This window comes from Procambarus clarkii, chromosome 80 (assembly GCF_040958095.1).
Source record: "Procambarus clarkii isolate CNS0578487 chromosome 80, FALCON_Pclarkii_2.0, whole genome shotgun sequence".
Lineage (NCBI taxonomy): Eukaryota > Metazoa > Arthropoda > Malacostraca > Decapoda > Cambaridae > Procambarus > Procambarus clarkii.
In genome coordinates, this window is record NC_091229.1 from 21,727,420 (window position 1) to 21,799,508 (window position 72,089).

The 72,089-nt window shown below is 46.1% G+C and overlaps 4 protein-coding genes across 4 annotated transcripts in view; 2 read left to right on the plus strand and 2 right to left on the minus strand.

Annotated features, from left to right (window-relative positions):
• Positions 1–8,279: 8,279 nt before the first annotated feature.
• LOC138357927 (dynein heavy chain-like) lies at positions 8,280–15,288 on the minus strand. The gene is made up of 2 exons (XM_069315104.1): positions 15,280–15,288; positions 8,280–8,624 (listed from the first exon to the last, which is right to left on the minus strand). Exons 1-2 carry the CDS (start codon positions 15,286–15,288, stop codon positions 8,280–8,282), a joined length of 354 nt encoding a protein of 117 aa, XP_069171205.1.
• A 499-nt stretch (positions 15,289–15,787) lies between these two features.
• On the minus strand, positions 15,788–34,180 carry LOC123746203 (collagen alpha-1(I) chain-like). Its single transcript, XM_069315106.1, has 4 exons — positions 34,131–34,180; positions 30,440–33,059; positions 26,968–27,016; positions 15,788–17,073 (listed from the first exon to the last, which is right to left on the minus strand). Exons 1-4 carry the CDS (start codon positions 34,178–34,180, stop codon positions 15,788–15,790), a joined length of 4,005 nt encoding a protein of 1,334 aa, XP_069171207.1.
• Positions 34,181–57,913: 23,733 nt separating this feature from the next.
• Positions 57,914–59,983, plus strand: LOC138357928 (uncharacterized). The gene is made up of 2 exons (XM_069315107.1): positions 57,914–59,077; positions 59,735–59,983. Exons 1-2 carry the CDS (start codon positions 58,793–58,795, stop codon positions 59,981–59,983), a joined length of 534 nt encoding a protein of 177 aa, XP_069171208.1. The 5' UTR covers positions 57,914–58,792.
• A 2,469-nt stretch (positions 59,984–62,452) lies between these two features.
• Positions 62,453–72,089, plus strand: part of LOC123746281 (SANT and BTB domain regulator of class switch recombination) — a 20,405-nt gene continuing 10,768 nt past the window's right edge. Inside the window, exons 1-7 of the mRNA XM_045727642.2 lie at positions 62,453–62,733; positions 65,241–65,414; positions 65,574–65,686; positions 66,406–66,519; positions 69,489–69,642; positions 70,949–71,104; positions 71,362–71,472. Coding sequence (XP_045583598.2) covers positions 62,594–62,733; positions 65,241–65,414; positions 65,574–65,686; positions 66,406–66,519; positions 69,489–69,642; positions 70,949–71,104; positions 71,362–71,472 — 962 coding nt within the window. The 5' untranslated portion in view covers positions 62,453–62,593. The remainder of the gene's footprint in view (positions 62,734–65,240; positions 65,415–65,573; positions 65,687–66,405; positions 66,520–69,488; positions 69,643–70,948; positions 71,105–71,361; positions 71,473–72,089) is intronic.

Below are 72,089 nucleotides of genomic sequence, written 5' to 3' on the forward strand. Positions count from 1 at the left end.
CCCGTGCTACTTGCCCCGCTCCTGTGCCAGGTAAGTCCACTACGGGCTCACCATAGCCCGTGCTACTTGCCCCGCTCCTGTGCCAGGTAAGTCCACTACGGGATCACCATAGCCCGTGCTACTTGCACCGCTCCTGTGCCAGGTAAGTCCACTACGGGCTCACCATAGCCCGTGCTACTTGCCCCGCTCCTGTGCCAGGTAAGTCCACTACGGGGATCACCATAGCCCGTGCTACTTGCCCCGCTCCTGTGCCAGGTAAGTCCACTACGGGATCACCATAGCCCGTGCTACTTGCCCCGCTCCTGTGCCAGGTAAGTCCACTACGGGCTCACCATAGCCCGTGCTACTTGCACCGCTCCTGTGCCAGGTAAGTCCACTACGGGGATCACCATAGCCCGTGCTACTTGCACCGCTCCTGTGCCAGGTAAGTCCACTACGGGCTCACCATAGCCCGTGCTACTTGCCCCGCTCCTGTGCCAGGTAAGTCCACTACGGGGATCACCATAGCCCGTGCTACTTGCCCCGCTCCTGTGCCAGGTAAGTCCACTACGGGCTCACCATAGCCCGTGCTACTTGCCCCGCTCCTGTGCCAGGTAATTCCACTACGGGGATCACCATAGCCCGTGCTACTTGCCCCGCTCCTGTGCCAGGTAAGTCCACTACGGGCTCACCATAGCCCGTGCTACTTGCCCCGCTCCTGTGCCAGGTAATTCCACTACGGGGATCACCATAGCCCGTGCTACTTGCAATTGTTACCAGTAGCTGAATTTACAACAACAACAACAACAACAAGAACAACAACAACTCCCTACCAGTCGTGTATTGTACCGGTTGCGTTACAATTTAACTATTCTGACATTCGAATTCTTTGTCAAATCTGGTCTTAAAAGTTGTGGATGGAGGTGGCTTCCCCAACTTCCTCTCCTCCATTCCTCTTCTCTCCCTTCCGTGTGTTGACCCCCATACAGGGTACGAGTGCCTGGGGCCAGATTCACGAAGTAGTTACGCAAGCACTTACGAACCTGTACATCTTTTCTCAATCTTTGGCGGCTTTGTTTACAATTATTAAACAGTTAATGAGCTCCGAAGCACCAGGAGGCTGTTTATAACAATAACAACAGTTGATTGGCAAGTTTTCATGCTTGTAAACTGTTTAATAAATGTAACCAAAGCCGTCAAAGATCGAGGAAAGATGTACACGTTCGTAAGTACTTGCGTAACTGCTTCGTGAATCTGGCGCCTGGTGGGCGGTGGTGGACCCACACGGAAGGCGTGAGCGCTCAGCTGAGTGATGCGAAGTTACTGCTCCATTCTCCATTCGTTACAGCGGCCGGTGTGACATCGAGGGCGACCCGCTTCCTGGTCGCTCCTTTCGTTCACAGTGACAGGTGGAAGGAGGACCACAGTGACAGGTGGAAGGAGGACCACAGTGACAGGTGGAAGGAGGACCACAGTGACAGGTGGAAGGAGGACCACAGTGACAGGTGGAAGGAGGACCACAGTGACAGGTGGAAGGAGGACCACAGTGACAGGTGGAAGGAGGACCACAGTGACAGGTGGAAGGAGGACCACAGTGATAGGTGGAAGGAGGACCACAGTGACAGGTGGAAGGTGGTCCACAGCGACAGGTGGAAGGAGGACCACAGTGACAGGTGGAAGGAGGACCACAGTGACAGGTGGAAGGAGGACCACAGTGACAGGTGGAAGGAGGACCACAGTGACAGGTGGAAGGAGGACCACAGTGACAGGTGGAAGGAGGACCACAGTGACAGGTGGAAGGAGGACCACAGTGACAGGTGGAAGGTGGTCCACAGCGACAGGTGGAAGGAGGACCACAGTGACAGGTGGAAGGTGGTCCACAGCGACAGGTGGAAGGAGGACCACAGTGACAGGTGGAAGGTGGTCCACAGTGACAGGTGGAAGGTGGTCCACAGTGACAGGTGGAAGGTGGTCCACAGTGACAGGTGGAAGGAGGACCACAGTGACAGGTGGAAGGAGGACCACAGTGACAGGTGGAAGGAGGACCACAGCGACAGGTGGAAGGAGGACCACAGCGACAGGTGGAAGGTGGTCCACAGTGACAGGTGGAAGGTGGTCCACAGTGACAGGTGGAAGGAGGACCACAGTGACAGGTGGAAGGTGGTCCACAGTGACAGGTGGAAGGAGGACCACAGCGACAGGTGGAAGGTGGTCCACAGTGACAGGTGGAAGGAGGACCACAGTGACAGGTGGAAGGAGGACCACAGTGACAGGTGGAAGGAGGACCACAGCGACAGGTGGAAGGAGGACCACAGTGACAGGTGGAAGGAGGACCACAGCGACAGGTGGAAGGAGGACCACAGTGACAGGTGGAAGGAGGTCCACAGTGACAGAGGGCGCGGGAAAGGCTCCACCATCACACACTGAACAAAACAGTAGATATAACCGCAATGGGTTGAACAAGAAGAACATTGTACCGTGTGAACACAGGAGAACTCGTACCATTCCCTCACGAATATCTTCCACTAACCTCGAATCTTCACAAATATTGTGACTTATAGGCTGGTCTTCGTTCAATGCCTCCCTCTCAATAAGCCTTCTTGACTCGCCGCCATATTCCTGCTGTGTCTCATCTTTTCTGGACGGTAGAGCGACGGTAGAGCGTCATGCAGGTCGGCGTTCAATCCCCGACCGTCTCCGAAGTGGTTGGGGCACCATTCCTTCCTCCCTGTCCCATCCCAGATCCATATCCTGACCCCTTCCAATTGCTATATTAGTCATAATGGCTTGGCGCTTTCCCGCTGATAATTCCCTCCCTCCCCTTTCCCTTAACCTCTATATACCTTCTCTTTCTTCCCCCATTCTGTCTTTTATTCCATATTATACACTTGCTTGACCTTGAAAATGCCATCAAATGAAAGGAGTGAATCTTGCAGGTGATGAGTCACAATAACGTGGCTAAAGTCAGTTGACCAGACCACACACACTAGAAGGTGAAGGGACGACGACGTTTCGGTCCATCCTGGACCATTCTCAAGTCGATTGTCAAGTCGGAGTGAATCTTACAAAAGCCGCAGATGTCTATAGTTCCCGTCCAGGCCAGTAGGCTACAATGGCTGCCTGGTCAAGTACCTCCATCCCTCACTCTTCTCTCACTCTTACCTCACCCCTCCCTCCCACCAGCCCGAGGTGATGGTGGTGATGGTGAGTGATCCATCAACCTCCACAAGACGGCTCCATGCGCTCTGGGAAAGGCTCTGCTCTCTGGGGATATGTTAGGAATGTACTCACCACCTGTATTGTGGGAGGTGGAGAGGCGAGTGATGGCGCGAGCGCCAGCTTGTACACTCACGCACACGCCCCAGCACGCATACACACGCGCGCCAGCTCCCACACACGCGCGCACACACACATACACCCAAGAAGCATGTACACAGCCAACCTGTGGACACATCGTGTCAGCAAGGCGGCCAGCTCGCCGCCTGCTTTCATACCTCTCACTGTATTTCCCACTTCTATACTTTCCTTCACCTATGCCTCTCCTTCCTCTTTACTTCCCCCCCCCCTAAAAACACACACACACACAGACAGACAATTCCGTTACCCCCATTCACCACACCCTCACAGCACTTGGCATGGTTGTCAATAACAATCCCAGACACGCCGGGCCATCTTTACGGGGCTATTCATGCCCGTGCCACCTCTTGGGTGGCTTAATCTTTATCAATCAATCAGCCGGGCCATCCACAAGGGGGCCCCCTGACCTCTACCCAGGAAGGGAGGCATCTCCCGTCACGCAGGGTGCAGTCGCACCTCCACAGATCTCCAGTATCAGCTCTTGATACTGGTAATGGCTCAAAAGGGTTACCACCACTTACGGGCTATTCATGCCCGTGCCACCTTTTGGGTGGCTTAATCTTCATCAATCAATCAATCGACCTCTTCCCTATGGTGGTTTCTCGTGTCTGAGGGCCAATGGGTCACTCCATCCCAGGTTATCTTGAGGTTATCTTGAGATGATTTCGGGGCTTTAGTGTCCCCGCGGCCCGGTCCTCGACCAGACCTCCACCCCCAGGAAGCAGCCCGTGACAGCTGACTAACACCCAGGTACCTATTTTACTGCTAGGTAACAGGGGCATAGGATGAAAGAAACTCTGCCCATTGTTTCTCGCCGGCGCCTGGGATCGAACCCAGGACCACAGGCTCACAAGTCCCGCGTGCTGTCCACACGGCCGACCGGCTCCCTTTAAGGTTAAGGATATTTCTCAGATTGTGAGCGACTTAGAATGGTGCTTACAAGTATCTCTGGTGGTTCGTCTTCATCCCTGAACAGGCTGAAGTGTAAAGTGTAAAGTGTGTGTGGAGAAAGACCAAACCTCTTTACAAAGAACGTCGTATTTCGATCGTATGCGTTACATAAGGCCAAAAATTGTCGTACTGGGGCCAGATTCACGAAGCAGTTACGCAAGTACTTACGAACGTGTACATCTTTCCTCAATCTTTGACGGCTTTGTTTACATTTATTAAACAGTTTACAAGCATGAAAACTTGCCAATCAACTGTTGTTATTGTTATAAACAGCCTCCTGGTGCTTCGGGGCTCATTAACTGTTTAATAATTGTAAACAAAGCCGCCAAAGATTGACAAAAGATGTACAGGTTCGTAAGTGCTTGCGTAACTGCTTCGTGAATCTGGCCCCTGGAAGATGGAAGCGGCTGGGGAAAGTGACGTACTGACCCGTTTTCTGTTTTGGGTCCTCTGGTAGGTTAGGAGAGACTACTTTAAATTGTTTGATTTCTTGACGCTTGGAAACCTTAGAAGAACTGGTTACAAAGGCTTACGTGCGCTGCCCCACTCTCTACGCCTCTACAACAAACAACGCTCTTGTTGTACAACTCTTTTTTTATTGTAGAAAATATTTGGTTTTAGAAGAAGAAGAAGACAGGTTTACTGTGGGCGACAGTATGGCTATCTCTCTATCTGCCCGTGTCTCTGTGATCCAGCTCCCACACTCACTAACCTGACGTCCACACACTCGTGTGTGTGTGTGTGAGTGTGTGTGTGTGTGTGTGTGTGTGTGTATTCACCTACTATTCACCTAGTTGTGTTTGCGGGGGTTGAGCTTTGCTCTTTCGGCCCGCCTCTCAACTGTCAATCAACTGTTTACTAACTACTTTGTGTGTGTGTGTGTGTGTGTGTGTGTGTGTGTGTGTGTGTGTGTGTGTGTGTGTGTGTGTGACGGTACACAAAGAAGCATTACAATACTGACAGCATTAAGGGAAGCACCAGCTTACTTTAAAGTTACCTTGTGGTTACCTTGAGATGATCACGGGGCTCAGCGACCCCGCGGCCCGGGTCTCGACCAGACCTCCTAACGTGAAGTGAACCTTGACTTGTGCAGGTTTCGAGTGGCTGTGAAAGGGGGTTGGGGTGGAGGCGACCACTCCATGAATGTGGGGGTGACTCTCTCCTCCCCGTCACCCCTCCCCCCCCTTGCACCCCCAGCAGGAGGGGGGGAGGAGGGGGGCTGCGACCCCCCCCTAACAACAGTCCGAGGGACGCACGTAAACAATCTCCTTAACACAAACAGATGAGTCGAGTCTTGCGCCAGTTATCGCTCATTTACAAGAGATAATTGAATCTATGCAAATGACTTGCCCCGGACCCCTTTACCATGGGGGGGGGGGGCGGGGGTAAAGGGGTCCAGGGTAACTCTTGCCCCCCCTTCCCTCCCCCCTCTTTCTCTCTCTATCTCTATCTTCACTTTACTTCTGCTCCTCCTCCTCCTCCTCCAACTACTCCTCCTCCACCACCTACTCCTCCACCACCTACTCCTCCACCACCTCCTCCTGCTCCTCCTACTCCACCTCCTCCTTCACTTGGCTGGGATTCCTATCTATTGTGTGTTTTTAGTGTATTGTGAGTCCTTTTATTCGCGGGTCTTTGTCTATTGTTATGATAAGCCTCCACAGCGTATAGGCCTTTTGTATAGGCTCCTTATCTAACCCATCCTAGCCTAGCCTAACCCATCCTAACCTAGCCTAACCCATCCTGGCCTAACCCAACCTATCCTAACCTAACCTAACCGAACCCAACCTAATGGAAATAAATAAATACAATTTAGTGTTTGATATATAATACTATGAACGGTGTGACGTCACTAAGACATCACAATGTTCTGGTTTTAGATCTTACTGAAATCAGCAGGTGTCGAGAGGTTAAATATGGCGGGGGTGAACATCCTTCAAGTATACTTTGATACGTTCATCAATTAGCAACCGGGAAGACGTACCAGTTGATTGACGGTTGAGAGGCGGGACCAAAGAGCCGAAAGCACAACCCCCGCAAGCACAACTAGGTGAGTACACCCCTGACCCGCTCCAAAGGGGGTCAAGGTCGTTCTTCAAGGCTGAAGAACGACCTTGGCATTCTTCTGGGAATTTGAGGAGAGGGAGGGAAGGAGGAATGTTGGGGGGGGGGTAAGGGAGGCACCAGACACCCCCCCCCCTTCTCTGCAAGTCTGGGGGTGTTTGGCCAACCCGTCCTCTTAAAAATAACGTCACTTTTCGTCACAGTAAATAGGTACCTGGGAGTTAGTCAGCTGTCACGGGCTGCTTCCTGAGGTGTGTGTGTGTGTGTGTGGTGTGGGGGAAAAAAGTAGTAGTAGAAACAGTTAATTGACAGTTGAGAGGCGGGCTGAAAGAGTAGAGCTCAACCACCACAAGCACAACTAGGTGAATACAACTAGGTGAACACACACACACACACACACACACACACACACACACACACACACACACACACACACACACACACACACACACACACACACACACGTTTCAAGTGTAGATATGATAGAGCCCAGTAGGCTCAGGAAACTGTACACCAGTTGATTGACAGTTGAGAAACGGGACCAAAGAGCCAGAGCTCAACCCCCGCAAGCACAACTAGGTAAGTAGACACACACACACACACACACACACACACACACCCACACACACACACACACACACACACACACACACACACACACACACACACACACACACACAGTGTGTGTGTGTGTGTAGATATGACAGAGCCCGATAGGCTCAGGAATCTGTACACCTGTTGATTGACGGTTGAGAGGCGGGACCAAAGAGCCAGAGCTCAACCCCCGCAAACACAACTAGGTGAGTACAACTAGGTGAGTACACACACACACACACACACACACACACACACACACACACACACACACACACACACACACACACACACACACACACACACACACACACACACACACACACACACACACACACACACACACACCCACACCCACACACACTCACACTCACACACACCCACACACACACACTCACACACACACACACACACACACACACACACACACACACACACACACACACACACACACCCACACACACTCACACACACACACACACACACACACACACACACACACACACACACACACACACCCACACCCACACCCACACCCACACACACTCACACTCACACACACCCACACACACACACTCACACACACACACACACACACACACACACACACACACACACACACACACACACACACACACACACACACACACACATACACACACACACACACACCCACACACACTCACACTCACACACACCCACACACACACACACACACACACACACACACACACACACACACACACACACGCTGCATTAGGCAGTGATGTGGTGGAGGCTGACTCCATACACAGTTTTAAATGTAGATATGATAGAGCCCAGTAGTCTCAGGAATCTGTACACCAGTTGATTGACAGTTGAGAGGCGGGACCAAAGAGCCAAAGCTCAACCCCCGCAAGCACAAATAGGTGAGTACAAATAGGTGAGTACACACACACACACACACACACACACACACACACACACACACACACACACACACACACATTTTTTTTAACATGCTAAGGAAACTATTTTAACTCTAGACACCGCGTGGAAGCCGCGCTATCTTCCCAGACAACCACTTCAGAACAAGAAAAAAAAACAAAAAAACGAAGTTTTCCGTCCATAACCAGACGAAAGAAACTACATGCTTTTTTTCATAAAATTTCGCTTGCCTTTTGATATTTAGTATTCAAATTTTCACTCTTCTCAAAATGCAACCCACAACAGTCATGTAAATCCAGCGGTGCCTTTCTACTGCTAACTGAATAGGGACGTCAGGCGAACGGAAACGCGCCTGTCCGGGGATCGAACCCAGCATTTTCCATTGTGAGTCGAGGATGTATAGCCCCTTAGACTTGCGTGGTGAAGTCTAAGACTTCAGACGTAGTGAAGTCTAAGACCTCAGACGAAGTAAAGTCTAAGACCTCAGACGTAGTGAAGTCTAAGACCTCAGACGTAGTGAAGTCTAAGACCTCAGACGTAGTAAAGTCTAAGACCTCAGACGAAGTAAAGTCTAAGACCTCAGACGAAGTAAAGTCTAAGACCTCAGACGAAGTAAAGTCTAAGACCTCAGACGTAGTAAAGTCTAAGACCTCAGACGAAGTAAAGTCTAAGACCTCAGACGTAGTAAAGTCTAAGACCTCAGACGTAGTAAAGTCTAAGACTTCAGACGCAGTAAAGTCTAAGAGCTCACACTAATCCCTTCAATATAGTCACTTGTGTATCGTACACAAATATTGTGAGTTTCGAGACGTTATTTAACGTTTGAATAATTCGTATTTGAAATTCAAATTCAAATCATTTGAATTCTTATTTGAAAAAGACGTTATTCAAACCTGGAGACTTTCCCGGTTTGGCGGAGCGTGTTGTGAGGTTATCTTGAGATGATTTCGGGGCTTTTAGTGTCCCCGCGGCCCGGTCCTCGACCAGGCCTCCACCCCCAGGAAGCAGCCCGTGACAGCTGACTAACACCCAGGTACCTATTTTACTGCTAGGTAACAGGGGCATAGGGTGAAAGAAACTCTGCCCATTGTTTCTCGCCGGCGCCTGGGATCGAACCCATGACCACAGGATCACAAGTCCAGCGTGCTGTCCGCTCGGCCGACCGGCTCCCCGGATTAAACTCATTCCTCCTGTGCTCCTACGGCTTCTCTTCCTGCACACAGCCTCTGGGAGGGATGGTAGGTGTTCCATCCCTTGCATGGCTTCCTGTCCCGTCAGTGGGTCCACACGCACGTTGTTCCAGGCCGTGTGTGGGACAATTAATACCTGGATATGATATGGACGGGAGATCGCTCAGTTCTTTCAAGAGGACGGAAGATATGGAGGAGATAGATTCACGTAGCAGTTACGCAAGCACTTACGAACCTGTACATCTTAATATTTGGCGGCTTTGTTTACAATTATTAAACAGTTAATGAGCTCTGAAGCACCAGGAGGCTGTTTATAACAATAACAACAGTTGATTGGCAAGTTGTCATGCTTGTAAACTGTTTAATAAATGTAACCAAAGGCGTCAAAGATTGAGGAAAGATGTACACGTTCGTAAGTGCTTGCGTAACTGCTTCGTGAATCTGGCCCCAAAAGATGAGGCGGAGACGACGTTTCGGTCCATCCTGAACCGTTAAGCTGCCTGAAAACCCTATGTGTACAGAGCCAGGCTCCTGTGCCAGGTAAGTCCACTACGGGATCACCATAGCCCGTGCTACTTGCAACTTTTGGTTCCCAGTAGCTGAATCTATTTTTTTTTCATATACACATTAAAATTCTTTTATAGAACTAAAGTAACGGTTGGTTTAAGATTCGCTACCTGGAACAAAAACTTCCAAGTAGCACGGGCTATGGTGAGCCCGTAGTGTGGGAGGTACAGAAAGATAACATAAAAGAGCGATTAAGATAACTTTTTCTATCATGGCCGAAAACCACATGCAGTTGGACAGTGTATCATGATGTTGGACAGTATACGAGACAGTTGGACAGTTTACGAGACAGTTGGACAGTTTATGAGACAGTTGGACAGTTTATGAGACAGTTGGACAGTTTATGAGACAGTTGGACAGTTTACGAGACAGTTGGACAGTTTACGAGACAGTTGGACAGTGTATCATGCAGTTAGACAGTGTATCATGATGTTGGACAGTTTATGAGACAGTTGGACAGTTTACCAAGCAGTTAGCGACGTACTTTAGCATGAAGACACACTTAAAGTCACACACTCCCAAACACCACTTTTCTTCGTTTGTCATTAATCGGTGTTTAAGTTCATTTTTTCCCTCCGACGCGTATCTCATTAATTCTCTTGAGAAAACAACTCCTCTGTTTTGATTAAGGCTTGAGAGAGAGAGAGAGAGAGAGAGAGAGAGAGAGAGAGAGAGAGAGAGAGAGAGAGAGAGAGAGAGAGAGAGAGAGAGAGAGAGAGAGAGAGAGCTCTTGGCATGAACAGACAACTGAATGCATCAAGCCAGGGAGACCTCTCTCTCTCTCTCTCCCTTTCCCTCTCCCTCTCTCTCTCCCTCTCTCTCTCACTGTTTATGGAGATAACACCCCTATTTCTCGGGAGGAAAACAGTGCCTTGCTCCCTCCAGAATAACACACAGTTTGTGCAGATAACAAGACAATGGGGGAAAATATATAGTGGTTTCTTGAGCAGCGAATTTTGTCAAGGGGGAATAGTACATTTTGTCAAGAGGGAATAGTACATTTTGTCAAGGGGGAATAGTACATTTTGTCAAGGGGAAATAGTACATTTTGTCGAGAGGGAATAGTACATTTTGTCAAGGGGGAATAGTACATTTTGTCAAGAGGGAATAGTACATTTTGTCAAGGGGGAATAGTACATTTTGTCAAGGGGGAATAGTACATTTTGTCAAGGGGGAATAGTACATTTTGTCAAGGGGGAATAGTACATTTTGTCAAGGGGGAATAGTACATTTTGTCAAGGGGGAATAGTACATTTTGTCAAGGGGGAATAGTACATTTTGTCAAGGGGGAATAGTACATTTTGTCGAGAGGGAATAGTACATTTTGTCGAGAGGGAATAGTACATTTTGTCCAGAGGGAATAGTACATTTTGTCAAGAGGGAATAGTACATTTTGTCAAGAGGGAATAGTACATTTTGTCCAGAGGGAATAGTACATTTTGTCAAGGGGGAATAGTACATTTTGTCCAGATATCTGGTTAGTTTTGTCTAAGTGCCAGCGTGGGGGAGACGGCCCCTGAGCCCAGCTGTAAGGTGCAGCAAGCAAGCAACGAGGGTAAGTTGCAATGATGTGAGATAATTGCGGTACTATAATGCAAAATTGGTTCAACGTATCATTAGTTGAGATCAACTAATCGACTTGAGGATGGTCCAGGACGGACCGAAACGTCGTCGTCGTCCCTTCACCTTCTAGTGTGTGGTCTGGTCAACACACTTCAGCCACGTTATTGTGACTCATCGTCTGCATAAGTTGAGATGACATACGGGTTTAATTTGATGGTAATACCAGCATCTGCTGAGAGAATAGTTTACAGAAGCTGGTATGATTTACACTTTACTCTGCGGAAACTTATATTTTTTACAAACCAAACCCGTATCTCATCTCCATGGTTTACTTTGCAGACGTATCCTGGGCCGGGAAGGATTGACTAGGCACCAGTCCCTAACACTGTACGCCTCTGTTCACCCAGCAGTGAATGGGTACCTGGTTGTTAAACAATTTAACGGGTCGTTTTCCAGGGGAAAACGAAGATTTCTATCTTCTAATATCAAGATACAAGGGACAGCAGGGAACCCTCTTTCTAAAGAAACCAAACCAGAAAAGGTCCCCCAAAAATATGCAACAAGTCACGTTCCGGAGCTAAGGGGACTGAGCTATGAAGAAAGACTGAGTGAACTCGACCTCACTACACTGGAATGAAGCAGGTGAAACAGGATGCTAACCCACAGATCAAAGAACAATTAACTCTGTGATGGAACTCAATCATTCTCAAGCATGCAGGATAATTACACATAGTCAATTTAATTCATTTTACACAAGAAAATACAGGAAGATATTGAAAGTTGAAAGAAAAACACAAACAAGGCCCTTCACCCTCCTCTAGGACACACAAACAAGGCCCTTCACCCTCTCTAGGACACACAAACAAGGCCCTTCACCCCCTCTAGAACACACAAACAAGGCCCTTCACCCTCCTCTAGGACACACAAACAAGGCCCTTCACCCTCCTCTAGGACACACAAACAAGGCCCTTCACCCCCTCTAGGACACACAAACAAGGCCCTTCACCCCCTCAACAAAACACAAACAAGGACCTTTCTACCTCTTTACCATCAAGCAAAAATTCCAACCGAATAACACTTAAGGAATTGGATTATGGAAATGTGGTGGTGGTGGTGGTTGTGGGGGGGGGGGGAGGGGGGTTGTGGTGGTGGGGGGGGGACAGCCAGACGCCGCCACCTCCCTCCTGAACCCCCCACCCCCCTCCCCTGGCCGCCACCACCTGCAACTCCCCTTCCCCTGCGTCTTGGACCCCTGCCACCTAGGTCCCTGTCCCTTACTTACCACCTGGGACCCTTACTTTAGGGTCCTTACTTATAAGGACCCTTTACTTACCATCTGGACCACCTTCTCCCCCCCCTGCCAGAAGCATCTCCCCCATCTAGGAATCATCCCCTTCTACCCCTACCGCTTCCCCTTTCGTCTCATCATGTTCCCTCTCTATGGCAACCTCCAAGGCCCATCGTGAACATGTTTTAACACTTCCATCAACCCTTCCATCACGCCTCCCTGTACTCCAAGGCCCATCGTGAACATGTTTTAACACTTCCATCAACCCCTCCATCACGCCTCCATGTATGCACAACCCAGCTCTCCACTTCAGAAGACGAACTGCTTGTGTCTGCTACCGCTTGTGTCTGCTACCGCTTGTGTCTGCTACCGCTTGTGTCTGCTACCGCTTGTGTCTGCTACCGCTTGTGTCTGCTACCGCTTGTGTCTGCTACCGCTTAGTTCTTCACTTCCTTCCCTACTTCCCTCTTTTTCATCAAGAGGTAACTAACTCCATCGAGTCCTATTTATTGGTTCTCTTCGCTGTCAGTAGCTGCTTGCATCCTGTGTGAGGGGAGTCATAGTGTGTACACACACACACACACACACACACACACACACACACACACACACACACACACACACACACACACACACACACACACACACACACACAAACTTCCTAATATTAGGGGGTGATGTGGTGGAGGCTGACTCCATACACAGTTTCAAGTGTAGATATGATAGAGCCCAATAGGCTCAGGAACCTGTACACCAGTTGATTGACAGTTGAGAGGCGGGACCAAAGAGCCAGAGCTCAACCCCCGCAAGCACAACTAGGTGAATATAACTAGGTGAGTACACACACACACACACACACACGTGGGAACAGCATAACATGGGACATAGATTAAAACTCTTAAAGTCACCAAATTAGTCAGAGAGATATAAGAAAAAATGTTCTTCAATGTTAGAGTTGTTTAAAAGTGGAATAACGAAGAACTCGATGAACAACTTGAAATGCAGATATGACAAGAAAAACGAGGAATTTGAGTCAAAGTATTCCAGAACTTTCAAAAAGGAGGAGCCTATAGGAGCTAATACTCGACCCTACAAGCACATCTCCACTGTCGCTCTCCTAAATAGACTTGAAAGACCTTCAGTCTCTGTCTTAAGTCCTCCCTTAATGTTCTTCATCACTCTACCAAGACTTTCTTTCGCACTTTGGTATACCATTCTTCCCCGCAGTTGGGGTTCCCTTCACCGCCGCAGCAACATTCTTTTTATTGCCCCCCTTTGGTGCGTCCCCTTTGGTGCGCCCCCTTTGGTGCCCTCCCTTTGGTGCCCTCCCTTTGGTGCCCTCCCTTTGGTGGTGGGGGGGGGCCATGATCCTCGTTAGAATCCATCCCCCCCTTCCCTCCACTCCCCTCTCCCCTCTGGGAGATGAAGAGAAGGGAACTATCAGGAGGGGAAAGCGCCAAGCCATGACGACTATGTAGCACTGGGAAGGTGTCAGGATAAGGATTTGGGATGGGACGGGGGGGAAAGGAATGGTGCCAAATCACTTGTGGACGGTCGCGGGGATTGAACGCCGACCTGCATGAAGCGAGACCGTCGCTCTACCGTCCAGCCCAAGTAGTTGGGTAAGAAGAATAAGAATTGTTGTTGTTGTTAAAGATTCGCTACCTGGAACAGAAAGTTCCAAGTAGCGCGGGCTATGACGAGCCCGTAGTTGGAATAAGAAGAGGAAGTATGATGACTGCCATTGTCTCCATGGTAACAATATGCCCCCCCCCCCTCCCCCCCCCCAAGCTGACCAAAGCTCCCAAATTGTTTTCCGTCTAGACGCTTTAGAACTTTGTGTCGTTAGTTTTTTTTTTTTAGTGCTTCCTCGTCTAACACATTTACATTTACTAGTCCGCTCACTGTGGACTGGTCGGGAGAGTGAAGGGCCTCGCTTCTTGCAAGGTTAACGTTTGAGTCCCGATATCTTGAGGTTATCTTGAGATGATTTCGGGGCTTTTTAGTGTCCCCGCGGCCCGGTCCTCGACCAGGCCTCCTTTTTTTGTTACACACTTGTGCTATATACAAGTCATTTCATCTCTTCGACTTCAGGAACCTTCTCCAGTTTTCCTTATTCCTTGTTATCTCCTACGATCACACTTCACACCTTCTTCTGTTTCTCCTCACATAGCTTAGGCTATTTCTACCCCCCCCCTTCATATCTCTCTCTCTCTCTCTCTCTCTCTCTCTCTCTCTCTCTCTCTCTCTCTCTCTTTCCTCTACACACCCCCCTTCCTGCTGAGTCTCCAGACCTCTATAACTAACGAGCGCTCAGTGTCTCCTTAGGAAAATTTATCATTGAAAATCTACGACTTCCCTCCACCTACGACACCCAGATTCTGTTGTGGGGATCCGCGGGTCGTCGTTCGATCCAGTTGGGGGTCCTACGATATCCTGGATCAATGGGTGAATATGATATCTCGGTTCAGTGGGTGGCTACGATATCTCGGTTCAATGGGGGGACTACGATATCTCGGTTCAGTGGGTGACTACGATATCTCGGTTCAGTGGGTGACTACGATATCTCGGTTCAGTGGGGGACTACGATATCTCGGTTCAGTGGAGGACTACGATATCTCGGTTCAGTGGGTTACTACGCTAGTCCAGTTACGTGAGCGTAGGTTAAGATAGTTCATTTCAGCAGGGGACTACGATATCCAAGTTCCTAAGGGGGGGGGGGATTTAGATAGCCCAATTCACCCAAAAAGATGAACGGTTGGGTTGCCGTTAGCCTAATCTAACCCAACCCAGTCCAACCTGACCCATCCTAACCCCTAATATAACCGGTACCCAATCCAGCCCGACCTACCCAAGCCCAATCTAACCCAGCCTACCAAACTAATCCAACCAATCCTAATGGTATACTGCAAACAGATTATTAACAATTAGAAAAAGTACTATGCGCGAAATGCCTGCTTTGTTGTTGCTGTTTAAGATTCAGCTACTAGGAACAAAAAAGTTCCAAGTAGCACGGGCTATGGTGAGCCCGTAGTGGACTTACCTGGCACAGGAGCGGGGCAAGTAGCACGGGCTATGGTGAGCCCGTAGTGGACTTACCTGGCACAGGAGCGGGGCTGTAACTTGTAAGCCTGTTTTACGACTTAACTACCCCATTTGAACCTGTCAAAACAAGCATGGCGCTGGACTCTTCCTGGGAATAAGACGCTCGTTAGGCAATACAACAAAACATGTAAGCCAGAGTGATAAACTCGCCGAAGGCTTCACACGCGCGCGCGCCTCTGGCCTAAGAAATGTGTAAACTGAGTTATTCAGAAATATAGAATGTTGTTTTGGCGGGCGCGGAGGGCCTCGCTGGTATAAGGGAAAGGAAGGCGCTGGTAAGGGTGTGGCAGACGCCGGAATAGGGGGCGTGGGAGACGCCGGAATAGGAGCGTGGGAGGCGCCGGAACAGGAGCGTGGGAGGCGCCGGAATAGGGGCGTAGGAGGCGCCGGAACAGGAGCGTGGGAGGCGCCGGAATAGGGGCGTGGGAGGCGCCGGAATAGGGGCGTGGGAGGCGCCGGAATAGGAGCGTGGGAGGCGCCGGAATAGGGGGCGTGGGAGGCGCCGGAACAGGAGCGTGGGAGGCGCCGGAATAGGGGCGTGGAAGGCGCCGGAATAGGAGCGTGGGAGGCGCCGGAACAGGAGCGTGGGAGGCGCCGGAATAGGGGCGTGGGAGGCGCCGGAATAGGGGCGTGGAAGGCGCCGGAACAGGGGCGTGGGAGGCGCCGGAATAGGGGCGTGGGAGGCGCCGGAATAGGGGCGTGGAAGGCGCCGGAACAGGGGCGTGGGAGGCGCCGGAATAGGGGCGTGGGAGGCGCCGGAACAGGAGCGTGGGAGGCGCCGGAATAGGGGCGTGGAAGGCGCCGGAATAGGAGTGTGGGAGGCGCCGGAATAGGAGCGTGGGAGGCGCCGGAATAGGGGCGTGGGAGGCGCCGGAACAGGAGCGTGGGAGGCGCCGGAATAGGGGCGTGGAAGGCGCCGGAATAGGAGCGTGGGAGGCGCCGGAATAGGAGCGTGGGAGGCGCCGGAACAGGAGCGTGGGAGGCGCCGGAATAGGGGCGTGGGAGGCGCCGGAATAGGGGCGTGGGAGGCGCCGGAACAGGAGCGTGGCAGACGCCGGAACAGGGGCGTGGGAGGCGCCGGAATAAGGGCGTGGGAGGCGCCGGAATAGGGGCGTGGGAGGCGCCGGAACAGGAGCGTGGGAGGCGCCGGAACAGGAGCGTGGGAGGCGCCAGAACAGGAGCGTGGGAGGCGCCGGAACAGGAGCGTGGGAGGCGCCGGAACAGGAGCGTGGGAGGCGCCGGAACAGGAGCGTGGGAGGCGCTTGAATAGGGGCGTGGGAGGCGCCGGAATAGGGGCGTGGGAGGCGCCGGAACAGGAGCGTGGGAGGCGCCGGAACAGGAGCGTGGGAGGCGCCGGAACAGGAGCGTGGGAGGCGCCGGAACAGGAGCGTGGGAGGCGCCGGAACAGAGGCGTGGAAGGCGCCGGAACAGGAACGTGGAAAGCGCGGGAACTAAGCCAGCGGTTCCTTGCCCAGACACCGTCGACGTCTGGGGCAAGCGGTGCCCAAAACTCAGCTTCTGTTATTGCAAACGTCAGCAGGAACAGTGTACAAGTAATCATTGCACAATATTGCTTCACTGAATGAATTTACACGCTATCCGGCTTGTGTGGAGCCGGTGTTTCATTACAGAAGCAGCCGGGTGAAATAAAAATTGGCGGGAATAGCGCATATATATGATTTCAAAGCGCTGGTGCATTTATTTAGCATTTCTTAAATATTCATTAACTTTCTTCAGGGGGCTATTAACACAAGAAAAGTTCCCGGGGAACCTCCACGTCTAAGGAGGCACTGGGAGCGTTTCAATTAATCTTAAGAAAACATTTTAAACCCGTTCGAGTGTGTACTTTGCCCTGCTAGTGACGCCGGGACCGCCCACGCCATCTGAGCGGCCCTGTTCCTCCCACGCCTCTGTCTGCTGCTGCCTCCCACGCTCAGTCTGCAGCTGCCTCCCACGCTCTGTCTGCTGCTGCTGCTGCTGCTGTTGCCTCCCACCTAATAGTTCTGACGTAACAAAATTGCCACGATGGAGCTTAACCTCCTAAGTCCCGCCTTTCCAGCGCCAATTCAACGCCAAGTCAACGCCAATTCAACGCCAAGTCAACGGCAGCTACGTTGAATTGAGCGTCGAACCAACGTCACTCTGGGTATAACGCCTCGTCTTTAGCGACGTTCCTACTGCTTGAGATTAACTTTTAAGTCCTTTTTCTCTTTGTACTCTCTTAGAATTTCCGGTCATTCTAGAGCGCAGAAGTGCAGGCTGCTGCGTCATTCCAGGGCATTATTCAGGACCGGTCCGGTCGGCCGAGCGGACAGCACGCGGGACTTATGAGCCTGTGGTCCTGGGTTCGATCCCAGGCGCCGGCGAGAAACAATGGACAGAGTTTCTTTCACCCTATGCCCCTGTTACCTAACAGTAAAATAGGTACCTGGGTGTTAGTCAGCTGTCACGGGCTGCTTCCTGGGGGTGGAGGCCTGGTCGAGGACCGGGCCGCGGGGACACTAAAAGCCCCGAAATCATCTCAAGATAACCTCAAAGACATAATCTGGGACATAATCCAGGGCATAATCGAGGACATAACCCAGGGACTGTCTTGCAAGGAAGAGGTCAACTATACCCGGGAGACCCAGCCAGCCCGTGTCCTTTCATCTAGCTGGCCGCGTGGCTGATGGAAACCAACGCTACACATGCAGCCTAGTAATTATGAAAAGCCACGGTTCAGAAATATCTACGTTTTCTGTGCATAGGACTTGATGGGTTTAGGTGGGTGGATTGGGTTCCTATGCGCATGGTAACGAGACACGACAAACCATGACAAAGAGACACGACAAAGAGCTGGATAAGCCTCGTCTGTGTCACGGGATAGGAAACCATTTCTAGAAGTCATTGAGGACGTGAAGACAAGAATTGGAAGGAATAATCAGATCTCTTTCTATCACTATCAAATTCCCCGAAGATTTCATTAATTAAAATGTTTAAACATTAATTCGTTTTGTTGGGGATAAGGTAGCCAGTGTATATATACATATACTTTAGGCTTGAATCAAGGTTCTTCCACCTCCACCCCAGTTCAAGTGGTTGGGCACCATTCCTTCCCTCTGTTCCATCAAAAATCCTTATCCTGACCCCTTCCATGTTTTATATAGTCGTAATGGCTTGGCGCTTTCTCCTGATAATTCCCCCCCCCCACAAAAGGTCGAGCTACTGACCCCCCCCCAGAGATTACACCCCCCCCCAGAGATACAACCCCCCCCAGAGATACAACCCCCCCCCCCAGAGATCAACCCCCCCCAGAGATACAACCCCCCCCCAGAGATACACCCCCCCCCCAGAGATACAACCCAGAGATACAACCCCCCCCCAGAGATACAACCCCCCCCCCAGAGATACAACCCCCCCCCCCAGAGATACAACCCCCCCAGAGATACAACCCCCCCCCAGAGATACAACCCCCCCCCCAGAGATACAACCCCCCCCAGAGATACAACCCCCCCAAATCATGTACCTATAACTCCCCCCGGGATGGTTGACAAGGGTTGACTTAGCTCCTCCTTACATTCTTCTAAGACCCTGACAAACACTTTGTTGCGTCCTGTGGACTTGTTTGTCTAGAGTGACCTTGATCCTTGATAGGACTTACAGGCTTCCTGTCCCCTGACAATGGAAAACCGGAAACTATTGTGTGTTAGATGACCTGATTATTTCTTTTGGATTTTTTACTTCTCTTGCCTTGAAATCAGCATCTACATAATTCATATTTTCTTCCCTTAATTCCATTTCTAGCATATCTTGCTAATCTGTCAACGCTGTTTTCAGATAATCTTCTTTATTCACTTAAACATTTCTTAAAAAAATAAAAGATGGATGGAGCCACTACAATAGAGAATCGATAGCTAGCGAGGTGGTGGTGGGGGGCCAAGAGATGAAGCACGACCAGGAGGCTGAAGCACTCCGGCTTAAATTGATGATGAGGAGATAATCTTCTTTACTCATTTCTTAAAAAAAATGACGGATGGAGTCACTACAAGACAATCAATAACTAGCGAGATGGTGGTGTTGGGGGCCCTAGAGATGAAGCACGACCAGGAGGTGAAGCACTCCGGCGTGGATTGATGATGAGAAGATGGCGGCGGGCATTCTCAGGACATTATGGATGGGTTAGGACGGTGGCGGGCGGTGGCGGCGGCGGGCATTCTCAGGACATTATGGATGGGTTAGGACTGGTGGCGGCGGGCGGCGGCGGCGGCGGGCTAGCCTCACCGCACTAATGGACCCCGATAATAATACCACACGTCAAAACACACTCAACTTTCTGCCTTCCTGTAGTTGTTTTTCGCCGCGCGAGGCTACTGCCGCTCAAAGACGAAGACTCGTATACAATATTGTAGTGGGAACATCACACTTTGACAGTCAATCTCTGTTGTGAGGGAGATTAAGTCGTGATCAAGTCTATTAGGATTCTGAGAGCAAATGTTAACTATTTTACAGTCTAACAGACTTCATACACCGTTTGAAATGTAGATATGACAGAACCTAATAGGCTTATGCATCTGTACACCGGTTGATTGACGGCTGAGAGGCGGGACCAAAGAGCCGAAGCTCAACCTCCGCAAGCACAACTAGGTGAGTACACGCATACACATAGGTCTTCGCGGCCGAGCTGACAGCGCTCACGAGTTGTAGTCCAAGGGGCCGGGGTTCGATTTCCGACCGAGGCAAAAAAATGGAAAAACAAATGGACAGAGTTTTCACCAAATAGTAAATAGATACCTGTGAATTGGAGAGCTGCTACGGACTGCATTCTGGGCATGTGTGTACATGTAGGTGTCTGTGTGTCAGCGAAATATGAAAATAGGTCGGGAGTCAGTACATTATACAACCGACGGTCAGAAAGGCGGGGTCCAAGAGCTAATAGCTCCATCCTGCAGGCACAAATAGTAAACACACACACACTATATTTAAACTAGACCATAAACATTCACTTTATGGAAACTCCACAAAAATATTCTATCTAATTTTTTCGGTGTCATCGTGGGTCTGAATACATTTGAACGAGTGAATTAAGCGCTTCACAAATATATTGGCCAATAACTTTCAGCAAGGCTTTAAAAACAATTTCACCGATTGGAAAAAAAAAAGATCGATCAATCTTGGCCAAAAGAGCGATTGAGGCGAAGTTGTAATGTTTAACTCCTGACGAATAGCCCTTGTTGGCATATTATCGGCGCGAGGCTATCACACACATTCCTTTTGCTAGTGTGGCACTTTGCTCAATAATTTCTTGAGACATTTCTAGGGTGGAAATTTGTGTAGGATGGGCGGCGACCCGGGGAGCTTGCATGCATTTGTCAGGAAAATGGGAAGGAGGTCGAGCAGGGGTCGACTTAAGAAGTTATGGGAGTCGTTGGCCCATAGTAATCAACATTGGGAGGATGCCAGAGGGCGACCATCTTAACAAACGTACACTAAACAGTCACAAAACCCAATACATTAACAAGCAAAACAGATGTGCCTTTGTTTACATACATATTAAACTGTGTATGACAGAAAGGGTTAGATTAATCATTCTGGCACGAGTCTTCATATTTATTATGTTCTTGCGAAGGAAGTTGAAAAATTAACTCATCAGAGTTTTACTATTTGATAAGAGATGCGTTCCGCAGATCCAGTCAACATTTACAGCAGCAGAGTTCAAATGGATACAAATTATCTGGAGTAACCTAATATACATCCAAGAATGTGAGGTAAAGAGTAAGGGCGCGCGTGAGCCAATAGGCTATTCAACAGTTTTCCTTGATTCTAATGTTGGAAGAGCCAGCGTGTACTGGCTATTCTACCTTCATCTTGATGATGATATAATGTACCTGAATGTGAGTTGGTAGTCAATAGTTGGTCGATATTGTTTGATGTGTAAATGCTTTGACGATGTCTGATCTTCTATTGTTGTGTGAGTCGATTATTTTAGTGTTGTCGGTCAGGATATCTTTGGTGATGATCTGGTTATATGTACAGATTCAGTTTTTTTATGGTGGAGGTGGCGGGCCCATTGGTGTTTGTGCATTGTCAGGTCAATTAATTAAATGTGACGTTGTCTTGCCTATATACTGATATCGTTGGGATTGGCAGTCTCAAAATGGGTATGTAAGGACATAGACAACATTAGCCTCTTCCATGACGTTCCGCTTGGTGTCGGGAGAGTTCCGATAACTTGATAAGTTGAGAGTTACAACTTGATAAGCAAGTTGCCGGTCTTCTTGCGCCTGTAGAAAATTGCAAACGTTATCTTCTGGTTGTTGCCGGGTTGGGGTTACGTTTTTGTCAGTATCTCTCAAGATTCATATGTAGACGAGGAGTCACAATAACGTGGCTGAAATATGTTGACCAAACCACACACTAGAAAGTGAAGGGACGACGACGTTTCGGTCCGTCCTGGACCATTCTCAAGTCGATTGTGTTTCAGGATTCATATATATATATATTTATATATATATATATATATATATATATATATATATATATATATATATATATATGTATATATATATATATATATATATATATATATATATATATATATTTAATATAAATATATATATATATATATAAAGTATATTTTGGTAGCATTCTTGTAGACATATGCTACTGAATATGACTGAAAGGGTTAAATCAGTGATTCTAACACGAGTATAAACAATATACATATGAATTTTTTTGATAAACAGACATCGTCTGTCAAAATACAAATCAGCTCAAAGAAAAGGTAACTTTAGGCCTACCCAAGTGAGTTGTTTTTTGGAGGGAGGAGGAGGTGGGGGGGGGGGGGGATTTAGGCCTTATACCAAGTACTGAAATAGTTTAGATTATTAAAAACCATGTTTCCTTGTGAACACGATCCACCAGTGAGCACTGATAACGTGCCGATGACAGCTTTGATAAGGCAGTCAATACGGAGGGCCTGAACACTCAAATATCGTGACCTTACACACACAAATCACAATAGCGTGATGCACTGAATAGCGTGATGTGGATGTCTTCATCGTGGCCTTCGTTAAACATTTTCAACACACTAGAAGGTGAAGGGACGACAACATTTCGGTCCGTCCTGGACCATTCTCAAGTCGATTGTGGTCTAAAATAAAGATTGATGAAGATTAAGCCACCCAAGAGGTGGCACGGGCATGAATAGCCCGTAACCATAATAACATTCAAGTCAAATTATAACAATTTAATAGAAGAAATCTCTTGATAGGATCTGTACCTCTCCCCCCAGCGGGCCGCGAGGTAGCTGTCAACATTGTGCTTTCAAGTTTTTTTTTCGGAAATATGAGAATAAACTACTTTTGTATACTGATTTTTCCTGCCGTGGTGGTTAAGGGAGCGATTGATTGATTGATAAAGATTGTGGCACGGGCATGAATAGCACGTAATAGGGGACCGGGTATAGAGGCAGTAAAATAGAAGAGGGGGGAAAGGTGAGATGATGGCGGTGGAAGGGGGAGGGGGGAGGGAGATAAGAGATGCTGGAGATATGGGAAGATCTTTTAAGTTACAAAGAAGTGTGATTTTCAAGAATTTCGATTTGCGATTTTCAAGAAGTATGAAATATTTGGTGTGTGTGTGTGTATTTACTATTTGTATTTACTATTTGTATTTACTATTTGTATTTACTATTTGTGTCTGCGGAATCGAGCTATTAGCTCTTGGACCCCGCCTTTCTAACCAATCTATTTTTCCTTTATTTTATCTACTACATATATTTCTCTCTAACACACACACACACATTCCCAGGAAGCAGACCGTAGCAGCTGTCTAACTCCCATGTACCTATTTACTGCTAGGTAACAGATGGGGGGGGCATCAGTGTGAAAGAAACTCTTCCCATTTGTTTCCGCCCGCGCCGGGAATCGAACCCGGGCTATTAGGAATACGACCCCCCCAAGCGCTGTCTACTCAGCCACGAAGCTCTCAGCCTCGTGTGTGTGTGTGTGTGTGTGTGTGTGTGTGTGTGTGTGTAATTACCTAAGTGTAATTACCTAAGTGTAGTTACAGGATGAGAGCTACGCTCGTGGTGTCCTCGTCTTCCCAGCACTCTTTGTCATATAACGCTTTGAAACTACTGACGATTTTGGCCTCCACCACCTTGTGTGTGTGTGTGTGTGTGTGTGTGTGTGTGTGTGTGTGTGTGTGTGTGTGTGTGTGTGTGTGTGTGTGTGTGTGTGTGTGTGTATGACAATGCTTCCTCACGTCACTGCCTCCCCCAAGCACGGCTGGAATTCCTTACACAAGATTATTTGACCAATAAAACTGGCATCACCCAAGGGCGAATTCTACGCAAAAAATTTTAGGTAAAATATGCAGAGAATATATTTGTTGAGGGTATATTCAAATTTGTGGGCGGTAGGAAATGATTGGTCATCATTTTCTGAGGGAACTTAATATATATATATATATATATATATATAATAAGATTTTGCCTTAAAATAATAATATTAAATAAGAATAATTATTAATAATCAAAATATTAATTAATTATATAATTATATTATTTTATTAAAAAAAATACTAGCCGTAAAGTGCCGTATGGCAACAGGTTATATTCTTGATTTATAAATGAAATCAATTGTTGGTTAGGTTAGGTTAGGCTAGGCTAGGTTAGGTTAGGCTAGGCTAGGTTAGGCTAGGCTAGGCTAGGTTAGGCTAGGCTACACTGCCCCACCGGGCCAGCATCAAAGATCACGAAACAATTTAGAATTTCTGAGCAAATTCCTTTAATAAGAAAAAAAGTATGTTGTACATATATATAAATCTACATTTGTGAGCAAAAATGAAATTAAATCACTATTGTTTATTCTTTTGGTCATTAATAAAAGAATAAATAATAGTGAATTAATTTAAACTTATCAGGACTGCTAATAGCTCTACAAAAAACACATCCCCACTTTTATTCAGATGTCATGAAAATCGCAGGGGGTCGCTATAGATGCCGATATTCTCTTAAAACGTGGCACTGTGGCCGACCCCGACTGGCCACATATAGACAAATTTAATAGACTATGTATTAAACCTTTTAATACAAAGCATTGCTGCGTCCTATTCTAGAATGATCATTTTAGTTTTAGTCACAATAATCGATAAATTATCGTACCGCATAAGGCGGCGTTGAGCACATATATATATAATTATATTATATCTTATGAACAACGTTTACCAGAGTTCGGTATATAGTCAGTCTTGCAAGGCGGAGATTAATAAGTGACTAATACCAGTATTCAACATTTTCATATGGCAACACATTCTAGAATCAGAAAAATCCTTTAATGTTTCTCACAATTTTGTATTTTAGCTTAAATATTTGAATATTGCCCAAAATATATTACCCACAAAAATGGTTTTTAAATGACAAATAATAATCAGACTAATAACCTTGAGTAATTGCTTTATAATCGTGTGATAAATAAATGCAATAATTTACCACAAAAAATAATATTTTTACAATATATTAAAATAATTATTTGGACATTCCGCCACAGTCTTCCATCAAGGCAGCATCGCTAGGCTTGTTGCTTTCTTAAATACCTTTTAAAGACAATACGTGGTACAACTATGCAATTGACAGCCAGGGAGTTGCAATGAATCAATCAGCTATGGCCGTGACTAAGTATTTTATATAACCTTTGTAGGATCTTTACATTAAACACAGCAATGCAGGATTTTAGTGTAGTTTGGTTTGTGTATTATTAAAACATAAAATATTATTCCTAATTCGCTTTAGGATTCTGACGAGGCTTGGGAGATCGACCTTACCACAGCTCATACGACGAGGCTTGGATGGTCGACCTTACCACAGCTCATACGACGAGGCTTGGATGGTCGACCTTGATACCTGGTTGATACCTGGTTGATGGGGTTCTGGGAGTTCTTCTACTCCCCAAGCCCGGCCCGAGGCCAGGCTCGACTTGTGAGAGTTTGGTCCACCAGGCTGTTGCTTGGAGCGGCCAGCAGGCCCACATACCCACCACAGCCCGGCTGACCTTACCACAGCTCATACGACGAGGCTTGGATGGTCGACCTTACCACAGCTCATACGACGAGGCTTGGGAGATCGACCTTACCACAGCTCATACGACGAGGCTTGGGAGGTCGATCTTACCACAGCACATACGACGAGGCTTGGGAGGTCGACCTTACCAGAGGTCTTTGGCCAAGGTTATGTCTACCCTTAAGTCCCAGGATAGTGTGTGCTTTCCTCCTGTACCTTGGTCTTCTGTGAGGTTGTGTGACATCGCCCCGCTGAAATACCACTCCGCGCTTGCTAGAATCCGCATTGCTGTCTTACAATTAATATCCCAGTCGTAAGGAACAGCTCCGTTCGTAAGATTATAAAACGTGTGGATTGTTTTGGTTGGCGAGGTGTTTAATGCGAATTCCAGACGCCAGCCTCCGTGGGACAAAGAACCCTTTAGCTCCCCTACGGGCTCACCATAGCCCGTGCTACTTGCAACTTTGTTCCAGGTAGCGAATCTTTTACAACAACAACAACAACATTCTGCTATGAATGTTAATTGTGAGATTATGTTTTTTTGAGTAAAATGTCGCAGGTGTCTAGCTAGACAATAACCAGTCAGTATTCTCCCCCCTTCTTCATTCCCTGAAAACTACTCTAATATTAACAAAATCAATTACATTTCCGTGAACGTATTCCGTTTTATCGTAAAGTAAATTAATGCAATAAACTATATTCTTCCCTTTCTGGTCATTTTTTTCCCCCTCCGTGATTGCCGCCAAAAAAAAAACACCTGATCGACCACCAGACGGCAATATGTGACATGTTCATAGTTTTTGTTCTTGTTCATCTTCCATACACCCGCCACCACACGGACAGACAACGACACGATAAACATATCATTTATGGTACGTTTTTGTCGTGTCCTTGTCGCGTATGACCACCACGGACGTCCGGGCGAGAAACACTTAATGTCTCACCGACTTGCTACAATCATATTCCCAAACATAAGTAGTTTTTTTTCGGCGGGTCTGTACATTACCTATTGAAAGCCATGTGTGGGTATTTTTTTCCATTCTACGAAAGAGTTCAGGGAACTACGTTGGTTCCTCATGGCAAACATTAGACTGAAATTTGATGGAAGATTACTGTTGTTCCCCCTGGCGCTTATATGTACATGTTTGCATACTTCATGTGAGTAATATATGTGTTTCAAGTTGGGCGTACTGAAGGGAGAGGGGAGAAGAGGGGGACTGGCCAAGAGTTAGATTAGATCCCCCTTAATTACAGACAACAACACGCCAAAAATAGTTTTCTATGTCAATATTTAAGGGGGGTATCAATAGCCATTAATCTTCAGGAAAAAAAATATAACTGACCTTCTAGGGTGCCTTGTTTGGGTCCCATGTACGATAATCTTCGAGCATCCTGCGAAGTGAAGATATTAACTTGTTATATTTCAATTCTGCCTTTATCATCGTGAGCTGCTACTGCTCATAGTACTCTGTAATTTGTACGGTGAGGACGTAAGGTGACTATAGGTTTCCTTATTAAAGAGCACAATATTAAACAGTACAATATTATTACTTTTTCAACGCCGAAACAACGCCACTCTAGACACACAGAAATCACAATAGCGTGATGCATCAAATGAACAAATCCACAAGGGCCGTGTACGAGGATTCGAACCTGCGTCCGGGAGCATCCCAGACGCTGCCTTAATCGACTGAGCTACGACATGGTCAAAAAGAATTAAAACCGAAGTTCTACTGAACTTACTGGATCCTGCAGCCTCTCCGAGACACAAACCAGGGTTTTACACAACTCCCCCCATGCACTCGAGCTATGTCAATAGGCGATTAAGTCGATTAAGGCAGCGTCTGGGATGCTCTCGGACGTAGGTTCGAATCCTCGTCACGGCCCTTGTGGATTTGTTCAGCGCCACTCTAGGATATTTTGCCCACGGGGCGGGGGGGGGGGGGAGGTGGAGCCAACATTTAAAACCTACCATTAAAGACGCTGGTTACGAGATGATAAATAAAAGGATCTAATGCCCCCCAAAAATGGTGCCTCAAGCAATCAATCTTAACAACGACGGAATATTTACCTCGTCCCTGCTCTATAGTGACGTCCTCCTTACAAAACCACTCACCCTGAAAAGAAAACGGAGAGAGATGACAGTTAAACAGACGCAGTAACAAAAAACGGGGGATCCTTGTGACGCATTTTTTCCCTCTTATTTTTATTTTTTTGGTCTGGTCATTAGGATGAGGCGGGAACATAAAGAGTGCCCCGAGAGGCGCCCCGTTACTTGACACCCAGATCTTGACACAAACGACCTGACACAGAGTCATTAGTCGGCCCTCTAGCGGCGAAGGTAAAGGCTTAGGATAGGGAGGGATGGGGTGTTATGAGAGGGAAGAGATTTGATGGGGGAGGGAATGTTTGATAAAAAGGTAGCGGGGGGGGAGTTAGTTTTACGGGCTATTCATGCCCGTGCCACCTCTTGGGTGGCTTAATCTCTTATCAATCAATCGAAGTTAGTTCTCTCTCACGGGAGACATCTCCCGTCACGCAGGGTGCAGTCGCACCTCCACAGATCTCCAGTATCAGCTCTTGATACTGGTAATGGCTCAAAAGGGCCACCACTTACGGGCTATTCATGCCCATGCCACCTCTTGGGTGGCTTAATCTCTTATCAATCAATCCAAGTTAGTTTAGTTCATTTATTATGCACCCCATACCCATCTTGTGGGCGTTAGTGGAAAGGGTTACAGAGGTACATAATGGGCTCAGGGACTGAACCCCAAAATTGATTTAGGGGGAATTTAAACTAACCACCGCCACCCCCATCCAGTGGGCAGCGGTGGATAGGTTACAATCACTCAGTTACTACCTACAGTTAGCAAACTGGGGGATATTAGGCTAAGATTTCTGGTGCCAGATCATTTTGAATGAAATATTTACACATCTCTGGAACATTTATTATAGAATTGTCTCTCAATTCACGTATCTTTTCGCACTCCATCACATAGTGACGGAGGGTGTGCGAAAAATTTTGTTTGACAGTTTACATTTGATCAGGTTTACATCAGCAGATAATGAGAATTCCCAAAGAGGGGAAGACTAGCAGAATATATGTAGTGTTGCAACCCGTTCTCGCACTTGCTTATAGTAAATATCTTGCTTATGAATAAGTGCATATGTGACATACTAAATTATTGTGAATATTTGAGTTTACCTTGAAAAGCTGAATAGAAAACCACAACCTAACCTAACCTTCTTAGTCTTCACGACCGAGGTTAGACGTAGCCTTGACAATCAAGTCAGAGGTAGCTTTGGTGACAAGGTCGGACGTGGTTTTCACGGCTAGGTGGAGAGTGTGTGTGTGGTTTTGCCGATCAAGTGGGATGTGGTCCTTGACCAGGAAGTGTGGTGTCGTGTGCGAGTGTGTGGCGTACCTCAAGGACTCACTATCTCCTCTTAGTGTGAAGTCGACGATGGCCAGCGGCGGCGACAGCTCAGATGGGATGGGAGTGATAAGGCGAAGTGCACGTGACAAGGGAACGTGACTTGGCGGGAAATTTGCCCAGGGGTACACCAGGGCAGAGTGGAAAGTTCTTAAGTCTGAAATGTGGGAGTTGTGGAGGGTCAGTTGCGTCCTGGACGTGGTGGTGAGCAGACGTGTTAGTCGTCGCTCTCAGCTGGCGTGTTGGCTGATGATCCTCACTTGTCAGGTCAATGTTGGAGTGGTTTGTTTATATATTTATTTATTTATATACAAGACAGTACATTGGGTTTGTGAGAATACATAGCATAGTATTTACACTCTTGTAAAGCCACTAGTACGCGCAGCGTTTCGGGCAGGTCTAACAGATAATTTTAAGTAGGTAAATTCTAGCAGAATTAATAAAATGATAACAGATACATTGCAAGAAAATGTGGTTTAAAAAATGAAGGTTTATGTGCCATTGTGGTCTCCTACACACACCTTCATTTAATAAAGATATAAAAATCGCGTCCTTCCATCTCAAGTTCAAGTTCAAGTATGTTTATTGAGATAAGCAATAAATACATCTCAAAGGGATAGAGTAGCTTAGGCTATTTCTACCCCCCTCCTTCCATCTTAGCTACCGGAGAAGTCTGATCAGTTGCAGTATATATACTCATTAAGCTATAATCTGGCCCCCCCCCCCTTGCTGTCTTCGAGAATAATTTTCTCTAGTGTTCCCACGGTCGTGTTCTCTATGGTAGCCAAAAGGAACTTGAAGAATCCAACAAGTGTATGATTTTTCTCCCCAATGTTACAGCAGCGGCAGCATAAGAACTCTGATATCGAAGTTCATTTCGTAAACTACAGACATTTGACATGACATGACAGACATGACACCCGAGGCCAAACAAAAATGATGAAGGTAAAGCGATATGAGATAATGTCGTTCAAAAAACTAATTTGACGGAAGAAGCGCAAGGTAATATCAAAGCGGTCAGACCACTGGCTTTAAATTTCCCAGTTCTGAGCTGACATTTCGACCAAGGAGGAGTCTTCCTGGCCAGATAAAGGGCCTTGACCACAGGCTCTCCCCTCGGCCCAGGCAGGAATCGGTATCAATTCGCCGAGGAAGGACAGAAACACCCGCTGTGAGTCACATGGAGCGGGACGTCCAGGGTGGATAGAGTTCTCGCGGCAGACCGCGTAACCCAGCTCGGCGTCGCGTCTTGAACCAAGGATTTGGTTTCCAGTTATCATGCCCAGAACCCTGTTAGGTATATCGAGATTCCCCGAGCCAGCGACTAACAGGATGCAACCCCACAACAGTCTTATTAGCTCCCAGGTGTATGAAAAATTACCCAAACGTCTCGCTTGGCCAGAGGATCGAACGCAGAACCACTTGGTTCTGGACCACCTGGTTCTGAACCACCTGGTTCTGAACCACCTGGTTCTGGACCACCTGGTTCTGAACCACCTGGTTCTGGACCACCTGGTTCTGAACCACCTGGTTCTGAACCACCTGGTTCTGGACCACCTGGTTCTGAACCACCTGGTTCTGGACCACCTGGTTCTGGACCACCTGGTTCTGGACCACCTGGTTCTGAACCACCTGGTTCTGGACCACCTGGTTCTGAACCACCTGGTTCTGGACCACCTGGTTCTGGACCACCTGGTTCTGAACCACCTGGTTCTGGACCACCTGGTTCTGAACCACCTGGTTCTGGACCACCTGGTTCTGAACCACCTGGTTCTGAACCACCTGGTTCTGGACCACCTGGTTCTGAACCACCTGGTTCTGGACCACCTGGTTCTGAACCACCTGGTTCTGGACCACCTGGTTCTGAACCACCTGGTTCTGAACCACCTGGTTCTGGACCACCTGGTTCTGAACCACCTGGTTCTGGACCACCTGGTTCTGAACCACCTGGTTCTGGACCACCTGGTTCTGAACCACCTGGTTCTGAACCACCTGGTTCTGGACCACCTGGTTCTGAACCACCTGGTTCTGGACCACCTGGTTCTGAACCACCTGGTTCTGAACCACCTGGTTCTGGACCACCTGGTTCTGAACCACCTGGTTCTGGACCACCTGGTTCTGAACCACCTGGTTCTGGACCACCTGGTTCTGAACCACCTGGTTCTGAACCACCTGGTTCTGGACCACCTGGTTCTGAACCACCTGGTTCTGAACCACCTGGTTCTGGACCACCTGGTTCTGAACCACCTGGTTCTGAACCACCTGGTTCTGGACCACCTGGTTCTGAACCACCTGGTTCTGGACCACCTGGTTCTGAACCACCTGGTTCTGAACCACCTGGTTCTGGACCACCTGGTTCTGAACCACCTGGTTCTGGACCACCTGGTTCTGAACCACCTGGTTCTGGACCACCTGGTTCTGGACCACCTGGTTCTGGACCACCTGGTTCTGAACCACCTGGTTCTGGACCACCTGGTTCTGAACCACCTGGTTCTGGACCACCTGGTTCTGAACCACCTGGTTCTGGACCACCTGGTTCTGGACCACCTGGTTCTGGACCACCTGGTTCTGAACCACCTGGTTCTGGACCACCTGGTTCTGAACCACCTGGTTCTGGACCACCTGGTTCTGGACCACCTGGTTCTGAACCACCTGGTTCTGGACCACCTGGTTCTGGACCACCTGGTTCTGGACCACCTGGTTCTGAACCACCTGGTTCTGGACCACCTGGTTCTGGACCACCTGGTTCTGGACCACCTGGTTCTGAACCACCTGGTTCTGGACCACCTGGTTCTGGACCACCTGGTTCTGAACCACCTGGTTCTGAACCACCTGGTTCTGGACCACCTGGTTCTGAACCACCTGGTTCTGGACCACCTGGTTCTGGACCACCTGGTTCTGGACCACCTGGTTCTGAACCACCTGGTTCTGAACCACCTGGTTCTGAACCACCTGGTTCTGAACCACCTGGTTCTGAACCACCTGGTTCTGAACCACCTGGTTCTGAACCACCTGGTTCTGAACCACCTGGTTCTGAACCACCTGGTTCTGGACCACCTGGTTCTGGACCACCTGGTTCTGAACCACCTGGTTCTGAACCACCTGGTTCTGGACCACCTGGTTCTGAACCACCTGGTTCTGAACCACCTGGTTCTGGACCACCTGGTTCTGGACCACCTGGTTCTGAACCACCTGGTTCTGGACCACCTGGTTCTGGACCACCTGGTTCTGAACCACCTGGTTCTGAACCACCTGGTTCTGGACCACCTGGTTCTGGACCACCTGGTTCTGGACCACCTGGTTCTGGACCACCTGGTTCTGGACCACCTGGTTCTGGACCACCTGGTTCTGAACCACCTGGTTCTGGACCACCTGGTTCTGGACCACCTGGTTCTGGACCACCTGGTTCTGGACCACCTGGTTCTGAACCACCTGGTTCTGGACCACCTGGTTCTGGACCACCTGGTTCTGAACCACCTGGTTCTGGACCACCTGGTTCTGAACCACCTGGTTCTGGACCACCTGGTTCTGGACCACCTGGTTCTGGACCACCTGGTTCTGAACCACCTGGTTCTGGACCACCTGGTTCTGGACCACCTGGTTCTGGACCACCTGGTTCTGGACCACCTGGTTCTGAACCACCTGGTTCTGGACCACCTGGTTCTGGACCACCTGGTTCTGAACCACCTGGTTCTGGACCACCTGGTTCTGAACCACCTGGTTCTGGACCACCTGGTTCTGGACCACCTGGTTCTGGACCACCTGGTTCTGGACCACCTGGTTCTGGACCACCTGGTTCTGAACCACCTGGTTCTGGACCACCTGGTTCTGGACCACCTGGTTCTGAACCACCTGGTTCTGGACCACCTGGTTCTGGACCACCTGGTTCTGGACCACCTGGTTCTGGACCACCTGGTTCTGAACCACCTGGTTCTGGACCACCTGGTTCTGGACCACCTGGTTCTGAACCACCTGTGGTATCTACTACGCCGTCATAACCTCTGCAATTCAACAAACGCTACAGACGAACTGCACAAGTCCTCCAAACCATGAATCATATACTTATATTCTAATAACACAATCACGTATAATTAGGATTCAGCATTTGTGTGTGTGAACCTGTTGCCTCAGAGGACGTAGAGTTTACGGGGGAGCGAGATTTGCGCTATGTTAGGCTACTGATCGTTAATAGTTGTTCTGTTGTCTTTATTAAATAATAATACAATATAAACCTCATACCAACATAAATGTACAGGAGGGGAAATATACTACATTTATGCAACAGTGATCAGAATAACACTGATCCAAGTATGCAGAATAACCACATGTGAAAAATAGAGAATGCTTAACGCGTTTTCTGCGAAGAATAAAGATGAAAGCGAATTAGCTCTAGCCGAAAACGCTTTAAGCATTCTCTACTTTTCACATGTGGTTATTCTGCATTTATATATATATATAGTTTATATAATTCACAGTAAACCCCATTTTTCGTCTCACCACAGAGCATGAGCCGTAAACCCCAAATGTTATACTTGAGCGTTAATAGCGAGGGCGAACCCTGCCACCGGTGTCTAGACACTTTAGAGACTGATAAGCCACGACCCGTAGAGGCGGACACTCTCCTGCTCCCGTGAATGTGTACATAAATCACTCCCAGAAGTTACCACCATAAACATTTATTATGTACACAAGCCATTATCGATCCTCTCAAAGGCTTAAAATGTTAATAAGAGGATATTCATACAACTGCCAAAGCCTCATAAAAGAACATGCTAATATGGATAATCTCACACTTTTTAAACCCTCTTAACCTTGTGGGATTATGGCACAAATTTTCCTGAGTGCCTCTAAACGCCACTCTGATAAGAGATTTATAAATTCTCCTTTGTCATAGCTATATTATATATGGTATTCTTCTCTAAATCAGACTTTGGCAAAGCGCATTAATGGCCACAGACACAACTGAAGTGTAAGGTAATGTCCAAATATAATTTACCAGTTGAACTGAAGTTCTGAAATATCTGTCACATTTGTTTCCTCATTTTTTCCAATTACATTGCCTCGTTCCTCACTTTAAATATTGCTTCTCTATGGTCAATTTTGCTTCGTACATTGTTATCATGTTCGCCCTATTTCTTCTTCCTTCCTGTGTGATGAGGTCCAGTTCCTTCAGTCATTCTTCATAGCTTAGTCCCCTCAGGTTTAAAATGATCTTCGTTGGATATATTTGGACCGTTCTAGTGTGGCTTTCTGTTTCTTTGGGTAGGGGTTCCATGCCGGGTCGGCATACTCATGGATAGTTCTCACATACTATGTACAAAGCACTCGCAACGATCTTTTGCCCAAGGTCATGAGGGCAATTTGTGTGTGTGTACGCACCTAGTTGTACTTGTTGGTCCCGCCTCTCAACTGGTGTACAGATTCTGGAGCTACTTAACTATCATATCTACATTTGAAACTGTGTATGGAGTCAGCCTCCACCACATCACTGCCTAATGCATTCCATCCGTTAACTATTCTGACACTGAAAAAGTTCCTTCTAACGTCCCTGTGGCTCATTTGGGTACTTAGTCTCCACCTGTGTCCCCCCTTTTCATGTTCCACCTATCTTGAGGTTATCTTGAGATGATTTCGGGGCTTTTTAGTGTCCCCGCGGCCCGGTCCTCGACCAGGCCTCCACCCCCAGGAAGCAGCCCGTGACAGCTGACTAACACCCAGGTACCTATTTAACTGCTAGGTAACAGGGGCATAGGGTGAAAGAAACTCTGCCCAATGTTTCTCGCCGGCGCCTGGAATCGAACCCAAGACCACAGGATCACAAATCCAGCGTGCTGTCCGCTCGGCCGACCGGCTCCCTATGCTAAATAGTTTGTTTTTATCCACCTTGTCAATTCCCATGAGAATTTTCTAGGTGGTTATCATGTCTCCCCTTGCTTTTCTGTCTACCAGGGACGTGAGGTTTAGCTCCCATAGCCTTTCCTCGTAGCTCATACCACCCAGTTCTGAGACTAGTCTGGTGGCATACCTCTGAATCTTCTCTAACTATGTCTTGTGTTTAACTAGGTATGAACTCAAGGTTGGAGCTGCATACTCCAAGATTGGTCTGACATAAGTGGCATACAACATCCTGAACGATTCCTTACACAGGTTTCTAAAGGCAGTTCTTCCACAGGTTTCTAAAGGCAGTTCTTCCACAGGTTTCTAAAGGCAGTTCTTACACAGGTTTCTAAAGGCAGTTCTTACACAGGTTTCTAAAGGCAGTTCTTACACAGGTTTCTAAAGGCAGTTCTTACACAGGTTTCTAAAGGCAGTTCTTAAAAGTTGACCAATGTGTGTGTGCGTGTGTGGTCGAAGAGAGACGGCAGTGAGCTTAACATGCTAAAATATAATTTATCATTAACCGCGCCTCCTTGTGGGTACCACTTGACCAAATTATCTCCCAAAGGTTGGGTGGAAAAAAAGAGGCAGGCGGCTAATCTGACCTCCGATGAATACATGAACACCGCGAACCAGAGTCATCATTACACCAAGTCTTCAAAACCCGATAACTACCGGGCTGTCATGTCTCAGACGTCCCACTCACCAATCAAAACAAATTTCTGGGGCTCACACTTCTCGCTCTGCCTCCTCATTCATTGTATTACAAATTATATATTATAAAAAAATTATACACATGAACCCGCCAACTCTGGAGCAGTGTCGGGTGCTCCACACACACACACACACACACACACACACACACACACACACACACACACACACACACATACACATACACATACACACACACACACACACACACACACACACACACACACACACACACACACGCACACACACACGTAGTTTCAAAGCGTTATATGACAAAGAGTGCTTGGAAGACGGGACACCGCGAGCGTAGTTCTCATCCTGTAACTACACTTAGGTAATTACACACACACACACACAAAGATTCGCAGATCCACAAACTCGACACAACAGTTACTCTACCTCAAGTCACTGTACCACAACAGCCACTGTACCACAACAGTCACTGTACCTCAAGTCACTGTACATCAAGTCACTGTACCACAACAGCCACAGTGCCGAAGCACTACGAGGCTGCCTATAAAAATAATAATCTTAAGTTGCAAAGTTTCGAAGCACTTAAAAACCGGTTTAATAAATAAAAGCCGCCATGATCGAGGAAAGATGTACAGGTTTCGTAAATGGACGCGTAAATGTTCGATGACTCCTGGCCCAGTACTTAGGCAGCTTCCCAAACCCATTGCAAAAGTTACGGAGTTCTGGCAATGTGGTGCTAAGATTCCTCTTCGAGCAGGGAGGTCTGTGATGCAGGGGCATGCAATCTGCATTAAGAATGATATATTCAACCAAACGAGCGTGAATAAATTAATTCCCACTATAAAGTTGAAGACTATCATCCAGTGCCTGGGTTGCAGAGCTTACACATATAGAGCGCTCTTTGGGCAGAACCAGAGCCTCGCCAGAATTAGAGTAGCCTCACCAGAGCCTCGCCAGAATTAGAGTAACCTCACCAGAGCCTCGCCAGAATTAGAGTAACCTCACCAGAGCCTCGCCAGAATTAGAGTAACCTCACCAGAGCCTCGCCAGAATTAGAGTAACCTCACCAGAGCCTCGCCAGAATTAGAATAGCCTCACCTGAGCCTGGAACTGCTAAACAAAATATTTGAATGCTGATGCTTTCTCATCTCTGAGGTCTGTGATTTCTCTCTTGTCAGGCCTGAATATTTGGAGCCATATAGATCACAAAACAAAGTTGGGGCACCTGGGTAAAATTTATGCTATGTTAAACATCCAGCACCTCCTACCTAGCTTAGCATTCTCGTTATTGAATATTAAAAGCTTTAATCAAGCCCAACAGTCTTTTTTTATTAGTAGTAAATATTGCTTCGAACAAGGCAAACACAGTTCCTACACTGTCTGGCCAGACCGCGAGGCCCAGTGGGTTGTGCGGGGGTGGAGGGAGGGAGGAGAGAGAGAGAGAGAGAGAGAGAGAGAGAGAGAGAGAGAGAGAGAGAGAGAGAGAGAGAGAGAGAGAGAGAGAGAGAGAGAGAGAGAGAGAGAGAGAGAGAGAGAGAGAGAGAGGGGGGGGGGGGAGAGGGGGGAGAGAGAGAGAGAGACAGAGAGACAGAGAGAGAGTGTGTTCCCATGGGCGTGCCCACCTCCCACCATACGAAACTGATGTATATATTAAAATTAAAAAGGGATAAGAGTCTTGGACCATTTCAGATCCAATCTGGAAAGCGGATTTAATCCCCTTGAGACAATATTATCATAATAAGCGAAGCTGACGTTCACTACGGTAATACTGGCGTCCATTGTTGTTTGTAAGTCTATACACTCTGGGTAGAACCTTAATTAAATGGTGAGAGGGGAGGGGGGGGGAAGGTGGATGGAAGAATAGGCTGCTAAGGATTTGGAATGAGAAATATTGATAGATAAAGGGGGGACAGGGGAAACATAAGAAGTTATAGCGAGGTAAGAGAGGATAATTGGGGAGGATGAAAGAACAAGAAGGGATAAAGAATGGTAAAGGAAGGGAGAAAGATGAGGTTTGGAAGCAGGAAAGAGAGAGAGGGCAGTGGCTCGGCAAGTCACGTGATCACAACAAAGGGCTGACCAGAGAGGCTCGTGTTATTAAATTTAATGTTGACATAAAGCACTGACCTTTCACTATCACTCGTGAGTGATGCTATAACCTTCACTTCCTCATCTGGCCCTCAAAAATCATTCATCACGTGTTTGTCATAAATAAAAAGTCTGATAAGATAGCGTTTTCATTCACAGGAGGCAATAACACCGACGGACATGTCAAAGCTTAAACGATACATTTCTTATCATTTATTTCGCTTTAGATGCTAGATGATGGTTAATTCCCTGTATATGTTTGGGAATATTATGGATCTAGTGCCTCCAGAAAGGCAAAGTTTACCTGTGTATTAGCTATGAACGAGGAGTTCATAGGCTAATCCACAGCCTATGAACTCCCGCAGACTAACAGGCTAGGCTACGAGAGTTTTTCCTCTCGTAGCCTAGCCTGAGGCGAGGTTCCCCTGGTGATTGCCTGGTTTTAAGACTTTGTTTGTCTTTGTACTCTACGGGGGCCACATATCCATCACAGGCAGGCTGATCCGGTAACTCCATCAGAAACTAGTCCAGTGCCCTCTTGAAGGTTTACACCATTGTTCCAGCGACATTTCTTTTATGTGTTAGCATGAGAGAAATGTATAAGTACTTCATTCATATTGATGTACTGCTGGGAATCTTAGCGAAGCATCGATAATCTACTTATTTTAGGTGCAGCCTCCACATGTACTGTAAAGCTGCCGCCCAGTTGACTGAGTGGGTGTGGAACACAACTAGTAACTGTGTGACTCGCCATATATGTAAACTGCCTTGTATAGGGGCTTGCAAGCCCCTTGTTAAATCACTCGTGATATAAACAGATTATTGATATCTGTACCATCATCGGGATTGATGTTATCAACTCCAACATGTATACTACTATCTTATGGAGCATTTACGGTGCTATATTTTATGTATATACATCAAGAGTATCCGAAGTCTACCTACTGTTAGTGCTGCAAGTAGGCAATTGTAACACTTCCACCCCTGCATACGAGATGGGTATCCGGCGCATGAATGGCATGGGTATGGGGCGCATGAAGGGGATGGGTATAGGGCGCATGAAGGGGATGGGTATAGGGCGCATGAAGGGGATGGGTTTGGGGCGCATGAAAGGCATGGGTATGAGGCGCATGAAGGCCATGGATATGGGACGCATGAAGGGGATAGGTACGAGGAGGCACACAATAAACGAACCAAAGAGCTGTACACCTACTCAGGAAGTTGACCCTCACAGCAAAATGCGAGCAGGGGATGTGCCATCGCGTGCAAGGGTTTGTAGGGTCATAGGGAAGGAAGGGAGGGAGGTTTGAGGTGGGGTTGACGCTAACCCGGGGCGGGGTTTAGAGACTGCTGGATCACTGCCGGGGTAAAGAGAAAAGTTGGCTCTCAGAGGGAGAGACTGTAAGCTGGCCCCAGGGAGAGAGAGGAGGGGAAAGGGGAAGGTTAGCCAAGAACGTTGGAAAGAGGAAGCTGGTTTTTGGATGAGGACTGGCGAAGCTTGATCGAAGGGGAAGATATTTATCGAAAGAGGGGAAATGGGAAAGGCGCTATGCAAAATGGTCGGGGGTAAAGTGGGGCTGGATAGTTATGGGAAGAGGGGGGGAAGTGGGGGGAGGTATTATGTAACACGGTCGGGGTAAGGGGAGGAAATCCTAATAGAACGTCACATTTTGACGTATACTTTATCTAAGGCCAAGAATTGTACTAAAAAAATGGTAGCGGCTCGCGAAATTCAAGTTCAGGTACGTTTATTGACACAATAAAATACATCTCAAAGGGATAGAGTAGCTCGCGAAATTGACATAATGTTTCTGTTGTGGGTCCTCTGGTAGGTTAGGATAAGGGCACCTTAGTACCACAGTTTATTGACGTTGGGAAATCTTAGGAGGACGGGCTGAAGTATTGACATTGTGATCAAAGATACACAAGTCAAGCCTGGCCTCGGGCCGGGCTTGGGGAGTAGAAGAACTCCCAGAACCCCATCAACCAGGTATATGTGGGCCTGCGGGCCGCTCCAAGCAACAGCCTGGTGGACCAAACTCTCACAAGTCAAGCCTGGCCTCGGGCCGGGCTTGGGCAGTAGAACAACTCCCAGAACCCCATCAACCAGGTATATGTGGGCCTGCGGGCCGCTCCAAGCAACAGCCTGGTGGACCAAACTCTCACAAGTCAAGCCTGGCCTGGGGCCGGGCTTGGGGAGTAGAAGAACTCCCAGAACCCCATCAACCAGGTATATGTGGGCCTGCGGGCCGCTCCAAGCAACAGCCTGGTGGACCAAACTCTCACAAGTCAAGCCTGGCCTGGGGCCGGGCTTGGGGAGTAGAAGAACTCCCAGAACCCCATCAACCAGGTATACATCCATTCAAGCAGAAATTTATCCATCATAATGTTCAGATTCAGGTGCTTTATGTATAATAAATTTATTCTTTCTTGAAGGGCGAGTGGAGGGGATACGGGAAACAGTATAGCTGGGGGAAAGGGGGATACGGGTGAAGGAAAGTTGCAAAATTGGGAAATATAATGTGAGATAACAGGCGGGCCGACAATCCGCTTTACTGACACATGTGTGATTGTAATCGCAGCTCTCTTAACAAGGATAACACATTTATTATTACAGCTAAACTGAAACCGGCGTATACACGTAAAAAATTTAAACTTAAAACAAAGTAGTAACCTATATTATTTATTTATTTATGCATATACAAGATGGCACATTGGGATTGTGAGGATACATAATATGGTAATTACAATCTTGTAAAGCCACTAGTATGCGCAGCGTTTCGGGCAGGATACTGTATTATACTATACTATTACTATTATACGATATACTATTATATAGTATATCGTATATCGATATACTATACTATTACTATTATACGATATACTATTATATAGTATATCGTATATCGATATACTATACTATTACTATTATACGATATACTATTATATAGTATATCGTATATCGATATACTATACTATTACTATTATACGATACTATTATACTATACATAAGAACAAATTGTATAATGAGACTCACATTACATATACCAAACATAACAAAAATTATTGTAAGTTGCATAACTTATGAATTTTTAGACACATATAACATACAAAATGTACCCGTAAGACATCAATATGAAAATTAATTGTACATCACCAGCAGACTCAGGCGGTAGCTAGGATTAAATTCCCTTTGAACACAGAGCTCATGTATCTGCGCTCTGACTTGCACAGGCTTAATATTGCATCAAGGAGCCTCTTCCTGACAGTATTTCCTCGATAATATCAACTATCCAGCCCTCCCTGCTGGAGGGGAGGGGAGGCCGAGCGGACAGCACACTGGACTTGTGATCCTGTGGTTCCGGGTTCGATCCCAGGCGCCGGCGAGAAACAATGGGCAGAGTTTCTTTCACCCTATGCCCCTTGTTACTTAGCAGTAAATAGGTACCTGGGAGTTAGTCAGCTGTCACGGGCTGCTTCCTCGGGGTGGAGGCCTGGTCGAGGACCGGGCCGCGGGGACAGGGATGAGGTAGCTCAAGCTATTCTCACCCCGTTCAGTACATCGTGTTAATACATACATAGATTGACACATCACAAGCAATAAACATATTACCAAACATTCTGAGAGATAAACATCTACATTTCCTCCTTTACACAAGTATTTTATATCCGAGATCTGCTACACTAATATACACATCACGCATTTATAAGTTGTATTCTCTTGCAATCTGGGTGATATTTTCAACAAAGATTGGCTGCAAGATGAATACCTAATGTCTGAAAATCAAATTAATATGAGGTTGCCTAGTGGTAAGGCGTACGAAGATATATAACAGCTAGTTTTTTATCGGAAGTAAAGAGGAAGGAGAGGCATAGGTGAAGGGAAGTATAGAAGTGGGAAATACAGTGAGAGGTATGACAGCAGGCGGGCTGTCCGCCTCGCTGACACGATGTGTGGGTGTTGGTAGCTAAGCTAAGCTGGCTCCCCCTTGTCAGGGAGCTGTGAGTGTGTGAGAGGTTCTTCACGTGTGAAGGGCGCAGTTTATGAGTCCAAAAACCTGAGAAAAATGTCCCCTCCCTCCCACTTCCCATCACCCCCCCCCCCTCTACAGCGTCGCGACTCTATAAACGAACCCAACCTGCCCTAACCTAACCTAATCTAACGAAAATAAGAGATAACATTTTGTAAGGTCTTAGAGAGTGACTTGTTTGAAAACAAACATTTTCAGTAAGGACATTATTTACTTCACAGCTACTGTGCAGATCAGAGAAAAAGTGTAAAATATAGGATTCTATCGGGGCATACGTTTCTGTCAAACAATTCTCTTAAAAAAAAATTTGCGGCATTCAACTTTGTCAACTGCACCACAAGCCTCAACAAGCGGAGAGCTGCCATGGGAGCTGCCATGGGAGCGATAGTATCGAGTACTTTCCAAACACATTGAGTCGCATTGACCAACCAATTTTGTATGCAAATTGAAGTTCAGGCGTATCTAATCTGACCGCCAAAATTTCAATCAGTATATAGTCAATTATTTGGCAAAGTGGTGCGCCTAACTCTCTAAGAGCGCTGGCTCTTAAAGTAGACCCTTAGCGACGGTGGAATGTAATCTATTGCTGCACTTATACTCACAAAAAGCGTAAAGCTGCGCTTATCACGGTGTAAACTATAGCTGTGCTTATCATAGAATAAACCACAGCAGAGTTCATCACTGTTAATTACAGATGTGCTTATCACAGTATAAATTATAGCTACGCTTATCACGAAGAGTGTAAACTATAGCCACGCTTATCAGTGTAAACTATAGCCATGCCTATCAGTGGACACTATAGCCACGCTTATCACAAAAATGTAAAGTATAGTGGCGCTTAATACAAAGAATGTAAACATTAGCTACTCTAATTATAATGCCAATAACAGCTGCGCTAATCACAAAGAAAGTATACCACAACTGCGCTAATCACAAAGAAAGTATACCACAACTGCGCTAATCACAAAGAAAGTATACCACAATTACGCTAATCACAAATAATGTAAACTACTAATCGCTACGAATAATTGGACATTAATCTGCGTTCGCGACAAAGAATAAAATCAATACAGAGAATAAAAACTCAAATCATCCCATCAACAACTAAGAAATAAAAATAATATACTCTACAATAAATGATTTATACAACAGCGGGATTCAAATAATAAATAAAAGTCCACACAAGAGAAATACAACAGCGGCATTCAAACAAATAGTAAATAAAAGTCCACACAAGAGGAATACAACAGCAGCATTCAAATAATAAATAAAAGTCCACACAAGAGGAATACAACAGCGGCATTCAAACAAATAATAAATAAAAGTCCACACAAGAGAAAAAACAACAGCAATATTAAATACAAAAAAGAGTGCAGTCTGGAGAAAGCAAAGTTCACACAAGCCAATAAGAGCTGCTACAGCACTAATAAGAGGATCCACGCGAGTAAACACAGACTTCAACGCCGCTCAGACCTCCGACCAACGTCCTGGACTACGACCTCCTGGCCTTTGACTTGGCCACTTGTCTAATTATAACCAACGTCTAACCCGTTGCACCTCTGAAGATTGCATAGACAGAATGAGAGAGAGAGAGAGAGAGAGAGAGAGAGAGAGAGAGAGAGAGAGAGAGAGAGAGAGAGAGAGAGAGAGAAAGAAAGAAAGAAAGAAAGAAAGAAAGAAAGAAAGAAAGAAAGAAAGAAAGAAAGAAAGAGCAGAAATAGCCTAAGCTACTCTATCCCTTTGAGATGTATTTTTTCTTGTTTCAATAAACATACTTGAGAGAGAGAGAGAGAGAGAGAGAGAGAGAGAGAGAGAGAGAGAGAGAGAGAGAGAGAGAGAGAGAGAGAGAGAGAGAGAGAGAGAGAGAGAGAGAGAGAGAGAGAGAGAGAGAGAGAGAGAGAGAGAGAGAGAGAGAGAGAGAGAGAGAGAGAGAGAGAGAGAGAGAGAGAGACAGAGAGAGAGAGAGAGAGAGTAAAAGAGAAAGAGAGAGAAAAAAAGGAAGACAGCGCAAGTCAAAACCCCATCCAACACAAGTGAAGGTCAAGCCCACCAGAGGCTACACGAGAGCCAGATATAATTTAGCAACCCAAGTGTCAATAACCGGGAATTATCATCCACTAACCGGCTAGCCCTGATTTGCCACTCCGTAAAAAAAATATATATCTGTAGTGCCTAACCAGCAACCTACGAACCCAAACAAACGCACCAAACCTATCGCCGTCAGTGCATAGGAAACGTCAATTTTACGTTGTTCTAATAATTATTAATACGTCGCAATTTTAGAGAATTGATCGATTCCGTAGAAAGACACAACACCAGGCGGCTTCCTTGTCACGCTCATCTCAGTACCTCCTTGAGAAGGTCGCTTGTTGGGCCGTCACGATGGGGAGGAGGCTTGTACTTGTTCGCAGACAGTCAACCGGCGGTGTCAGTCAAAGCCGTCAGTGTGTGCTTGACAACACTCAGTACTTGCCTGACCGGCAAGAGCTCATTCTAATCAACACACTTGGAAGTGTGAGAATTCTGTTGAGTGTACTTGCAGTGTATTCTCTCTTATGGAGATTTGTCTGCATATCAATTAAAAACATGTGGGCAAAACTAGTTTTATATCCAGCCTTAGGGCGCCTGACAGCTGGGTGGACGCGCTTTGGATTCGTAGTCCTGAGGTTCCGGGTTCGATCCCCGGTGGAGGCGGAGACAAATGGGCAAAATGTTTCTTTCACCCTGATGCCGCTGTTACCTAGCAGTAAATAGGTACCTGGGAGTTAGACAGCTGCTACGGGCTACTTCCTGGGGGATGTGTAACAAAAAGGAGACCTGGTCGAGGACCGGGCCGCGGGGACACTAAAGCCCCGAAATCATCTCAAGATAACCTCAAGATAGGCAGGTTATCGTTGACATGAAACGGGTTACCCCTACATCCTCTGTCGTTGAATTGTGAAATGGCTGGTTGCCACGTTTAATGGGGGCTTCTACAATCTCCATCACATCTCTTAAGTGATACCGCACGTGACAAGATTACAAAAGAGTTGGCAGATTACGGTTATTATAATGAAATATAAGCGGCATTACCGACAGTAGTTGGACCTCCAGAGACGCGTCAGGGCAGCAGGGCGGCGACAAATACAGGAAAAACCTGGATAAATACCTCCTGGCCAACCTCGGAGCTCACCCCTATAGTTCTCCGTCTGTCACTCATATACGACAATTACAGCCTTTCATCCCTCGTAGCTGTATAGATAACCTATAACGAATTATGATATTAAATCTCACGGGCGCGCAACACCCACCCGTCTCCGATATTTGCATAAAAAGATGTTACAAAGTTATTACAGAGGCATTTAGGATCTTTGAGGTCTCCATATTGGGGCAGTCGACAACTCCCGCGCGGGCGACGTAACTGGTTATTACAATCGGGGCTAAATATGTTATTAAGCCGCCGCTGCACAATATAATTAGTGTGAAATAATGCAGCGTCTCGCTACATTATCCTCTATAAAGTCTGTCAAGTAACCCACGTTCGTTCAGGGGGCACAATTTCTTATTAATTTGCAAGTTTATTCTCATTTTAAACTTACTACTGCAGTCCTCTGTTCACTTTTATCACCTGGAAATAGACAATTTTTAATTGAACTAATTCTCCTAGTGATGAACTTGATGCGCTAGAGTAGGCTACCAAGTGAACTTCTTAATACGGTTCTTGCTCAGTTACCCACCCAACACGGCAACGTTAAACATTAATATTTTCAGCAATAAATTGAGCATAATAGACACTTTGATACTACCGGATCAAGGGCTAGATTCACGAAGAAGTTACGCAAACACTTACCAACCTGTACATCGTTTCTCAATCTTTGGCGGCTTTGTTTGCAATTATTAAACAGTTAATGAGCTCCGAAGCACCAGGAGGCTGTTTATAACAATAACAACAGTTGATTGAGGGAGGTTTTCGTGCATGTAAACTGTTTAATAAATGTAACCAAAGCCGTCAAAGATTGAGTACAGGTTCGTAAGTACTTACGTAACTGCTTCGTGAATCTGGCCCCAGTTCTCCTAGAACATGGCGTGAAGTGGGCCAGCCAGAGCCTCCTTGACCATAGTCAAACAGGGAGCGCTAGATGATATTTTACCTTGAGGACTGCTAATATCATATCCAAAACCACGTGCACGTGGGACGCTGAAATCCAGAATTCCTGTAACGAGCTACCCGTGGCTGGCACGCACACGCACGTGCACTGACACGCACACGCACGTGCACTGACACGCACGTGCACACAGACACACTGGCCTAGCGAGCGCTGTGTTGACACATCCTCCAAGCTGCCGCCGGCCGCAAAGATGCATTCGAAAAATTTCACATATAGGATAATGTAAACAAGAACGGTATTTTCTTGGATATATATTAATCTTTAAATCAATTAGAATTTTTCGGTATAGTTTGACCTTGGTTAGGTTAGGTGTTTTTGGTTCTGTTGACAATTATTTGTATTTGCATTACGTGGGTAAAACCTTTAGAGGTTATACCCACCATCCAATGTCCTGCAATATATTTCATTACTAACTATGCAAACATTTATTATATTTATTTTTATTTGAGAGATTAACGCCTTTGATTACAAGTATGTTAAAATTCATTAATGATTAGACGCATATTCGACGCATAGCCTAGTGATGTTTTGTTTCCAAACATAAGCGGCCCATTTATCAAATTTACATTAAATAATGAAGAGGTTGAAATTGGAAAGCAGACTTTGCTGTTAATAATTTCTTTTGAACTATTACGATCACTCAATTTTGCCACGTGCCATAGGAATATTAAGGAAAATCACATGATGTAAATAAATGAAAACTTTCCTTTGTTAAGAAAATGTAGGAAATAGCATTCAAGTTTTCCATATATATATATATATATATATATATATATATATATATATATATATATATATATATATATATATATACATATATATATATATATATATATATATATATATATATATATATATATATATATATATATATATATATATATATATAATATAAAGCATATGATAAGTTTTATGCTAAGCCTCGAAAAACAAATAATTTCGTATTAAAAATATATTTTAATGATTATATTACGGGTAATGCAAGTTATAAACTGGAACAATTAAGTACATATACAATTGAATCGATCTGAAGAAGTTGTTACGAATGATGCTTCAGATTCTGCTACGGAAACTATAGAATTTGTCATAAATGCTGAGATTGTAAAAATATATCTACGAGACTATCCTATTTAAATATATCCGTAGATGCCACATGTCCCCTCCTTCCTCTCTGTTTAATTGCGATGAATCGTCTGGGAGAAAAGCCACAGACAACAGCTGCTTGGCCGGAGTATGTAAATAGACTCGACCTAGGGAACCCATTATCTAATTCCATTTTCCCTTAAGTTACGCCCGTCAAGGATTAGGTGTTTGCTCTTCATTTTCCTCTTATGGAGAGGCAGCAAACAAACACTCCCTGTTGACTAACACTCAGTTGAGTTGCCTGTGGTGCCTCTGCAAGCATTTACAATTTATAATTTATATTCTGCACAGATTAAACTATCTTCCCTGATATCCAGTCCTGGCCGAGATGTAAGCAAGAGGACGAGTTCTGTCTCCCAACTGCTCAGGCTGCGGCCACCAACCGGCCAACAACCGGCCAAGCCGGCCATGCCACCGAGACGGAAAGTCGCCAGTCGTCCATTCATGGATCGATCGACACTTTGCGAGTTTCCAGTGGAGATGGCGTTGGCTGGGATCCATCGCTTGGAGGAGGGCGGGGGTAACACAAGCTGTTAAATGCTCTTTCACGCATTAGTGGCGATGTTATAGTCGCTAAGTTTAGCTGTGATAATAATAATAATAATAATTTATTTAGGAACAGTACATACATAGTTGCAGCGTTACAGTACAAACATTCTGTTAGATTTAAAGATAGAGGTAGTACATACAATACCTAAAGCCACTAGTAAGCATAGCGTTTCAGGCAACGCTATGGGCCTAGCAAAACTGCACGAGTTATTAAGGCCATGGGTAGGTGGGTGGTTTCGGTTCATAGGTTTGCGATTAGCCAAAACAGTTAATTTTTATACGGATTGAACGGGGTGAAATACCACCATCTATATTCTATATCACGATTTAGGATTAATTTTGATAAATATGTTAAGACACTTGCACTAACAATTACCTATCAAGTAAATTAATCTCTCGGCATTTGGATCTTCTTGATTCAATAAATACTCAACAATAACTATGACATAGGATTAAAAGAGGCCATCTGGGGCTTCACAGCTTAAAGTGGAGGACTTCAAATATTGTCCCTAAGGATAAGCGTAACTCAAGTGTTCCGGATGTTTGCAGACACCGCTGGGGTTACCAGCCATGTTGCCACTAGCGGCGTTAGTCACACTTTGCAAGCTTAAAATAAGAAATACAAAATCTAATTATTATTATTGGTCGCTGCAAGGACTAAGCATGAAGATGAAATCAAGTCTAGTCAATCAAGTGTAACCGACGTAAATATAGAGCCTTACCAAAACACTGCTGGTGCCTCTGATAGTTCTACCCATGCCATGGCTGGACTGTGACGTGTGTATACAGTCACTGTGCCACGTGCAAACATTGGTACTATGCCACGTGTATATGCAGGCAATATGCCATGAGTGTACACAGCCACTATGACAAGTTCGTACACAGCCAGTATGTCGCAGGAATACGATCACAGGTACTATACCACGTGGTAAATAAACACTATGCCACGTGGGTACACGTGTAATATGCCACGTGCGTAAATTCTCAAACTATAATGGAGTATGTACATTCTCCCTGGGGATGAGGCTAGCGAGGCTTTGCTGAAACCGTAACAAGGAAAAGACGGTCCTGCTCTAGGGCCGGATACATAAATTACTGCTGTCAAAAATCCACTTACAAAGTCCTCGTGACCATCGCCGATTACTTTCCTCACTGAGGCGCCTCGCTGTGTCACACTCCTCCTGTGCCACTTCGCAGTGCATATTTATATAATGATCACCGTACTTTAAACATTACTACAAAGTTTCATACAAGTTTAAACCGTTTATGATAATCTTCCTGGTGCATGGGATGCGTTTGTCATTGTAAACACTTTCAGTGTATTGCCTCGAGAAATGACTTGGTAGTTCAACATGCAAGCAAGCACCGGTCAGCTACAAAGAACTATAAAAAAGAGGATGGAAATAACAATTCCTGCAGGAAAACCCATCCCTCTCTAATACATCCCCCATCAGCTAGCTGCCTGGTACAGAGATTGTGCTGGATACAAACCACTCCAACACCGAAGGAAAAACGGATAACATACAGACTCCCGCTAGGCTATCTATATGTTTGGCAGATTGGGATCAATTCGACAGAAGAATTGTGTTCTTTTTTTTTTAAATATTGTGGACGACCAAATTAGCATTCCCTCAACCACTAATCTCTGAGTTAAGTTCAACCAAATAAGGCGTCAGAAATTAAATGTGACTGTCACTGTTAGATACAATAACAACAGTTTCTTTAAAAATTTTCAGCAAATTGGATTGAATTTGGACAAACCGGAAACGTTTTTAAGCGCAACATATAAATATCAGCTAATCTACCCTAGCAGAAAGAACCACATTAACTAAATCAATATTTTACCTGTAGTTTACCTGTAATTTGCTTCAAAAGTTATACTATTCCAGCCCGGTCGATTCTAGATTTGCCTGGAACAAACTCGATTCACCGAGGATTTACAGATGTTTGGTAAATAAATAAAATATAAGTTCTGTAAAGAATTTTTGTTTAATATTATTAAAAAAAATCATATTTATAAGTTGTACTGCTACTCACACACACTCACTCACTCTCACACTGACACAATGTTCTTGACAAATATTTTCACGTTCCGTCACTCTTGCTAACTTGTTAGATCCTCCCGCTCAACTGATTATGGAAAGTCGATCGACTCTCTTCCCACACACTACCCTCCCTGGAGGGAGCCGGTCGGCCGAGCGGACAGCACGCTGGGCTTGTGATCCTGGGTTCGATCCCAGGCGCCGGCGAGAAACAATGGGCAGAGTTTCTTTCACCCTATGCCCCTGTTACCTAGCAGTAAAATAGGTACCTGGGTGTTAGTCAGCTGTCACGGGCTGCTTCCTGGGGGTGGAGGCCTGGTCGAGGACCGGGCCGCAGGGACACTAAAAAGCCCCGAAATCATCTCAAAATAACCTCAAGATAACCTCCCTGTAAGTCTTCTTCCTCCCCTCTCACCGTCAATGTTTTCCTCTCTATTCTCCCCCCCCCCCTCCTTCCCACAAACCTTCATCTTTAACACACAGTCTTCTCTCCCTATTACTTTATCCCATTTGCCAAACTAATTCAAAACACAATAGACTCCCCTTCCCCTTGCATCAGTCTCCCATCGCCATCTCTCTGTCTCTCCTCCCAGCCACACTCTCCCTATTTAATACACATGCCTCATGTTTCTGCCCCCCCCCCCTAACTCCCCCACACCAAATTCTCTGCAAACCCTCTTCCTCTGGCCATATTCTTCCCCCTCACATCACTCCCCACCTTTATCTTTATCACACTTTATCTTTTTATCACCTTTCTCACCGTAGTGAGAAAAGTGCTATCGGGAAGATAACTTGTCTCCACCCAACAACTTCGTCCTCAGCGAATATAAGCATGCTGGTTAGAATTGTAAAAGCACTATAATTACCTGTAACACAGTGCTCAATAACTCACAGAACTATATGATGTCTAACATATCTAACCCTGTATATGGAGGACAGAAGAAAAAATATATAAGCTGCTTAGCATTGTAAATGCATGGCCGCGTCTGTGGTAGAGAAATAAACTACAAAATAAAATCACTACGTTCTCTACCCGTCATTATCCTAGGCTTTTGTGGGGAGTAGAAATATCCTAAGCTACTCTATCCCTTTGAGATGTATTTTTTCTTGTCTCAGTAAACCTACTTGAACTTGAAGGGCTCCAAGACTCCATAACTATTTTGTTTAAACATTTCACTTCATTGGGATAATAGAAATGTCAAATAATTTGTAATTTAAATTCATTTATATGATAATATGCACCATCAGCACTAATATACAAGGCATGATTTTAAATCATAAATAATTACAATCTCAAATTGGAAACGACACCAATTAACAGCTCATTGGCTGAGACTAGCATTAGTGGTCTAGTCACGTGGGGGTTGCTGCCGTTTTTATAATACTTGCTGAGATACTCGGCATTACCGGGTCGACCCCCAAAACGTTGCACCATTTAAGTGGTGGGCGCTCCCAGAATGCAAATCTGCCAGTTGAATACATTTTTTTTATTAACACATTTAGGAATATCCGCATTTGTACAGCTACCCTAGACTATATGGGTGGCGGGTGATGTGGTAGCGGGTGATGTGGTAGCGGGTGATGTGGCGCATTGACCATCCCGCGTTCCTTGTGAGTTGGTGAAGGACAATTATAAAGAGCAAGATGATAAACATGACACACTCAAAGGTATATTTACGATCTTAGGTGGATATCTGAAGAATAAATGGTATATTTTTTTTCGTATCACATTCGTATGTTAAATAAGGTTAGATTAGGATAGGCTAGGCTAGGTTTGTTTAGAGAATAGCTTTGACGTAGACGCTTTCACACTTCTCTCTAGTCTCTCTGGTCTGGTATATTTACGATCTTACATGGATATCTGAAGAAAAAATGGTATAATTTTTTTCGTATCACATTCGTATGTTAAATAAGGTTAGATTAGGATAGGCTAGGCTAGGTTTGTTTAGAGAATAGCTTTGACGTAGACGCTTTCACACTTCTCTCTGGTCGATCTCAGGTCCTACTCCTCCTGGGGGAGGCTGCAAGCCCCTGTGCTAGTAAATCATGAACCACCATTTCACTTCCCAAGTCACAGAGGACACATCCATTTTTCCTCGGGTTTAATATCAAGAAGTTTCCAGGAGTGCAATAATCTAACGGAAATTTTGCGCTTGTGACTTTAACCTCAAGTTAACTTTACTTGGCGCCAGGGAGCATTAACCTGATGTAAACCCAGCGCTAGGGAGCATTAAACTCACATGAACCCGGCGCCAGAGGACACTAACCTCACATGAACCTGGCCCCAGGGAACACTAACCTCACATGTACCTGGCACCAGGAAACACTAACCTCACATGAACCTGGCCCCAGGGAACACTAACCTCACATGAACCTGGCCCCAGGGAACACTAACCTCACATGAACCTGGCGCCAGGGAACACTAACCTCACATGAACCTGGCGCCAGGGAACAGAAACCTCATTTAGCGGCGCCGTGATGGACGCCGGGAGGGAGAGGCTGCAATGTGCGCCAATAATTCCTTTCGCCAAATATGTCGTAATTTATTATTTTTAGAAAGCACAAAATCCGTTAAAAAAGAGGCGTATTTACACAAACTTAAGCCGCGTAATATTGACGCTTTCCCATGCCGAGGCTTCGATGGGTTAGGTGGGGGGTTTGGGTTCGTTCGTTTGCCAAAAAGTAAAAAAAAAATATGGAGGGGTGAGCCATCTGGACTTGCATCGGGTACATGCTGATATGCACAGCTCTGAACACCGGTGTTTAACCTGTCCTCTTACAAAGAACGTCTCATTTCGATCGTAGGCGTTACACAAGGCAAAAAACTGTCGTACTAGAAAATGGAAGCGGCTGGCGAAAGTGACGTACTGACCCGTTTTCTGTTTTGGGTCCTCTGGTAGGTTAGGAGAGACCACTTTAAATTGACAGTTTTCTTGATGTTTGGGAAACATTAGGAGGACGGACTGGGTGGTTTGTGTGTTCATGGCAGAGTTACAGAGGAGTAAGTATAAGTTGTTCGGTCTGATAGCTCTCAATTTTTTTTCACCATTTGGTCACCACTTGGTCCGGGAGACATCTCCCGTCACGCAGGTTGCAGTTGCGCCTCCACAGATCTCCAGTATCATCTTTTGATACTGGTAATGGCTCGAAAGGGCCACCACTTACGGGCTATTCATGCAACCCGTCCTCTTAAAAATAACGTCACTTTTGGCTGGTATGCGCGATATGGCTAAATTTGGACGTAATTTGAAATGAAATCGACTCACAAAAGTGACGTTCTGTTCCGTTTTCTATTGAGTCGTCCGGCGTACGCGCAGAGGTTAAAAGAGGACACTTTAAATTAACGTTTTTTCATAACGTTTTGAAACTTTATGTGAATTTCCTGCCCACCTAACCTATCAGAGGACCCTTAACTTACTGTTGTTGAAAAAAAAAATCCCAAATTTATTTTCATTTTTTTTTTCAATTTCAAATTACGTCCAAATTCGGCCATACGGGCAAACGGTCAAAAGCGACGTTCTTTTTAAGAGGACAGGTTGATTGCCCGTGCCACCTCTTGGGTGGCTTAATCTTCATCAATCAATCAATCTCAATTTTGGTTATAGGAAAACATCCTGGAAGCGCCCTATGAGATTTCGAAGCCTATGCTATACTACGCTATACTCTGCAGTCCCAGTGGCGCAGTGGTAACATACTCGCCTGGGTTCGTATGCTGGCCGGGGAGGATTGACTAGGCGCAAGTTCATATCTGTACGCCTCTGTTCGCCCAGCAGTGAATGGGTACTTAGTTGGTAAACGATTTGGCGGGTCGTATTCCAGGGAAAATTAAGATTAAGGAACTGCCCGAAACGATGTGTGTTAGTGGCTTTATATAAATAACGAAAAATTGTGTTTCTCGTTCAACAAATAACATATTTGCATTAGTGTATACACTATAATTACATTTACTTTGGCACACAGTTTTATGAACAATTTAGCATGTCAATGGGGGTCTGCCATTATTGCTGTGCTCGCTAATTAATTCATGGATTCCCTTAAGCAGGGTCACTCACCAGCATCGTCCCAAGCACTGTGAGATGTCGTTATGTTGACGATGTCTTAATCATCTCTCTACACTGTTGTGACCTGGATCTTTAAGAACAACTGAATGCAGTTGAATCTACTTATGGGCTCACCATAGCCCGTGCTACATGGACATTTCGTTCTGAGTAACTAAATCTAACGCAACAACAACAGTTGAATCTACAATAGTTCACGTTAGAAAAAGAAGATGACACCTTTCTTAGACACTAATATGGCGAGGTAGTGACAGATTCACGTTCAAAGTCTGCCGGAAACTTACAGAAATACTCGCCTTGATAATAGGACGAAACAAGACCGTGTTGCTCATGAGCTTTAGGAATGATAAACCCTTCGCCGAAGTAGAAAATAACTTTAGGAGACAGTGTATAGAGTCAACAGCCATCAAACACTACAACGGCATTGCTGCCCCTTTGACAAAATTATTAATTCAATGATATAAATTGTAATTACAACCGGTCGGTCTGTTTAATAATTTTAATTCAGACCAAACGCCCTGATGAGTAATAACAGGTTTGTGTGAGAGGATGAGGGGGAAGGGATGGGGAGGGAGGTGGTGAGGGAGTAGGGATGGTGAGGGGGGAAGGGCAGGGGGTAACTGGCCCAGCACGTGGAGGTGATGGTGAATCACTTCCGCTCACACTCCCTCACCAGCACGTGAAAATTTGGGTGGGTGAATGGAGAGAGATTTGGGATAGTCTGCCAGGGAAAGGGTGCACTTGAGGGGATGAATTGGGGTCCATAACGAGTAATGGGAGTGGAAGTTGGGGGCCCGGATTCGGTATATAAGGGAAGCACTTAGGACAAAGCGACAGACGGGAGACATCTCCCGTCACGCAGGGTGCAGTCGCACCTCCACAGATCTCCAGTATCAGCTCTTGATACTGGAAATGACTCAAAAGGGCCACCACTTACGGGCTATTCATGCCCGTGCCACCTCTTGGGTGGCTTAATCCTTATCACTCGGACAAAGAGCACTACACAGTACAGTAATGTAGCACAGCAGCCTACAATATTATTGGTATCTGAAGTTCATAATTACGAGAGTCGAGTTCTATAACCGGGCCAGGGAGTGCTTCCCTAATAGAGCTTGCCAAGAACGAAGGTTCACGACGGTGACAGCGACTATGGTGGCCGGGATTACCGCAGTACAGGCAGTCCTATACTGAAGTGTCTAACAGAATGCTTCAGAGTTTAGTGGATCACATACACACTTGTGGTTATCTGCCTCGAGTTATCACAGCCTCACAAAAATGACGTACTAAATTGCCCGAACCTAACCTAACCGAGGACCCACCGGAGCCAGTCGGCCGAGCGGACAGCACACTGGACTTGTGATCCTGTGGTCCCGGGTTCGATCCCGGGTGCCGGCGAGAAACAATGGGCAGAGTTTCTTTCACCCTATGCCCCTGTTACCTAGGGCCTGTACCCGGGCCCTTTCCAGGCCCAGAAAGGGCCCAAGTACAGGCCCAGAAAGGGCCCGGGTACAGGCCCAGAAAGGGCCCGGGTAAAATAGGTACCTGGGTGTTAGTCAGCTGTCACGGGCTGCTTCCTGCGGATGGAGGCCTGGTCGAGGACCGGGCCGCGGGGACACTAAAAAGCCCCGAAATCATCTCAAGATAACCCACGAATAACAAACGCGACAGAACGTCATATTTCGACGTTGGTAATTGTTACATCAAAATATGGTGTATTATTTAAGAGGACTGGCTTGCTCTCCGGTAAACACCCTCAAATAATGCTAGCCGTTAGACTCGTCCGAAACGCTGGTCGTGGTTCTTGTTTCACAGAAATGTAAAGCCATACAAACATTGTTGTATTACTCATTGTCCTTTTTTTAACATAAATACAAATAACTCAGTTTATTATTTACATAAATATACCTGAAGATCATTCTATAGTGGTCTCGATGGAGACAGGAAGCCGGCAGCTTGTCAAAGGCCTCTCCTTCCTCCTAATATCCAGCCTGTACTCTCTTTCTGTTTTACCACAGACGTGGCCACATATTTACAATGCTAAACAGCAAATGTACATTTTCTTCCGTCCTCCATGGACAAGCCTAGAGATATGTTAACCATATAGTTCAGTGTGTGGTCTGTGGTTACATAAAGTCACATTAAGTGTCCAAGAACCAGATCTCGCAACAAAAAAGAGCAAGCTTCGAGCTCACCGACAACTTGTCCTCTTAAAAAGAACGTCGCTTTTGGCCGTTTGCCAGTATGGCCGAATTTGGACTTAATTTGAAAATGAAAATAAATTTGGCATTTTTTTTTTTCAACAACAGTAAGTTAAGGGTCCTCTGATAGGTTAGGTGGGCAGGAAATTCTCATAAAGTTTCAAAACGTTAATTGAAAGTCATCTAGTCTAACCTTACCGAGTAGGCCGGACGACTCAAACAGAAAACGGAACAGTACGTCACTTTTGTGAGTCGATTTCATTTCAAATTACGTCCAAATTTGGCTATAGCGCGCATACGAACCAAAAGTGACGTTATTTTTAAGGGGACGGGTTGCACCGACAGCTAGAAGAGTGGGATTCAGGTGCCAAAGCTATAGAAATCTATAGGGCAGGATATCTTTCCTGCCCGAAACGCTTTGCGTAATACTGGCTTTAGGCATTGTATGTACTAGCTCTATCTATAAATCTATCAATTTTTGTATCACCTATTGTATGTATGTACTTTACCCGAATAAACATTTGAATTTTTGAATTTGAATTTAGAACCTGGAAACTTCTCCATGTACGTTGTTGTTGTTGTTTTAGATTTAGCTACTCAGAACGAAATGTCTTATGTAGCACGGACTATGGTGAGCCCGTAATTGAGTTCGGTTATTCGCGATAACCTTGTTACTCTGATATTTGGGTCAAAGTTTATTTCCCATGTACAATTTCACTTCCTCATACAATCGTAGTGTCACTAGCTATAGTCTTGAGATAAAGGTGTCGCTAGTTATACTGAAGAACATCACCAAAGTACAGTTAACAATGCTAACTAGCATATATACATTTTCTTCTGTCCTCCATGGACAGGGTGAAAGATTTGTCAAACATATAGTTCAGAGATTTATTGAACAACCACAGAAGGTGATCGTAGTACTTTTAAAATGTTAGGCTAAGCTACATACCTAATCGATGTACTAGACTGAAGGCGGGCTAATTACAAACAAATTCTATAGTTTACCAACAAACATGTAACATTTTCTGTTATGAGATGGGCTGTTGTCATGGCAACGCGTGTAAATAACCCCTCCAGCGGCGCTTGGCTGCTTGCATAACAACGCTTCAAGTTAATTCATTATTTACGCCCAAAACAGTGTCCCGTAGGTGTACACTTCCGTCTGCGCATGTCGTGAGTACCGTCTCATGTGTTGACCAGACCACACACTAGAAGGTGAAGGGACGACGACGACGTTTCGGTCCGTCCTGGACCATTCTCAAGTCGATTGAGAATGGTCAAGGACGGACCGAAACGTCGTCGTCCCTTCACCTTCTAGTGTGTGGTCTGGTCAACATACTTTAGCTACGTTATTGTGACTCATCGCCTGCATACGGTCTCAGGCCATCGTCCACGATCGTCATAAGTACACTGATAACTGTAGCTTTAAAAGAAGGAAATATTTGTATCCATAACACTAAGCTTCGGTTTAGTAGCCTATTGTAGGCTAAATCTATAGGCCTATAATAAACAATATTGCTCTTGTGTCAGCAATGAATCATGTAATAGTCTTAGTGCGTGTTTGTGAGAAATGTGAACAATATGGTACCAGACCCGGTAGTACAGCCTGGTTCCTTCTTCACTCATAATCCGGAATTCCGGGTTCGAGTCCCGGGCGGGTCAGAAAATGGTTGGGCGCGTTTCCGACCATTTCTGCCCCTGTCCCCTGTGTGTGTGTATATATATATATATATATATATATATATATATATATATATATATATATATATATATATATATATATATATATATATATATATATTCCTGTCTCCGACACAATGAATGGAAGACTCAAACATCTCGCTGGACTTCGGTAGACGTTTGTGGAGCAGTAAACACCCAAACAGATGCATGATTGATGTCCATTAATAATACAGGTGTATTAAGCTGATGTATTCTCAATATGCAACAACCCGTTAATTTGGCGGCCTGACAAATAGAGATTCACATTCATGACAGGCAACTAGCAGCAGAATACTGCCCGCTTTTTTTAATTGTGTCGGGGGACAGGTAGCCAGAGTGTATTCATACACGTTATAGGGTTTTATCGAGGTTTATTATTTAACAAGAGTGTAATAGTTGAACAGGATCATTCATCGCGTAGCAGTATTAAGCATTGTGGTACGTAGCAGTATTAAGCATTGTGGTACGTAGCAGTATTAGGCATTGTGGTACGTAGCAGTATTAAGCATTGTGGTACGTAGCAGTATTAAAGCATTGTAGTACGTAGCAGTATTAAGCATTGTAGTACGTAGCAGTATTAAGCATTGTGGTACGTAGCAATATTAAGCATTGTGGTACGTAGCAGTATTAAGCATTGTGGTACGTAGCAGTATTAAGCATTGTAGTACGTAGCAGTATTAAGCATTGTAGTACGTAGCAGTATTAAGCATTGTGGTACGTAGCAGTATTAAGCATTGTGGTACGTAGCAGTATTAAGCATTGTGGTACGTAGCAGTATTAAGCATTGTGGTACGTAGCAGTATTAAGCATTGTGGTACGTAGCAGTATTAAGCATTGTGGTACGTAGCAGTATTAAGCATTGTGGTACGTAGCAGTATTAAGCATTGTGGTACGTAGCAGTATTATATTCTACACGTGTGAATGCTATTTCTCGTTCATGTAACCCATTTTTGAATAGTACATAATTGCATTTATTTGTCTTCTTACATTTACCACCCCATTTTTGGAGGACGGGCTGCCCATTTTCTATGTAGTATATCGCACATAGTTTGTTCTATACAGGAGTGTGTGGAACCTTCATGCCATCGTCCGGTGCACCTCGTGTGTGTGTGATCTGGCCCAAGCCTAGTGCCAGGCTCCTCCACCCCCGTAGCTACCTCAGGTGCCCTGGAGCGCCATCACATATACACCATGAGGGTCACAGACACTTCGCGCCCTGCGGGAAGTTCCTCTCCTCCTTCAGCTCCCTCTTCAGCCAACACCTCGTCGGCGACCATCAGCGCCAATTCGCTCAAGAACGGGATAGGGCTAGCGTGGACAGTGTCCGGGGGTGGTGGAAGGGGCGTGGGTGCTGGCGTGGGCGGCGTTGGTGCTGGCGTGGGCGTAGGTAATGGCACTGTCAGCATGGCCAATGTGTTGGACTTTCTGCTGACTTCAGCACAGCTACACCGCACCGCGGCCGCCACTGTTGAGAAGGTGAATATGTTGAACTAACATCAATGTTCCTTCTCTTGTTTTTTCCAAGATGCTCCCGGACGCAGGTTCGAATCCTCGTCACGGCCCTTGTGGATTTGTTCATTTTCCAAGGCAATTTATAATTTTGGTCAGGGTTTGTAATGCATACTTTCACTTATATCATTTTCAATGAACATTATTTATTATATATTCATACATTGTTTTCATCCTGAGTCAAAGTTTTTTTTAATGGATAAGCCCCCTTAAAAAAGATAATAATAAACAAATCTAAAATCAATTTATAATCTTTAAAACATGCATTCAACTTTCACTATTTTCTTGATCATACTGCTACTATGTGCTTACAAGGCCAAGAGTGTATATATATATATATAGCTGCGAGTCAAAGTTTATGAACCCAAGTATGATAATCCCAGAGAAAAAATTAAGTTATTTTGATTGTTGTGCAGTCTGCGTATGTCAGAACAGTCAGAGGTGATAGATATCCTGCTAGAAAAATACAGAAAGGGACTTACTAACGCTTTTCTAAGTGACAGAACCGATTATTAGGGCCGCATAGAATGAATATATAACTACACCTTTGCTAAATAGTCTTCCCGGCTTGGCGCCATCTTTAGATAATTACTTAACTGCACCGTCCACTAATACCGTCTTCAGGTCCGCGCGGGAGGCCGACTCATCGCGGGTGCTGGAGTCGCCGAAGACCAGGCACCGGGTCGAAGTGGGCACTCTTCCAGCAGCGGCGCCTCCGTCGGTGTCTCTACCTCCACCACGAGTATCTTGCCTTCGCCCTCAGAGACCTGGTCCCGTCTCCTGGGCAACCCTGCCAGCGCCTCCCAGGACCACACTCTGGCACTCCTGCAGATGGCACTGCAGGTAACGAGGCAGGGAAAAGTGCCACTCTAGGTGGGGGGTGGGAGGGGGAAGTGTAAGTAAAGGAGACTTAGACAACAGGCGAGGAAATAATAACAACAGTTAATGGGCAGTAACATTTCTACAGGTGGTGCCACTGACAGTTGGCTCCACTGACAGTTGGCTCCACTGACAGTTGGCTCCACTGACAGATGATTCCATTGACAGGTGGCTTCCACTGACAGATGATTCCATTGACAGTTGGCTCCACTGACAGTTGGCTCCACTGACAGATGATTCCATTGACAGGTGGTTTCCACTGACAGATGATTCCATTGACAGTTGGCTCCACTGACAGTTGGCTCCACTGACAGTTGGCTCCACTGACAGTTAGCTCCACTGACAGGTGGCTCCACTGACAGTTGGCTCCACTGACAGGTGGCTCCACTGACAGTTGGCTCCACTGACAGGTGGCTCCACTGACAGTTGGCTCCACTGACAGGTGGCTCCACTGACAGTTGGCTCCACTGACAGTTGGCTCCACTGACAGTTGGCTCCACTGACAGTTGGCTCCACTGACAGTTGGCTCCACTGACAGGTAGCTCCACTGACAGTTGGCTCCACTGACAGTTGGCTCCACTGACAGGTGGCTCCACTGACAGTTGGCTCCACTGACAGTTGGCTCCACTGACAGTTGGCTCCACTGACAGTTGGCTCCACTGACAGTTGGCTCCACTGACAGTTGGCTCCACTGACAGTTGGCTCCACTGACAGGTAGCTCCACTGACAGTTGGCTCCACTGACAGGTAGCTCCACTGACAGTTGGCTCCACTGACAGGTAGCTCCACTGACAGTTGGCTCCACTGACAGTTGGCTCCACTGACAGGTAGCTCCACTGACAGTTGGCTCCACTGACAGGTAGCTCCACTGACAGTTGGCTCCACTGACAGTTGGCTCCACTGACAGTTGGCTCCACTGACAGGTAGCTCCACTGACAGTTGGCTCCACTGACAGTTGGCTCCACTGACAGGTAGCTCCACTGACAGTTGGCTCCACTGACAGGTAGCTCCACTGACAGTTGGCTCCACTGACAGTTGGCTCCACTGACAGTTGGCTCCACTGACAGTTGGCTCCACTGACAGGTGGCTCCACTGACAGTTGGCTCCACTGACAGTTGGCTCCACTGACAGTTGGCTCCACTGACAGTTGGCTCCACTGACAGTTGGCTCCACTGACAGTTGGCTCCACTGACAGTTGGCTCCACTGACAGGTAGCTCCACTGACAGTTGGCTCCACTGACAGTTGGCTCCATTGACAGTTGGCTCCACTGACAGGTGGCTCCACTGACAGGTAGCTCCACTGACAGTTGGCTCCACTGACAGGTGGCTCCACTGACAGGTAGCTCCATTGACAGGTAGCTCCACTGACAGTTGGCTCCACTGACAGTTGGCTCCACTGACAGTTGGCTCCATTGACAGTTGGCTCCACTGACAGGTGGCTCCACTGACAGTTGGCTCCACTGACAGTTGGCTCCACTGACAGTTGGCTCCACTGACAGTTGGCTCCACTGACAGTTGGCTCCATTGACAGTTGGCTCCACTGACAGTTGGCTCCACTGACAGTTGGCTCCACTGACAGTTGGCTCCACTGACAGTTGGCTCCATTGACAGTTGGCTCCACTGACAGGTGGCTCCACTGACAGTTGGCTCCACTGACAGTTGGCTCCATTGACAGTTGGCTCCACTGACAGTTGGCTCCATTGACAGTTGGCTCCACTGACAGGTGGCTCCACTGACAGGTGGCTCCACTGACAGTTGGCTCCACTGACAGGTGGCTCCACTGACAGGTAGCTCCACTGACAGGTGGCTCCACTGACAGTTGGCTCCACTGACAGGTAGCTCCACTGACAGTTGGCTCCACTGACAGTTGGTTCCATTGACAGTTGGCTCCACTGACAGGTGGCTCCACTGACAGTTGGCTCCACTGACAGTTGGCTCCACTGACAGGTAGCTCCACTGACAGGTGGCTCCACTGACAGTTGGCTCCACTGACAGTTGGCTCCACTGACAGTTGGCTCCACTGACAGGTAGCTCCACTGACAGGTGGCTCCACTGACAGTTGGCTCCACTGACAGTTGGCTCCACTGACAGGTAGCTCCACTGACAGTTGGCTCCACTGACAGGTAGCTCCACTGACAGTTGGCTCCACTGACAGGTGGCTCCACTGACAGGTGGCTCCACTGACAGGTAGCTCCACTGACAGGTGGCTCCACTGACAGGTGGCTCCACTGACAGGTGGCTCCACTGACAGGTAGCTCCACTGACAGGTGGCTCCACTGACAGGTGGCTCCACTGACAGGTGGCTCCACTGACAGGTGGCTCCACTGACAGGTGGCTCCACTGACAGGTGGCTCCACTGACAGGTGGCTCCACTGACAGGTGGCTCCACTGACAGGTGGCTCCACTGACAGGTAGCAGGACCATCAACACCCTCAAAGACAGCGGGGCAACAACTTACCTCATACTGTTATCCCATCAGTACCACGTAGCCTCCTGTTCGGCAAATTTCACGAACTCCTACAACTGAAGTGATCAATACCTTTCCCAGCTCAGTTTGCCCTCAACTCTCCCTCAGGACGGACTGCTCGACTCCATCCTGCCCTACATGGTGTCATCTCTCAACCTGGGCGGGGCTCCGACCCTCACGCCCACCCACCCAACGCGCTCGACCACGCCCACGCTAAAGGGTTCGATAACCAGCAAAGGAAGCGGAGGACCTCTGGCAGCTTGCTCCGCCTCTAACACGTAAGAACATCAAGATGTGACACGAGGGTTCTAAATCAAAGAGTCGTATTCTTGGGAATACGACCCTTTGTATTCTTGGGAATACGACCCTTTGTATTCTTGGGAATACGACCCTTTGTATTCTTGGGAATACGACCCTTTGTATTCTTGGGAATACGACCCTTTGTATTCTTGGGAGTACGACCCTTTGTATTCTTGGGAATACGACCCTTTGTATTCTTGGGAATACGACCCTTTGTATTCTTGGGAATACGACCCTTTGTATTCTTGGGAATACGACCCTTTGTATTCTTGGGAATACGACCCTTTGTATTCTTGGGAATACGACCCTTTGTATTCTTGGAAATACGACCCTTTGTATTCTTGGTCGTATTCTTGGGAATACGAATGTGGCGGGTCGTATTCCGGGGTAAAAATTAGGATTAAGGACTTGTCCGAAACGCTGTGCGTGCTAGTCGCTGTGCAAGTGTAAGAATTATTGTATATATAAATAAATAACATAAAATAAATAAAAAAAAACATGTCGTAGAACATGCCGTAGAACATGTCGTAGAACATGTCGTAGAACATGTCGTAGAACATGTCGTAGAACATGTCGTAGAACAAATGATAGAAGACCCGGGAGAACACGCGCGAAAACATGCTTCATGACTACTGAAACCATCTGTTAACTAAGCTGTGAAAGATGCTGATATAATGTTCACCGCAGGTTTGATGATGATACCGTGACGGCATCGTGCGAATAGTGTTTCTCACTATTTCCACGAGCTACAAGGAGATATCCCCACCTTAAGGGGGGCATAATAAAGGAAAGTGAAAGTTGTTGAATTTCAAACTTTATTGACTAATTGTGTATAAAAAGGTCTCCAACTGGTCCACGTTTAAGCATCGTAGCCTAAATAGATAGGGAGAGGAAAAAAATAAAAAGACATATTTTTCAACGAATTTTCACCATTTTTTAAATTACTCTACAAATACAAGTGTCAAAATGTGAAATCATTTCTATAACACTCAGCTATCACAACAGCATATATTAAAGGATTGTTATAAGAATTATTACCCAAAATATGTTTAGTTTTACTAATAAAAATATTCAAAGTCCTCACAAATATTATGCAACAACTTTATCTTTATATATATTTATAAAATCTATAAATGGACTTAGGAAACAAATAATTAGTCCTTAATTATAGAGGCATAAACTCTACATATAAGGTGTATGTTTAATGTAAATTGATTAATAAATGAAAGAGTAGAGTCAGCTTGTAGTTGTAATTTACTTACTCGAACAAAATGAGGTTAAAGATTCTGCCACCTGTGGCTGACGTTAACATTGACCAATTTCTTTCAAAATTGGCGCCTTTACAGATAGGCATGTGTTCAGTAAAGTGTGTAAGATCCATGCAAATCGCCTGATAAAAAATGGACAGCCCCCCCCCCTCACACCAAAAAAAAAAAGAATGATGTATATTTGGATAAAATTAAGAAGTTTAATCCTTCATTAGATGCTAGTGTGATAGTAGTGTTATATAAATAATTTCAGTTGACACTTGCTTGATGTTAACTTTTGAACATTTTGAACATTCTGTGAAAACTAAGTTTTTTCTCCCATTCTATTTAGGCAGCGATGCTGAAACTTGGACCAATGGGAGCCTTTCTCATACATAAACTAGTCAATAAAGTTTGACTGAAATTGAACAACTTTTCAATTTGTTGAATTTTCGATGTTATACCTCCTTAAGTAAACAAACCCGCCATGTTGGAATCACCAACGCAGAACACAGTACACCAAAAATGCACTCAAATACAATTAGATACATACTGACACGCAAGAGCCATGAACCAAGTGTAATCAGTTGTTGATCTGCCTCGTGGCCTCGTAGATTATTATGCACATGAGTGGGCGTGGAGACAATAGTGTGCTAATATTGGGTGGCGGCGGCGGCGGCCCCGCTGCAGGGCTGGCGGGAAAGTGGCGCCACCACAACTCTTGTCCCAGGTCAGGGCGAGAGGAGTTAGTGTTGGGAAAGATAGAGGGAGCGGCGGTGGTAGGTGTAGGAGGCAGGATGATTCACGGGATTTAGTGTGAACAGAAATGTGACATTTAGCGTGGGGGCTGTCTCGTCCTGTAGTGGGCGGGGGGGAGGGGGAGAGAGAGAGAGAGAGAGAGAGAGAGAGAGAGAGAGAGAGAGAGAGAGAGAGAGAGAGAGAGAGAGAGAGAGAGAGAGAGAGAGAGAGAGAGAGAGAGAGAGAGAGAGAGAGAGAGAGAGAGAGAGAGAGAGAGAGAGAGAGAGAGAGAGAGAGAGAGAGAGAGAGAGAGAGAGAGAGAGAGAGAGAGAGAGAGAGAGAGAGAGAGAGAGAGAGAGAGAGAGAGAGAGAGAGAGAGAGAGACAGACAGACAGAGAAAATTCTCCACATTAAATCTCAATATCCAGCTGTTTTGGCCCAATTTGTCTAAGTGCGTCTATGTTTATTTAAGCATACATTTTCTGGCGAGACCCCAGCAGGTCCCCGACGAGAGATGGGGTAGGGAGAGAGGTGGTGAGACGCCCACCGACGCCCACACCCACGCCCACTTCCACGCCCTCTACGACCACCACCAGCCACGCCACCCACATCCTCCATGACATTCCGCGACCTCCCATCACGCCCTCCACTTTCAAGACTGCTCCAGACAGGAGGTAAGGCGCCGGAAATCTCAGAGAATTGCCTTCCTAGCTTCTTGCTGCTCAGCCTCTATGGCTTTCGTGGTGGCTTCTCCTATATGACTTTCCCGGCAGCCATCGGCACTAACATTCCTCCAGAGTGACAAGGACTAACTGGCGTCTAATACCTTGCAGCCCGGGTATCGTGATCCACGTCTGTGACGAGGCCAGGGGACTGCGACAAGACTTCACCTGCCCGAGGGACCTCCTCATACACCACATAGGATACTTCGCCGACGTCACTGCCGGTAAGTCCCACATTCCAACATAACAACAGAGGACACTGGGCCCTCTGGCAAGCTATGCACTATTTATTCCCAATCCAACTAATATATATATTAATCAAGGCCCGTGGGGGTGTCACTTCTCTAAGACGCTATGTATCCAAATACCACAGTTCCCCCCTCGGGTCTGGCTCCATTACCTTCTCAGGTAGTCCGTTTTCTTTGGTGTTATGTTTAAGGGTTACTTAAAGAAATTGAAATTGAATATTAAAGCTACCCTGATAGCTTTCTGACCAACTAGCAATTTGCAAAGTATACATTTATCGTGAAGGTAGTCCAGGAGTAAACTGTTAGTGTACATACACCGAGAAGCGCGGTACACCTGGGTGTATATATACAGTAGTGTATCCTGAGTCTGCCCAAACGCTTCATGCTTCACGCTGTCCCAGCATGGACCAACTGGTTGTTATTCAGGTAAATATATTCTTTAATAATTATTTATCTTATTATTTGTATTATTAATCATAATTTTTGTACTAGTACTACAATTATACTAATTATGTTTAATATTTTTATTATTACTTTGTAATTATCAGAATTAGAAATATATAATAATTTATTATTTTATTTTTACTATTGTTAATTACTAATTGGTTTACGGGCTATTCATGCCCGTGCCACCTCTTGGGTGGCTTAATCTTCATCAATCAATCACTAATTGGTTAATTGTTATGGTCCTTCAGGCCAACGACTGGAGGATGTGGACATCTCTGTACACTGTGACGTCAGCATCTTCGAGTGGCTGTTGCGCTGGGTCAAGAGAGGTCAAACTGAGGACCACGTTGCTCCTGTCTTGGGTAAGACTAATTCAAGACAGGTCATGGACGCGTACTGGCGAACTGGGGCCAGATTCACGAAAGTACTTACGAACGTGTACATCTTTTCTCAATCTTTGACGGCTTTGGTTACATTTATTAAACAGTTTACAAGCATGAAAACTTGCCAATCAACTGTTGTTATTGTTATAAACAGCCTCCTGGTGCTTCGGAGCTCATTAACTGTTTAATAATTGTAAACAAAACCGCCAAAGATTGAGAAAAGATGGACAGGTTCGTGTTTGCGTAACTGCTTTCGTGAATCTGGCCCCAGGCCTGTAGATTTCCTGGTCGTTGGTCACGTTTTGTGGTCATAAGTGCAAGGTGTGGGGCAGCAGCTGATGATGTGCATGTCTGTGAAGTTAAAACATTTAGCTCTGGCCAGTAACTGGGTGGGTTAGTGGGTGTTACAGCTTCGCCTCTGAGAAGAGACCGTGGGAGGCCATTGTCAGTATCAGAATGACATCGCTACAATGCTCTTATTTTTAATTGATTCACTTCATAACAAATACAAATTTTGTATTCAGGTAAAGTACATATATACAAGGTAAGATACAAAAGTTGATGGATTTATAGAGCTAGTACATACAATGCAACTAATACAATGCATACATTTAATAAACATAACATAAATACTTCCTCCTGCCATGCATCGTTTAATCGATACGCAATTTAATAATTAAACTCACAGTTGTGTTGCATAATGGAGGGTTCAAAGAGTATGGACAGTTCCCGTTGTTTATCATTGTATTATTAATATGTACTCTGGTGAGACCACAGGTTTTGGGGAGCTGAAGAATGACTGTGTTAACTACATTTTCCTCCCCGCTATTTTTGTGTTGTCCCCGCTCATCCTGCCCGCTTGAGACTCTCAAAGTACATTACCACTGGCCCTCAGCCGGCTTCATTCATGCCCCCAAATTTGTGTCCCCCTATATAGATTGTACAGCCCGTCCTCCAAACAAAGATCCAAAAGTGATTCCATGCACCCGCCAAACCCCCTGTTTATGAATGAAAAGCGGTTTACACACGACTCACAACTGCTGACGTTCGAACATATCCGGAACAAGTGTTTCACTGACGAATTTTGTTCGAACCACAACGCTGTAAATGCTTCACCCACGTACTACAAATACAAATAATCGCCAACAGAACCTAAACACCTAACCTAACCTATCCTACGCCCATATATACACAATATGTTAATATATTATAATATTAATTTATACTTGAGAAAATTCCCGTTTTGAATGAACAGCATGTTAAAATTTATGAATGCGTCTGTGGGGTTGACCGCTGGATGGAATGAACTTGAGAACGAGGACGGGTTGAGATTGTAATGCGTCACCACAGCGAATTCCACTCTCGCCATTCCGCAAGCTTAATACACATAAATATCTGTAGTGCCGTACACAACATATCATACTATGCCCGAAACGCTCTGCCTTACTAGTGGCATTAGGCACTGTACTTATTCATGAATCCTCCACCATTCATGTATACGTATGTATGTACTCTTGCTTAAATAAATATTATCATTATCGTTTCCGGTCGCTGAGGACAATTAAGAAGCCTATATACACCACCCTTTTTTGAGATATATACAAGAGTTGTTACATTCTTGTACAGCCACTAGTACGCGTAGCGTTTCGGGCAGGTCCCTGGAATACGATCCCCGCCGCGAAGAATCGTTGTTACAACCAAGTACACATTTTACTGTTGAGTTAAACAGAGGCTACAGTTAAGGATTGACGCCCAATAAATCCTTACCCGGCCAGGATACGAACCCGTGACAAAGCGCTCGCGGAACGCCAGGCGAGTGTCTTACCACTACACCACGGAGACCCTTCATGCAAACTTCACCTACTTTCAAGAAGACAGTCCACGCGGTCACTTAACTGGCAACTTGCCCGATGCACACAACAGTGTTTACGCAAGTAAGGTACACAGCAACCATTGCTCTACCTGTGTATTAATGGGAAACAAGGCCCCCAGTTTTAGTTATTTAACTTGAGAAGAGCGAAACATGAAGCGTTACTGGAAGAAACTCATAGTTCTCCCTAAATATCACAAACTGTACAAAAACTAGTGACGTTTTCTGTGTTAATGAAGGTAAACTAAACTAAACTCCACACGTTTTATTATTATTATTATTATTATTTGAGATATATACAAGAGTTGTTACATTCTTGTACAGCCACTAGTATGCGTAGCGTTTCGGGCAAGTCCTTAATCCTACGGTCCCTGCAATACGACCCCCGCGAAGAATCGTTTTCACAACTAAGTACACATTTTACTGTTGAGTTAAACAGAGGCTACAGTTAAGGATTGACGCCCAATAAATCCTTACCCGGCCAGGATACGAACCCATGACAAAGCACTCGCGAAACGTCTTACCACTTCTCCACAGGGACTGCCCAAATGATGTACCTCTCGCTCTAATCTGAATTTAATTGAGATTAACTGACCTGAATTGACCTGGAGAGGATACTCCAGCCTCGGCAACCAGAGCGCAACTCCTTAGTCTCCCAAGACTGTGGGATGCCTACTTAGACCTGAGGGCCACTAACACTCTAGTGGCCTCCACCAGGACAGGAAGCCGGCGGCCTGTCAAAGGTGCCCCCCCCCCCCACATTTGTTCTGATGATTACTGTCATTCAATTTTTCCAAGTTTTTAATAATAAATCAAACAGAATGTTGGATTTCTAGAGTACCTTAAGTACTTTATTTTTTAGAGAATCTGCTATTCTGCAGCTGTGGGAATGATAACACTATACCAGTCGTAAAATTAAGAGCCAATTTCAAGAATATTCACGAAGAATATTTGTATTTAAACAATGACCTATGTGGCACTGCAAATTATAATTGTGCACCATATAATCTTAATAATATATAACTCATCAACTCAGATACGAGTTAAAATTCTTCTGCTTCTTTCATCCTTGTGGCAGAACCCAAGACGGCCGTGTCCATCCTGATCTCTGCGGACTTCCTGAAGATGACGCCGCTGGTGGAGGAGGTCCTGCAGTACGTCCACGACAACATCAACCTCATCCTTGAGGCTCAGGTCAACCTCAACTGCCTCTCAGACGCCATACTAGCAAGGTGGGGTTCTTTATAGGAAGGTGACGTCTTGTTTTTTACTACATATGGAGTAGTTTAGCATTAAACTAGTAAAATGGTTGTTAGTTTAGTGGGTCAAGCTTTTCCACAGCCCGTAGCAATGGGAGAAGACTATCCGCCCATCCTCTTATGGGTGGTGGACCCCCATACTCATCCTATGAGCAGTGGTGGACCCCATACCCATCCTGTGAGCGGTGGAAGATCCCCATACCCATCCTGTGAGCGGTGGTGGACCCCATACCCATCCAGTGAGTGATGGTGGACCCCATACCCATCCTGTGAGCGGTGGTGGACCCCATACCCATCCTGTGAGCGGTGGTGGACCCCATACCCATCCTGTGAGCGGTGGTGGACCCCATACCCATCCTGTGAGTGATGGTGGACCCCATACCCATCCTGCAACCCGTTCTCGCAAATTCGTAAAGTCAATATTGACTTATTAACTACGTGCATAGGTGATATACTAAACATAATAGATACCCTTAAAAAGATTCATAGAAAACACCGACCTTACCTAACCTTGTTAGTATCTTAACATATACATCTTATTGCTTCGTAATTACAATTATTACTTAAGCTATACCTATTATAGGTTAGGTAATAATTGTAATTACGAAGCAATAAGATGCTTATCTTAAGATACTAACAAGGTTAGGTAAGGTCGGTGTTTTCTATGACTCTTTTTAAGGGTATCTATTATGTTAAGTAAGTCACCTATGCACATATTTAATAAGTCAATATTGACTTATTAAATTTGCGAGAACGGGTTGCATCCTGTGAGCGGTGCTGGAGCCCATACCCATCCTGTGAGCAGTGGTGGATCCCCATACCCATCCTATGAGCGGTGGTGGACCCCATATCCATCACTAAGCAATTTCTCGATACATTAATTAGACACCTTTCTTATTCCTCCAATGATGTGATCAAGTTGCCAGGGCAGTTATCTAATTACAGCACTGCAGTTAATGTCACAGTGCACGACGATATGTAAATATGAACCTTACAGGCACCACGAGCTTACAGACAAAATGGAGCACTGTATCGGCATTGATGATATCTCTCTATTTCTGTATTATCCATGTGTAAATTACACACAGAAATTATAATAGCGTGATGCATCAAATGAACTAATCCACAAGGACCGAACCATGCCTTTTAACCATGTCGTAGCTCAGTCGATTAAGGGATCCTCTTGGACGTAGGTTCGAACCCTCGTCACGGTCCTTGTGGATTTGTTCATATGTGTGTAAGAGGTGAGAACCCCCCAGCAGCTCTCCTCCTCCCACAGGCTGGCGCGGGTGTTCACCCACTGGGAGCTGGAGGGGCTGAGGGACCGTAGAGACAGAATACAGAGCAAGCTCTATGCCCGCTTCCTCCAGACCCTCTGTGACGTCACTCCAGCTCCCTTAAGAGGCATCTTTAAGACGGCAGCTACGCTCTACAGGTGAGTAGTGGCGAGAGAGAGAGAGAGAGAGAGAGAGAGAGAGAGAGAGAGAGAGAGAGAGAGAGAGAGAGAGAGAGAGAGAGAGAGAGAGAGAGAGAGAGAGAGAGAGAGAGAGAGACAGAGATACAGAGAGAGATACAGAGAGAGACAGAGAGAGATACAGAGAGAGATACAGAGAGAGAGAGACAGAGAGAGGGAAGGGAGGGAAGGGTCCCTTGTATATCCTCCTGTTGCTTAGGAAATGTGTGGTGTTGCAGGTGCAGCGAGTGTGGGCAGGTGGTGAGCCGAGCAGTGGAGCGACTGGTGACCTGCGTCCCGGCCAACACCTCCATCACCACCTCCGGCCACGTCTTCTACTCCCACTCAAGGTGCTCCGACTCCCTCCTACCATCTCTCATTTGTTGCAGTCATTAATTCTGCACCCCATACCCATCCTGTGGGTGGTAGTGGACCCCATACCCATCCTGTGGGTGGTAGTGGACCCCATACCCATCCTGTGGGTGGTAGTGGACCCCATACCCATCCTGTGGGTGGTAGTGGACCCCCATACCCATCCTGTGAGTGGTAGTGGACCCCATACCCATCCTGTGGGTGGTAGTGGACCCCATACCCATCCTGTGAGTGGTAGTGCACCCCCATACCCATCCTGTGGGTGGTAGTGGACCCCATACCCATCCTGTGAGTGGTAGTGGACCCCATACCCATCCTGTGAGTGGTAGTGGACCCCATACCCATCCTGTGAGTGGTAGTGGACCCCATACCCATCCTGTGAGTGGTAGTGGACCCCCATACCCATCCTGTGAGTGGTAGTGGATCCCCATACCCATCTTGTAAGTGGTAGTGGATCCCCATACCCATCCTGAGAGTGGTAGTGGACCCCATACCCATCCTGTGAGTGGTAGTGGACCCCATACCCATCCTGTGAGTGGCAGCGGAAATGTTCCTATATGTACTCTTTGTCAATCCTCTTAATTACTTGGCGATA

Coding starts and splice junctions, on each gene's coding strand:
- LOC123746203 (XM_069315106.1), bottom strand. CDS start 34,180: ATGATAACAATGTACGAAGCAAAATTGACCATAGAGAAGCAATATTTA. Junction 33,060..34,130: donor ATAGAGAAGCAATATTTAAA/GTGAGGAACGAG, acceptor GTTGAATTGCAG/AGGTTATGACGGCGTAGTAG. Junction 17,074..26,967: donor CAAACAAGGCACCCTAGAAG/GTCAGTTATATT, acceptor CGCTTGCCCCAG/ACGTCGACGGTGTCTGGGCA.
- LOC138357928 (XM_069315107.1), top strand. CDS start 58,793: ATGAGGGTCACAGACACTTCGCGCCCTGCGGGAAGTTCCTCTCCTCCT. Junction 59,078..59,734: donor CGGCCGCCACTGTTGAGAAG/GTGAATATGTTG, acceptor TACCGTCTTCAG/GTCCGCGCGGGAGGCCGACT.